Genomic DNA, 72,089 nt, shown 5'->3' on the forward strand with positions numbered 1-72,089 from the left:
GATTCTTTCTCTCACGCATTCCAGTCAATCCAGTGAAGGCTCAGGCATTTCTGAAATGTGTTTCAGACCTAGAGTTAGCTGGGGTAATTATACCAGTTCCAGTTCTGGAGCAGGGTCTTGGGTTTTATTCAAATCTATTCATCGTACCAAAGAAAGAGAATTCTTTCAGACCGGTTCTGGATCTAAAAATATTGAATCGTTCTGTAAGGATACCAACATTTAAAATGGTGACTATAAGAACTATTCTGCCTTTTGTTCAGCAAGGGCATTATATGTCTACAATAGATTTACAGGATGCATACCTGCATATTCCAATTCATCCAGATCACTATCAGTTTCTGAGATTCTCTTTTCTAGACAAGCATTACCAGTTTATTGCTCTTCCATTTGGTCTAACAACAGCGCCAAGGATCTTTTTGAAGGTTCTTGGTGCCCTTCTCTCTGTAATCAGAGAACAGGGTATTGCGGTATTTCCTTATTTTTACGATATCTTGGTACTTGCTCAGTCTTCACGTTCTGCAGAATCTCATACGAATCAACTTGTGTTGTTTCTTCAAAGATATGGTTGGAGGATCAATTTGCCAAAGAGTTCCTTGATTCCTCAGACAAGGGTAACCTTTTTAGGTTTCCAAATAGATTCAGTGTCCATGACTTTATCTCTGACAGAAAAGAGACGTCTGAAATTGGTTTCAGCCTGTCAAAACCTTCAGTCTCAATTGTTCCCTTCGGTAGCATTATGCATGGAGATTTTAGGTCTCATGACTGCTGCATCGGACGCGATCTCTTTTGCTCGTTTTCACACGAGACCACTCCAGCTTTGTATGCTGAACCAGTGGTGCAGGGATTATACAAGGATATCACAAATAATATCCTTAAATCACAATGTTCGATCATCTCTAACTTGGTGGATGGATCACCATCGTTTAATTCAAGGGGCCTCTTTCGTTCGTCCAACCTGGACTGTGATCTCAACAGATGTGTGTCTATCAGGTTGGGGAGCTGTTTGGGGATCTCTGACAGCACAAGGGGTTTGGAAATCTCAGGAGGCGAGATTACCAATCAACATTTTGGAACTCTGTACGATTTTCAGAGCTCTTCAGTTCTGGCCTCTTCTGAAGAGAGAATCGTTTATTTGTTTTCAGACAGACAATGTCACGACCGTGGCATATGTCAATCATCAAGGGGGGACTCACAGTCCTCAAGCTATGAAAGAAGTATCTCGGATACTTGTTTGGGCAGAATCCAGCTCCTGTCTAGTTTCTGCGGTTCACATCCCAGGTGTAGACAATTGGGAAGCGGATTATCTCAGTCGCCAGACGTTACATCCGGGCGAATGGTCTCTTCATCCAGAGGTTTTTCTTCAGATTGTTCAAATCTGGGGACTTCCAGAAATAGATCTGATGGCCTTTCATCTGAACAAGAAACTTCCCAGGTATCTGTCCAGATCCCGGGATCCTCAGGCGGAAGCAGTGGATGCGTTGTCAATTCCTTGGAATTATCATCCTGCCTATATCTTTCCGCCTCTAGTTCTTCTTCCGAAAGTAATTTCATAAATTCTAATGGAGCGCTCATTTGTACTGCTGGTAGCTCCAGCATGGCCACACAGGTTTTGGTTTGCGGATCTCGTTCGGATGGCCAGTTGTCAACCTTGGACACTTCCGTTAAAGCCAGACCTTCTATCTCAAGGCCCTTTTTTCCATCAGGATCTCAAATAATTAAATTTGAAGGTATGGAGATTGAACGCTTAATTCTTAGTCATAGAGGTTTCTCTGACTCAGTGATTAATACTATGTTACAGGCTCAAAAATCTGTCTCTAGAAAGATTTATTATCGAGTTTGGAAGACTTACATCTCTTGGTGTTCTTCTCATAAATTCTCCTGGCATTCTTTCAGAATTCCTAGAATTTTACAATTTCTTCAGGATGGCTTGGATAAAGGTTTGTCTGCAAGTACTTTGAAAGGACAAATTTCTGCTCTTTCTGTTCTTTTTCACAGAAAGATTGCTAATCTTCCTGATATTCATTGTTTTGTACAGGCTTTGGTCCATATCAAACCTGTTATTAAGCCAATCTCTCCTCCTTGGAGTCTTAATTTGGTTTTGACAGCTTTACAGGCTCCTCCATTTGAGCCTATGCATTCTCTAGATATTAAATTACTTTCTTGGAAAGTACAGTTCCTTTTGGCTATCTCTTCTGCTAGAAGAGTTTCTGAATTATCTGCTCTTTCTTGTGAATCTCCTTTTCTGATTTTTCATCAGGATAAGGCGGTGTTGCGGACTTATTTTCAATTTTTGCCTAAGGTTGTGAATTCTAACAACATTAATAGAGAAATTGTTGTCCCTTCATTATGTCCTAATCCTAAGAATTCTAAGGAAAGATCGTTACATTCTTTGGATGTAGTTAGAGCTTTGAAATATTATGTTGAAGCTACTAAAGATTTTAGAAAGACTTCTAGTCTATTTGTTGTTTTTTCTGGTCCCAGGAAAGGTCAGAAAGCTTCTGCCTTTTATTTGGCGTCTTGGTTAAAGTCTTTGATTCATCATGCTTACATGGAGTCGGGTAAGGCTCCGCCTCAAAGAATTACGGCTCATTCTACTAGGTCAGTTTCTACTTCCTGGGCTTTTTGGAATGAAGATTCTGTTGATCAGATTTGCAAAGCAGCAACTTGGTCTTCTTTGCATACTTTTACTAAATTCTACCATTTTGATGTGTTTTCTTCTTCTTAAGCAGTTTTTGGTAGAAAAGTACTTCAGGCAGCTGTTTCTGTTTGATTCGTCTGCTTATAATTTCAGTTTTTTTCATTATAAAGATTAAAACTTTTGATTTGGGTTATGGATTATTTTTTCAGCGGAATTGGCTGTCTTTATTTTATCCCTCCCTCTCTAGTGACTCTTGCGTGGAAGTTCCCCATCTTGGGTATCTGCTATCCCATATGTCACTAGCTCATGGACTCTTGCTAATTACATGAAAGAAAACATAATTTATGTGAGAAATTACCTGATAAATTAATTTCTTTCATATTAGCAAGAGTCCATGAGACCCACCCTTTTTTGTGGTGGTTATGATTTTTTGTATAAAGCACAATTATTCCAATTCCTTATTTTTTATGCTTTCGCTCCTTTCTTATCACCCCACTTCTTGGCTATTCATTAAACTGAATTGTGGGTGTGGTGAGGGGTGTATTTATAGGCATTTTAAGGTTTGGGAAACTTTGCCCCTCCTGGTAGGAATGTATATCCCATACGTCACTAGCTCATGGACTCTTGCTAATATGAAAGAAATGAATTTATCAGGTAAGTTCTTATATAAATTATGTTTTTTGAACATTTTTGTATACTGGCGGTGTTTAGTGACAGGATATAAATAAAGTTGGGAAAAAGCCGAATAGCAGTGAGATTGATGACTTCTAGTTAACAACAATCCGCTGCTCATCGCCCCGTACTTGGTGCACAGATTTTTGACAGCTTTTTTGATAAATAAGGAGAGCGTATTCAGGTCCACGGCCGCAATGTTAGGAGATGTTAGGCTAGCATATTGGTGCCGGCGAATGCAGCATAGTTGACGGCTTGATTAGTAGGCCTCCTAGTCTTGACCCTACTTAGCACCTTTGGGATGAATTGGAATTCTGCTTGCTGCTAGACCTTCTCGTCCAATATCAGTGCCTGACCTCACAAATTCTGTTTTGAATGAATGACACAAATTCCCACAGACACACTCCAAAATCTTGTGGAAAGTCTTCCCAGAAAAGTTGCAACTGTTATAGCCGCATAGGTGGAAGGCAACTCCATTTGAATTCCCATAGTTTTTAAATGGGATGTCCAAGAAGCTCATATAGGTGTGATTGTCAGGTATCCACATACTCTTGGCCATATACTCTATTTTGCATGCTTGTTAGGCTTTATAGATTTTTTAGAATTAGTGCAATAACCCATATTAAGTTTTCCCCTCTGCTTGCTACTGTATATGAAATAAACATTTTGAACAATGTATCTTAATTTCTACCAAATCAACAGTTTATATGCATTAATCACTCCATTTACCTGGAATCTTTATTTTTTAAACGGGCATGAAACCCATTTTTTTTTAGTTTGCGATTCAGACAGAGCATATAATTTTAAGCAACTTCCCAATTTACTTCTGTTTTTAAATTTGCTTCATTCTCTTGGCATCCACTGTTGAAGGAGCAGCAGTGCATTACTGGGAGCTATCTGAACATATCAGGTGAGCCACTGACAAGGCATATGCATATCCACCAATCACCAGCTAGCTCCCAGTAGTGCATTGCTGCTCCTGGTCCTACGTAAGTATGCTTTCAACAAAGGATACTAAGATAACAAAGCAACTTTGATGATAAGTTGCTAGTACTGTTAGAAGTGTCCTTAATTTGTTTTTATCTCAAGTATCCAATAAAATAGAGGTTTTATTCAAGGTAATTTCTCTCTCCTCGTTGAAGCCGTATATGCTATAATTTTAAAACATTTGTTACAGTATTTTTGGGGCAATCTGGAGAGCCCCAGCAGCATTGGCTGTAATACACTGATACCGTACTGAAACCGAGTTAGCAAGAGAAGGAGGCAGGACATTGCACACGAAGACCATAGTGAGACACTCTGTTTAGCTGTTATTTTGAGCTCTTTTCCTCATAGTTCATTTGGCTAAGGTACTGCACGCCAGCCTACTCTTCACTTAACAAACATCAATACACAAAATGTTTCCATTTAATGACTGTATTGTTCTATTATGGATAAATTGTTTGTTTGGTGATACTTGACACATTAAGTAACAGAGCACTAACTTTAATGATAAAAGTAATGTGTAAAGTAATTTAAAAATACCTACTCTTTCTGCATCATGAACGTTTTATTTGACTTTACTGCTTCTTTAAGCACATTTTTACATGAACTTTTTAAAAATCAGTAGAGTTGACATTAAAAACTTATACCTAGATTACGAGTTTTGTGTTAGAGGCTGTGCGTTGCTAACGAGCAGTTTATGCTCACCGCTCACCTACAGACAACGCTGATATTACAGGTTTTTACAAACCCGGCGTTAACCGCAAATAAGTGAGCGTAGAGCAAAATTTTGCTCCACATCTCACCTCAATACCAGCGCTGCTTACGTTATCGGTGAGCTGGTAAAACGGGCTTGTGCACGATTTCCCCATAGGAATCAATGGGGGAGAGCCGGCTGAAAAAAAACCTAACACCTGCAAAAAAGCAGCGTTCAGCTCCTAACACAGTCCCATTGATTCCTTTGGGGAAATAAAAGTTATGTCTACACCTAACATGAACCCCGAGTCTAAACACCCCTAATCTTACACTTATTAACCCCTAATCTGCTGCCCCCGACATCGCCAACACCTGCATTATATTATTAACCCCTAATCTGCCGCTCCGGACACCGCCACAACCTACATTATACTTATGAACTCCTAATCTGCCGCCCCCAACATCGCTGACACTTACATTATATTTATTAACCCCTACTCTGCCTCCCCCAATGTTGCCGCCACCTACCTACATTTATTAACCCCTAATCCGCTGGCCCCAACGTCGCTGCCACAATATTAAAGTTATTAACCCCTAAACCTAAGTCTAACCCTAACCCTAACACTCCCTAACTTAAAAATAATTACAATAAATCTAAATAAAATTACTACAATTAACTAAATGATTCCTATTCAAAACTAAATACTTACCTATAAAATAAACCCTAAGCTAGCTACAATATAACTAATAGTTACATTGTAGCTAGCTTAGGGTTTATTTTTATTTTACAGGCAAGTAAAAGATAAAGTCACTTAGCATTTTCTACAATAGGGGCTTTTGTATTTGGACAACAATTGTGTGTTTTCAATTGGTAGGCAATTAGGAGAGAACCCCACCCGTTTCTAGGATCTATTTAAAGGGTTCTCTATTAGCTCTGCTAATGTAGCTCTGTGGATCTCACTGAAATAAGGATCTCATTTATATAAGGATTGCATTAAGTGCAAGAGTTATTTCAGGAGTTATTCAGAGTTAGTCAGTGAGGAGGTTAAATATTGTAGTAATTTGATAGAGTATCTACATATTTATTTAAACATGCCTCAGATTCAGTGCAATGGATGCCTTGCCCTGTTTGATCGTGCAGTATTCTGGAGATTCAGAGGCTGCCCAGTGTGTAAGCAGTTTTCTCTCTTATGGAAAGAAATAGCTTATCTTAAAGATACAATAAATAACATGTCTGTTTGCTCAAAACAGCCTCCTAAAGAAGCTGCACCTCTACCCCAGAGACTAAGAAAAAAGAGATGGACAACTGTTGGCACAGGAAGGGTAAGAACAGTAGAACAAAGGAATACTCCTAATCCTCTGCCTTTGAAAAACTCTTATGCTGCTATTACTGCTGGCATCTGTGAAGAAGAGAGCCCAACTGCTAGTACTTCTGACAGTGTAACAGGGAGGTCTGAGTTTCTGGTGTCTGAATCTGCAAACAAGAAATCCAAGGTAAGATCTGCAAAGGTAAATTTCTGTAAGACCTTGTTAATAGGTGACTCCATTTTAAGAAATGTACAGATAGATGATGATAATGGTGATATGAGAGAGGTTAGATGTCTTCTAGGTTCTACCGCTCACAGAGATTTAGATCGTATTTCAAGAATTGTTAAAGCAGCTAGAAAAGACAGTGATTCAGATGTTATTGTTCACCTAGGTACAAATGATCTGGCTAGAAATGATGTTGTTGCTGTGCAAAATGAGTTTTTTAAACTAGGAAGTTGTTTAGATCATGTGGCTGCATCTGTGTCCTTTTCTGTTGTTTTACCTGTGTATGGTCAGGAAGAAGGAAGAATGCAGCGTATTTATAGAATTTAACTCTTGGTTAGAGAGGTGGTGTAGGGAGAGAAGATATGGTTTTGTTAGCCATCAAAGCCCTGTTTGGCTTGATAGCAGCTTGTATAAGAAGGATGGTTTGAATCTGGATATTAAAGGGGCAGGAGTATTGAGTAAAGAATTTAAAAACCTTATTAGTAGCAATTTAAACTAATGAAGGGGGACAGAGTTAATATACCCATCTGTCCCCCAAAACATGCCAAGACAGTCAACCAAATTTTAGATTCTTGTTTATTTAAGAAAAAAAAAATACTTTAAGGAATAAGGCTTTGAATAATGTAGCCAGGGTTTGTATTGACCATGCAAAAGGATTTGAGAATTCTAGAAATATTCTACGTGCAATGTGCACAAATGCTCACAGTTTAGTAAGTAAATTACCTGAACTTACTGCAATAATGATTCAAGATAAATTGGATTTAGTAGCTATAACAGAGACATGGTACAATGACTCTCACGACTGGGAAACAGTCATACCTGGTTACATCTTGTTTAAAAAAAATAGAGTAGGTAAAAAAGGGGGCGGAGTTGCTCTGTACGTGAAAGACAATATTAAAGTAACTGAAATTGTAGAAAAAAATGACAATGTAGAAAGTGTTAGGGTAACTATAGAAACTGAAGGGAAACAGGTGTTTAGAATAGGAGTAGTATATAGACCACCATTACAGGATGAAGCATCAGACAATTTATTAATTGATGAAATAGCCAAAATTACAATGAAGGGCAATGTTATTGTAGTGGGGGACTTTAATATGCCTGATTTAGACTGGGAAGTACCTGTTGCCAAATCAACTAGAAGTAAATATATCCTGGAATCTTTACAAGGGGAATCTCTTGAGCAACTAGTAAAAGAACCAACATGAAAAGGAACTATATTAGATTTAGTACTTACAAACAGTGATATAGTATCTGAGGTGTCTGTGGTGAGAACTTAGGCTCTAGTGATTATCAGTCTGTATGGTTTAATATTCAGGCAAAGGTACTAAGCAACCATAGTAAAACAAAAGTCTTGGACTTTAGATCAACTGATTTTTCTTACATGGGCAGATACCTAGATGAATCCCTAAAAGGGATGGCACAGATTACAGGAGTACAAGAACATTGGGAATATTTTAAACATGCTATTCTAGATGCAACTAAACACTGCATTAGACTTGTTTGTAAAAGTAAAAGAAAACCAATATGGTTTTCAAGAGAAGTAGCACATGTAGTTAAGACAAAAAAGACAGTCTATAAAAAATTCAAACTCACTGGCTCAGAAGAGGATAAAGAAAAATGGAGAACCCATCAAAAGATGACAAAGCAGTTAATCAGAAAGGCTAAAGCTGATGCAGAAGAGAAAATAACACAATCTGTAAAAAACAGTTACAAAACCTTCTTTAGATATATCAATGAAAAGAGAAAAACTAACAGAGGGATAGTTAGACTCAAGAATGAGGATAGAGTATTGGAAGAAGATAAACAAATAGCAAACTTTTTAAATGATTACTTTTATTCAGTATTTACAACAGATGGTAAAGATAGTGAGATTCTATTAAGGGATGTTTAAAATTTGGTACACAATGCCACAGTGCAGCTGGCAAGGCCAGTCAAATGCTTGGTTGCATTGGAAGAGGTTTTAGTAGCAGAAATAGCAAGGTTCTTATGCCATTTTACAGATCATTAGTGGAGTATATGCAATACTGTGTATAGTTCTGGAGACCATATCTTCAGAAACATATAAATAAACTAGAAGCTGTCCAAAAGAGGGATACTAAAATGGTACATGGTCTAAAATATAAAACGTACAAAGAAAGACTCTATGATCTAAATATGTATAGTTTAGAGGATAGAAGGGAAAGAGGTGACATGATAGAAACCTTCAAATATATGAAGGGACTTAATAACATAGAAGCTGAAAGCATTTTTCACAAAAAAATAAATGCCAAAACAAGGGGTCACAATCTAAAGTTAGAGGGTAGTAGATTCAGGAGAAATTTGAGGAAGCATTTTTTTACAGAAAGGGTGGTGGATTCATGGAATAAACTTTCATTTGAGGTGGTAAACACAAAGACTGTAAAGGAATTTAAAAATGCCTGGGACATGCATAAGGCTATCCTAAGGAAAAAGTAATGTAATATAGGTAGACTTGATGGGCCTTTTTGATTCTTATCTACTGCCAAATTCTATGTTTCTATGTTTCTATTTTAACTAGGTACAATAGTTATTAAATAGTTATTAACTATTTAATAACTACCTAGTTAAAATAAAGACAAATTTACCTGTAAAATAAAACCTAAGTTACAATTACACCTTGCACTACACTACAATTAAATTAATTACCTAAATTAAATACAATTATTTACAATTAAATAAAATTATCTAAAGTACGAAAAAAAATCAAACACTAAATTACAGAAAATAATAAAGAAATTACAATATTTTTAAACTAATTACACCTACTCTAATCCCCCTAAGAAAATAAAAAAGCCCCCCAAAATAAAAAAAGCTCTACCCTACACTAAATTACAAATAGCCCTTAAAAGGTCCTTTTGCGGGGCATTGTCCCAAAGTAATCAGCTCTTTTACCTGAAAAAAAAATTACAATTCCCCCCCAACATTAAAACCCACCACCCACACAACCAACCTTCTCTAAAATCCACCCAATCCCCCCTTAAAAAACCTAACACTAACCCCTTGAAGATCACCCTACCGGGAGACATCTTCACCAACCGGGCAGAAGTGGACCTCCAGATGGGCAGAAGTCTTCATCCAACCGGGCAGAAGTGGTCCTCCAGATGGGCAGAAGTCTTCATCCAGACGGCATCTTCTATCTTCATCCATCCGGCGTGGAGCGGGTCCATCTTCAAGACATCCAACGCGGAGCATCCTCTTCATCCGACGGCCGACGACTGAATGAAAGTTCCTTTAAATGACGTCATCCAAGATGGCGTCCCTTCAATTAAGGTAGAAAAAATCCTATTGGCTGATTGGATCTATTGGTTGATTGGAACAGCAAATAGAATGCCAGCTCAATCCTATTGGCTGATCCAATCAGCCAATAAGATTGAAGTTCAATCCTATTGGCTGATTGCATCAGCCAATAGGATTTTTTCTACTTTAATTCCGATTGGCTGATAGAATTCTATCAGCCAATCGGAATTGAAGGGACGCCATCTTGGATGATGTCATTTAAAGGAACCTTCATTCAGTCGTTGGCCGTCGGATGAAGAGGATGTCTTGAAGATGGACCTGCTCCGCGCCGGATGGATGAAGATAGAAGATGCCGTCTGGATGAAGACTTCTGCACGTCTGGAGGACCACTTCTGCCCAGTTGGATGAAGACTTCTGCCCGTCTGGAGGTCCACTTCTGCCTGGTTGGGTGAAGACGTCTTAGGTTTTTTTAAGGGGGGATTGGGTGGGTTTTAGAGTAGGGTTGGTTTTGTGGGTGGTGGGTTTTAATGTTGGGGGGGCATTGTAATTTTTTTTTACAGGTAAAAGAGCTGATTACTTTGGGGCAATGCCCCGCAAAAGGCCCTTTTAAAGGCTATTTGTAATTTAGTGTAGGGTAGGACTTTTTTATTTTGGGGGGGCTTTTTTATTTTGATAGGGGGATTAGAGTAGGTGTAATTAGTTTAAAAATCTTGTAATTTCTTTATTATTTTCTGTAATTTAGTGTTTGTTATTTTTGTACTTTAGATAATTTTATTTAATTGTAATTAATTGTATTTAATTTAGGTAATTAATTTAAAGGGACAGTCTACACCAGAATTTTTATTGTTTTAAAAGATAGATAATCCCTTTATTACCCATTTCCCAGTTTTGCATAACCAACACAGTTATAATAATATACTTTTAACCTCTGTGATTATCTTGTATCTAAGCCTCTGCAAACTGCCCCTTTTTTCAGTTCTTTTGACAGACTTGCAGTCTAGCCAATCAGTGCCAGCTCCCAGATTACTTCACGTGCACGAGCAGTGCTATCTATATGAAATATGTGAACTAACACCCTCTAGTGGTGAAAAACTGTTAAAATGCAATCTGAAAGAGGTGGGCTTCAAGGTCTAAGCAATTAGCATATGAACCTCCTAGGTTAAGCTTTCAACTAAGAATACCAAGAGAACAAAGCAAAATTGGTGATAAAAGTAAATTGGAAAATTGTTTAAAATTACATGCTCTATCTGAATCATGAAACTTTATTTTGGCCTAGACTGTCCCTTTAATTGTAGTGTAGTGTTAGGTGTAATTGTAACTTAGGCTAGATTTTATTTTACAGTTAAATTGGTCTTTATTTTAACTAGGTAGTTATGAAATAGTTAATAACTATTTAATAACTATTATACCTAGTTAAAATAAATACAAACTTACCTGTAAAATAAAAATAAACCCTAAGCTAGCTACAATGTAACTATTAGTTATATTGTAGCTAGCTTATGGTTAATTTTATAGGTAAGTATTTAGTTTTAAATAGGAATAATTTAATTAATTGTATTAATTTTATTTAGATTTATTGTAATTATATTTAAATTGGGGGTGTTAGGGTTAGACTTAGGTTTAAGGGTTAATACATTTAATATAGTGGCGGCGAAGTTGGAGATGGCAGATTAGGGGTTAATAAATGTAGGTAGGTGGCGGCGATGTTAGGGACAGCAGATTAGGGGTTAATAATATTTAACTAATGTTTGCGAGGTGGGAGTGCGGCGGTTTAGGGGTTAAAATGTTTATTATAGTGGCGGCGATGTCCGGTTCAGCAGATTAGGGTTTAAAATATTTATTTTAGTGTTTGCGATGTGGGGGGGGGGGGGGCTCAGTTTAGGGGTTAATAGGTAGTTTATGGGTGATAGTGTACTTTTTAGCACTTTAGTTAAGAGTTTTATGCTACGGCATTGTAGTGTAACACTGTTAACTACTGACTTTAAAATGAGGTACCAGGCTTGACAGGAGAGGGTGTACCACTCACTTTTGGTCAGACTCGTAATACAGGCGCTATGCAAGTCCCATTGAAAATATAGGATACGCAATTGACGTAAGTGGATTTGTGGTATTTCCAAGTCTGGCCAAAAAAGTGAGCGGTACACATGTAACTTCAAGACTCGTAATACCAGGGGGCGTTAAAAAGCAGCATTAGGACATCTTAACGCTGCTTTTTAACCCTAACGCACAACTCGTAATCTAGGCCTTATTTTGTCCTGTTTTTAATGACATATTTTTTTATACAGCGCTTTTTTGTAAATATGTGTGTACATTCTATTTTCACAAAATAAAAACCTCAATAATTTTTTATATAATAAAAAGTTAAAAATATAGCTCAAATCTAACATTTAACCTGTAAAAGAATAATCATTAGAATGTTTATTATTGTGTATAAGTTAAATGCTTATCTATACTATAATTGAGTTTGTAATGTCCGTCTCCGTCGGCAGTTGCGCACGCATCCTCCATGGAATGTTGGCAGCACAAGGACAAAAGAATTCACCTGGATGCAGTGAAGCTGCATCCAAGTGAATTTCGAAAATGGCAGGATGGTGAAAGAATCCATCGAAGGTTGATTCTTTCACCACCCTGCCATTTTCAGAATCCACCTGGATGCAGCATAAGCTGCATCCCTGTGGATGCAACAAAGGCAAACGGAGCATTACAAAAGCAATTACTAACCGCCTGCTTCAAGCATTAAAAAAAAGAAATAATTGCCTGCATCAAGTATTTAAAAATAAACCTAACCGCCCGCATCAAGTTTAAAAAAAAAAAAAAACACCGTCCGCACTAAGTATAACAAAAAAAAACGAACCTCCCACACAAAGTATTAACACCTACACCGCAAACCCACACATCGCAAAATAATAAAGTCATTAACCCTTTAATCCCTTAACCGTCAAAACCCCCACATCACAATAAACCTAATTACCCTATTAACCCCTAAACCGCAAAACCCCCACATAGCAATAAACATAATTAACCTATTAACCCCTAAACCGCAAAACCCCCACATCGCAATAAAACTATTTACCCTATTAATCCCTAAACCGCAAAACCCCCAAATCGCATAAACCTAATTAACCTATTAACCCCTTAAACCGCCAAAACCCACAACCAAATAACTATTTAAATAACTAAGCACCCTAACCTAACACCCCCTAACCTAACACTCCCTAACCTAACACATCCTTAAATTAACCCAAATTACGTAAACGAATAAATTCTAAAGTTACTAAAAATAAAAAAAGCTAAGTTTACAAAAAAATAAGGCCTAGATTTGGAGTTTGGCGGTAGCCGTGAAAACCAGCGTTAGAAGCTCCTAACGCTGGTTTTAGGCTACCGCCGGTATTTGGAGTCATTCAAAAAAGGGTCTAACGCTCACTTTTCAGCCGCGACTTTTCCATACCGCAGATCCCCTTACGTCAATTGCGTATCCTATCTTTTCAATGGGATCTTTCTAACTCCGGTATTTAGAGTCGTGGCTGAAGTGAGCGTTAGAATTCTAACGACAAAACTCCAGCAGCCACCTACGTTATACTTATGTAACCCTAATCTGCTGCCCCTAACACCGCCGACCCCATATTATATTTATTAACCCCTAACCTGCCCCCCACAACGTTGCCGCCAGCTACCTACAATAATTAACCCCTAATCTGCCGACCGCCACCTACGTTATACTTATGTACCCCTAATCTGCTGCCCCTAACACCGCCGACCCCTATATTATATTTATTAACCCCTAACCTGCCCCCCACAACGTCGCCGCCAGCTGCCTACAATAATTAACCCCTAATCTGCCGACCGCCACCTACGTTATACTTATGTACCCCTAATCTGCTGCCCCTAACACCGCCGACCCCTATATTATATTTATTAACCCCTAATCTGCCCCCCTCAACGTCGCCTCCACCTGCCTACACTTATTAACCCCTAATCTGCCGAGCGGACCGCACCGCTACTATAATAACGTTATTAACCCCTAATCCGCCTCACTCCCACCTCAATAACCCTATAATAATTAGTATTAAGCCCTAATCTGCCCTCCCTAACATCGCCGACACCTAACTTCAATTATTAACCCCTAATCTGCCGACTGGAGCTCACCGCTATTCTAATAAATGTATTAACCCCTAAAGCTAAGTCTAACTCTAACACTAACACCCCCCTAAGTTAAATATAATTTTAATCTAACAAAATTAATTAACTCTTCTTAAATAAATTATTCCTATTTAAAGCTAATTACTTACCTGTAAAATAAATCCTAATATAGCTACAATATAAATTATAATAATATTATAGCTATTTTAGGATTAATATTTATTTTACAGGTAACTTTGTATTTATTTTAACCAGGTACAATAGCTATTAAATAGTTAAGAACTATTTAATAGCTAAAATAGTTAAAATAATTACAAATTTACCTGTAAAATAAATCCTAACCTAAGTTACAATTAAACCTAACACTACACTATCAATAAATAAATTAAATTAAATACCTATAATTATCTACAATTAAACCTAACACTACACTATCAATAAATAAATTAAATACAATTCCTACAAATAAATACAATGAAATAAACTAACTAAAGTACAAAAAATAAAAAAATATTTACAAACATTAGAAAAATATTACAACAATTTTAAACTAATTACACCTACTCTAAGCCCCCTAATAAAATAACAAAGCCCCCCAAAATAAAAAAATGCCCTACCCTATTCTAAATTACTAAAGTTCAAAGCTCTTTTGCCTGTAAAAAAAAACATACAATACCCCCCAACATTACAACCCACCACCCACATACCCCTAATCTAACCCAAACCCCCCTTAAATAAACCTAACACTAAGCCCCTGAAGATCTTCCTACCTTATCTTCACCATACCAGGTTCACCGATCGATCCAGAAGAGCTCCTCCGATGTCCTGATCCAAGCCCAAGCGGGGGGCTGAAGAGGTCCATGATCCGGCTGAAGTCATCATCCAAGCGGGAGCTGAAGAGGTCCATGATCCGGCTGAAGTCTTCATCCGGATTGCCAATCGGATTGAACTTGATTCTGATTGGCTGATTCCATCAGCCAATCAGAATATTCCTACCTTAATTCCGATTGGCTGATAGAATCCTATCAGCCAATCAGAATTCGAGGGACACCATCTTGGATGACGTCATTTAAAGGAACCGTCATTCGGCGAGTAGGCGTCGGGAGAAGAGGATGTTCCGCGTCGGATGGATGATGATGGCTCCCGAAGAAAGAAGATTGAAGATGCTGTTGATAGAAGACTTCATCCGGATCATGGACCTCTTCAGCTCCCGCTTGGATGAAGACTTCAGCCGGATCATGGACCTCTTCAGCTCCCGCTTGGATGATGACTTCAGCCGGATCATGGACCTCTTCAGCCCCTCGCTTGGGCTTGGATCAGGACATCGGAGGAGCTCTTCTGGATCGATCGGTGAACCTGGTATGGTGAAAATAAGGTAGGAAGATCTTCAGGGGCTTAGTGTTAGGTTTATTTAAGGGGGGTTTGGGTTCGATTAGGGATATGTGGGTGGTGGGTTGTAATGTTGGGGGGGGATATTGTATGTTTTTTTTACAGGCAAAAGAGCTGAACTTCTTGGGGCATGCCTCGCAAAGGGCCCTGTTCAGGGCTGGTAAGGTAAAAGAGGGAACTTTAGTAATTTAGAATAGGGTAGGGCATTTTTTTATTTCGGGGGGCTTTGTTATTTCATTAGGGGGCTTAGAGTAGGTGTAATTAGTTTAAAATTGTTGTAATATTTTTCTAATGTTTGTAAATATTTTTTTATTTTTTGTAACTTAGTTCTTTTTTATTTTTTTTACTTTAGTTAGTTTATTTCATTGTATTTATTTGTAGGAATTGTATTTAATTTATTTATTGATAGTGTAGTGTTAGGTTTAATTGTAGATCATTATAGGTATTTTATTTAATTTATTTATTGATAGTGTAGTGTTAGGTTTAATTGTAACTTAGGTTAGGATTTATTTTACAGGTAAATTTGTAATTATTTTAACTATTTTAGCTATTAAATAGTTCTTAACTATTTAATAGCTATTGTACCTGGTTAAAATAAATACAAAGTTACCTGTAAAATAAATATTAATCCTAAAATAGCTATAATATAATTATAATTTATGTTGTAGCTATATTAGGGTTTATTTTACAGGTAAGTATTTAGCTTTAAATAGGAATAATTTATTTAAGAAGAGTTAATTAATTTTGTTAGATTAAAATTATATTTAATTTAGGGGGGGTGTTAGTGTTAGGGTTAGACTTAGCTTTAGGGGTTAATACATTTATTAGAATAGCGGTGAGCTCCAGTCGGCAGATTAGGGGTTAATAATTGAAGTTAGGTGTCGGCGATGTTAGGGAGGGCAGATTAGGGGTTAATACTATTTATTATAGGGTTAGTGAGGCGGATTAGGGGTTAATAACTTTATAATAATAGCGGTGCGGTTCGCTCGGCAGATTAGGGGTTAATAAGTGTAGGCAGGTGGAGGCGACGTTGTGGGGGCAGATTAGGGGTTAATAAATATAATATAGGGGTCGGCGGTGTTAGGGGCAGCAGATTAGGGGTACATAGGGATAATGTAAGTAGCAGCGGTTTACGGAGCGGCAGATTAGGGGTTAAAAATAATATACAGGGGTCAGCTATAGCGGGGGTGGCAGAATAGGGGTTAATAAGTGTAAGGTTAAGGGTATTTAGACTCGGGGTACATGTTAGAGTGTTAGGTGCAGACGTAGGAAGTGTTTCCCCATAGGAAACAATGGGGCTGCGTTAGGAGCTGAACGCAGCTTTTTTGCAGGTGTTAGGTTTTTTTCAGCTCAAACTGCCCCATTGTTTCCTATGGGGGAATCGTGCACAAGCACGTTTTTGAGGCTGACCGCGTCCGTAAGCAACTCTGGTATCAAGAGTTGAAATTGCGTTAAATATGCTCTACGCTCCTTTTTTGGAGCCTAACGCAGCCATTCTGTGGACTCTCAATACCAGAGTTATTTTAAAGGTGCGGCCAGAAAAAAGCCAGTGTTAGATACGCGGGTCGTTACCGACAAAACTCTAAATCTAGCCGTAAAAAAGGCTAACATTACAGAAAATAAAAAATCAGCCTAACGCAGCCATTCTGTGGACTCTCAATACCAGAGTTATTTTAAAGGTGCGGCCAGAAAAAAGCCAGCGTTAGATACGCGGGTCGTTACCGACAAAACTCTAAATCTAGCCGTAAAAAAAGGCTAACATTACAGAAAATAAAAAATCAACTTACCAAATTTTAAAAAATTAAACCTAATCCCTACAAACATAAGCTGTTTATCTTGGGGCAATGCCCTGCAAAAAGCCCTTTTAAGGGCTACTGGTAGTTTATTCTTAGAGTAGAGGGTGTTTTTATTTTGGGGGGACTTTTTTATTTTCATAGGGATTAGGTATAATTTTTAAAATTTTATAATTTAGTTTTTTTATTTTCTGTAATCAATTTTTTTATTTTCAGTAATTTTAGGGAGAGAGCAAAAGAGAATGGGGAGGGAGAGCAAAAGAGAAGGGGGAGGGAGAGCAAAAGAGAGGGGAAGAGAAAGAAAAAGAGAGAGTGAGAGAGAGCAAAAGAGATGGTGAGAGAGAGCAAAAGAGAGGGGAGAGAGGTCAAAAGAGAGGTGAGAGATAGCAAAAGAGAGGGGAGAGAGAGAGCAAAAGAGAGGGGAGAGAGAGAGCAAAAGAGAGGGGGGAGAAAGAGAGCAAAAGAGAGGGGCGAGAGACAGAGCAAAAGAGAGGGGGAGAGGGGAGAGAGCAAAAGAGAGGGGGAGGGAGAGAGCAAAAGAGAGGGATGAGTGAGAGAGCAAAAGAGAGGGGAGAGAGCAAAAGAGAGTGGAGAGGGAGAGAGCAAAAGAGAGAGGAGAGAGAGCAAAAGAGAGGAGGGGGAGAGAGAGAGAGCAAAAGAGAGGGGGAGAGAGAGCAAAAGAGAGGGGGGGAGAGAGAGCAAAAGGGGTGGTGAAAGAATCCACCTGGATGGATTCTTTCACCACCTTGCTTTTTTCAGAATCCACCTGGATACAACATAAGCAAAACCCCCATCCAGCTGGATTCTATCACCACCCTGTTATTTTCGGAATCCACCTGGATGCAGCGTAAGCTGCATCCAGGTGGTTTTTGAAAATGGCAGGGTGGTTCTATCACCACAATAGACTGCCCTTACGAAAATGGCAGGGTGGTTCGATGGTTCTGTCACTACAATAGACTGCCCTCTGGGCAGGCTTTCCCACTAGTTATAAATAATTCAATGAAATGTTGTTACTATACTCAAGTCAAAACTAGCAAATAAATAAATAAACAGAAAAAAAATCAAACATGAAATTTCTCTACAATTAAATCATCCTATATGTCTTCCATATTATGGTTTAGATTATGATTATATAAATACATAAAGTCCCAAAAATTATGACACATATACACACAATGCAGTTGAAGCACTCAGGTATAATAAAAGTGCACTTTGAACGTAATACTGTATGAAAAGCAGTGTGGTGATATTCCCACCTGCAATACTGGTTAATTATTTTATGCACAGTGAACTCTGTAATGTCCCAATGTCTTAAAGGTGTGATTGTGATGTTAAGAGGTATGTTCAGCAATATGACAGTATACAAAAGTAACACGGCTATGAATTAAGCCAAGTGATCTCGCCGCTCTGGGACTCCACCTCAAGATGTCCTGCTGTAGGGTTGGGAAACGCTCCTCAGATTCCCGGATATTGAATCAATAGAAATAAAGAAAGAATTTACCTGTAGCAAGACATAACAAGTCCATAGGGCATTGGTGCAGGTAAAAGATAGACTTTATTGTAAGTCATATGAGAAAAACAAGGTACAAACAAGCTCAGGAGTAAGCTGAAAACAATACTGATGTCCGACGCGTTTCCTGCCCGTAGGCACTTCGTCAGGGACTAAACTTGCTAATACAAACACAGCTTAAAAAAGACACACCTAGTTACGTCATGATAAAAACACCTGCTAATCAGTACAGAGAGAATAGCATACATACAATACATAGTAAAATGAGAACACTTCATATCACTAGAGACATACAGAGCTCTATAGTTTGCAACAAAAGTATCGTACAGTAACTATTGTATATATATCTTGTATCAAAAATAAAAAACAAACAAAAGATACATTTGAAATATCTAAATGAAACACTTAAGAGGTAAATATGTTCCGCGATGTTCTGTTATTACTATGGAATATGAACTGATAACAAAGCATAAAGTAAATCATGAACAAATGTGAATAAAAGCTAAAAGATTGTAGTTTGTTTGTTTACAACACCTCACAGAGGTTTTCTAATTCGGCAACATAATGTTAGAAGATGGATGCAATATAATTTGTTATAATACATAATGCCGAACGTGCTGAGCTCTTAAGGTGGTACACACAATGAAATAAAGTACATGAGAGAGTAAAAAAGCATAAAAAATATATAAATAATGTCAATATTTTCACATATTATGCCATTTCCTCATATATATGACTATAAGTGAAAAAGAAGTAATGCTGGACTATCGTTTGTCTACAATCAACCAATATCCAGTATAGTTTTATGTGATCTCCATAAACTTTTATATTTATAATTATAAACAGAGTGTACAATATGTAATGATAAAAAATATGAATGAATATAAAAGCTAAAAATTAAATGCAATGCAACTTATGCGCATTCAGTAGGGTGTAAAATTCAATATGTGACTTAGTGAGTACATGTAGAATATAGTGCACATAGAATTATTGAAAAAAATCTCAAAACATAAATAATAATGTTTTAAATATATTCATACCCAACGAAAAATGTGAAAAGAAATTGCTAAATAAGTGAAATGCCCTAATGTCTTCACATTCTGTGACCTAACTTAAGTGATGTATATATTACTAAAGAATTAATAATGTGTAATGAAATGAAAAAAAAATGTGTAAATTCTACACATAAGGAAAATGTATACAAATATGGTAAAAAAAATGTATTCTTTCAAAAGAAAGAAAGAGGGCAGAGAATTCAATCTACAAAATATCTTAAATCTGTAATCTTGTTCATTCCAAAAAGTACGCCTGTAGATAATGTAAAAATGCAGAAGGCCTCTTTCCTATTCAGGACAGCTAACCTATCTCCTCCTCTAATATTACCAGGGGCAAAATTTATACCCTGAAAACCAAACTTAGGCCTAGATTTGGAGTTCGGCGGTAAAAGGGCTGTTAACGCTCCGCTGGCTTTTTTCTGGCCGCACCATAAATTTAACTCTGGTATCGAGAGTTTAATCAAATGCTGCGTTAGGCTCCAAAAAAGGAGCGTAGAGCATTTTTACCGCAAATGCAACTCTCGATACCAGAGTTGCTTACGGACGCGGCCGGCCTCAAAAACGTGCTCGTGCACGATTCTCCCATAGGAAACAATGGGGCTGTTTGAGCTGAAAAAAAACCTAACACCTGCAAAAAAGCAGCGTTCAGCTCCTAACGCAGCCCCATTGTTTCCTATGGGGAAACACTTCCTACGTCTGCACCTAACACCCTAACATGTACCCCGAGTCTAAACACCCCTAACCTTACACTTATTAACCCCTAATCTGCCGCCCCCGCTATCGCTGACCCCTGCATATTTTTTTAACCCCTAATCTGCCGCTCCGTAAACCGCCGCAACCTACGTTATCCCTATGTACCCCTAATCTGCTGCCCTAACATCGCTGACCCCTATATTATATTTATTAACCCCTAATCTGCCCCCCTCAACGTCGCCGACACCTGCCTACACTTATTAACCCCTAATCTGCCGAGCGGACCTGAGCGCTACTATAATAAAGTTATTAACCCCTAATCCGCCTCACTAACCCTATCATAAATAGTATTAACCCCTAATCTGCCTTCCCTAACATCGCCGACACCTACTTTCAATTATTAACCCCTAATCTGCCGAGCGGACCTCACCGCTACTATAATAAATGTATTAACCCCTAAAGCTAAGTCTAACCCTAATACTAACACCCCCCTAATTTAAATATAATTTACATCTAACAAAATAAATTAACTCTTATTAAATAACTTATTCCTATTTAAAGCTAAATACTTACCTGTAAAATAAATCCTAATATAGCTACAATATAAATTATAATTATATTATAGCTATTTTAGGATTAATATTTATTTTACAGGCAACTTTGTAATTATTTTAACCAGGTACAATAGCTATTAAATAGTTAAGAACTATTTAATAGTTACCTAGTTAAAATAATAACAAATTTACCTGTAAAATAAATCCTAACCTAAGATATAATTAAACCTAACACTACCCTATCAATAAAATAATTAAATAAACTACCTACAATTACCTACAATTAACCTAACACTACACTATCAATAAATTAATTAAACACAATTGCTACAAATAAATACAATTAAATAAACTAGCTAAAGTACAAAAAATAAAAAAGAACTAAGTTACAAAAAATAATAAAATATTTACAAACATAAGAAAAATCTTACAACAATTTTAAACTAATTACACCTACTCTAAGCCCCCTAATAAAATAACAAAGCCCCCCAAAATAAAAAATGCCCTACAATATTCTAAATTAAAAAAGTTACAAGCTCTTTTACCTTACCAGCCCTGAACAGGGCCCTTTGCGGGGCATGCCCCAAGGATTTCAGCTCTTTTGCCTGTAAAAAAAAAACATACCATACCCCCCCCCAACATTACAACCCACCACCCACATACCCCTAATCTAACCCAAACCCCCCTTAAATAAACCTAACACTAAGCCCCTGAAGATCTTCCTACCTTGTCTTCACCATACCAGGTTCACCGATCCGTCCTGGCTCCAACATCTTCATCCAACCCAAGCGGGGGTTGGCGATCCATCATCCGGTGCTGAAGAGGTCCAGAAGAGGCTCCAAAGTCTTCCTCCTATCCGGCAAGAAGAGGACATCCGGACCGGCAAACATCTTCTCCAAGCGGCATCTTCAATCTTCTTCCATCCGGTGCGGAGCGGGTCCATCTTGAAGCAGGCGACGCGGATCCATCCTCTTCTTCCGTTGTCTCCCGACGAATGATGGTTCCTTTAAGGGACGTCATCCAAGATGGCGTCCCTCGAATTCCGATTGGCTGATAGGATTCTATCAGCCAATCGGAATTAAGGTAGGAATTTTCTGATTGGCTGATGGAATCAGCCAATCCGAATCAAGTTCAATCCGATTGGCTGATCCAATCAGCCAATCAGATTGAGCTCGCATTCTATTGGCTGATCGGAACAGCCAATAGAATGCGAGCTCAATCTGATTGGCTGATTGGATCAGCCAATCGGATTGAACTTGATTCTGATTGGCTGATTCCATCAGCCAATCAGAAAATTCCTACCTTAATTCCGATTGGCTGTTAGAATCCTATCAGCCAATCGGAATTCGAGGGACGCCATCTTGGATGACGTCCCTTAAAGGAACCGTCATTCGTCGGGAGACAACGGAAGAAGAGGATGGATCCGCGTCGCCTGCTTCAAGATGGACCCGCTCCGCACCGGATGGAAGAAGATTGAAGATGCCGCTTGGAGAAGATGTTTGCCGGTCCGGATGTCCTCTTCTTGCCGGATAGGAGGAAGACTTTGGAGCCTCTTCTGGACCTCTTCAGCACCGGATGATGGATCGCCAACCCCCGCTTGGGTTGGATGAAGATGTTGGAGCCAGGACGGATCGGTGAACCTGGTATGGTGAAGACAAGGTAGGAAGATCTTCAGGGGCTTAGTGTTAGGTTTATTTAAGGGGGGTTTGGGTTAGATTAGGGGTATGTGGGTGGTGGGTTGTAATGTTGGGGGGGGGTATGGTATGTTTTTTTTTACAGGCAAAAGAGCTGAAATCCTTGGGGCATGCCCCGCAAAGGGCACTGTTCAGGGCTGGTAAGGTAAAAGAGCTTGTAACTTTTTTAATTTAGAATAGGGTAGGGCATTTTTTATTTTGGGGGGCTTTGTTATTTTATTAGGGGGCTTAGAGTAGGTGTAATTAGTTTAAAATTGTTGTAAGATTTTTCTTATGTTTGTAAATATTTTTTTTTTTTTGTAACTTAGTTCTTTTTTATTTTTTGTACTTTAGCTAGTTTATTTAATTGTATTTATTTGTAGCAATTGTGTTTAATTAATTTATTGATAGTGTAGTGTTAGGTTAATTGTAGGTAATTGTAGGTATTTTATGTAATTAATGTATTGATTGGGTAGTGTTAGGTTTAATTATATCTTAGGTTAGGATTTATTTTACAGGTAAATTTGTTATTATTTTAACTAGGTAACTATTAAATAGTTCTTAACTATTTAATAGCTATTGTACCTGGTTAAAATAATTACAAAGTTGCCTGTAAAATAAATATTAATCCTAAAATAGCTATAATATAATTATAATTTATATTGTAGCTATATTAGGATTTATTTTACAGGTAAGTATTTAGCTTTAAATAGGAATCATTTATTTAATAAGAGTTAATTAATTTCGTTAGATTTAAATTATATTTAACTTAGGGGGGTGTTAGTGTTAGGGTTAGACTTAGCTTTAGGGGTTAATCAATTTATTAGAATAGCGGTGAGCTCCGGTCGTCAGATTAGGGGTTAATAATTGAAGTTAGGTGTTGGCGATGTTAGGGAGGGCAGATTAGGGGTTAATACTATTTATGATAGGGTTAGTGAGGCGGGTTAGGGGTTAATAACTTTATTATAGTAGCGCTCAGGTCCGCTCGGCAGATTAGGGGTTAATAAGTGTAGGCAGGTGTCGGCGATGTTGAGGGGGGCAGATTAGGGGTTAATAAATATAATATAGGGGTCGGCGGTGTTAGGGGTAGCAGATTAGGGGTACATAGGGATAACGTAGGTGGCGGCGCTTTGCGGTCGGAAGATTAGGGGTTAATTATTTTTAAGTAGCTGGCGGCGACGTTGTGGGGGGCAGGTTAGGGGTTAATAAATGTAATACAGGGGTCGGCGGGGTTAGGGGCAGCAGATTAGGGGTACATAAGTATAACGTAGGTGGCGGTCGGCAGATTAGGGGTTAAAAATTTTAATCGAGTGGCGGCGGTGTGGGGGGACCTCGGTTTAGGGGTACATAGGTAGTTTATGGGTGTTAGTGTACTTTAGGGTACAGTAGTTAAGAGCTTTATGAACCGGCGTTAGCCAGAAAGCTCTTAACTCCTGCTATTTTCAGGCGGCTGGAATCTTGTCGTTAGAGCTCTAACGCTCACTTCAGAAATGACTCTAAATACCAGCGTTAGAAAGATCCCATTGAAAATATAGGCTACGCAAATGGCGTAGGGGGATCTGCGGTATGGAAAAGTCGCGGCTGAAAAGTGAGCGTTAGACCCTTTAATCACTGACTCCAAATACCAGCGGGCGGCCAAAACCAGCGTTAGGAGCCTCTAACGCTGGTTTTGACGGATACCGCCGAACTCCAAATCTAGGCCATAGTGAACAAATGGTTATCATTAATAGAAACGTTCATTGAGATGAAATGTGCTGCAAAATGTTTGGCTACAGGCGTGACTGAGGGGTCATGTTTAATAGACAAGAAATGTTCTCAGACTCTATCTTTGAGGAGCCTGGTGGTCCTTCCCACATATTGTTTATTACAGACCTTACAAATAATTAAATATACCACAAATTTTGAATGGCATGATAGTCTATGTCTAATATCAAAAGTTTTGCCTGTAGTTGTAGATCTGAAATGAATACCTGTAGTGACATAGTCACAGCTTTTACAAGGGATTTTCCTACATCTGTAGAATCCCATTGTTGGTTGTAACCATGTGGTGATTCCCTTAGTGGAGAAATCTCTGCTGAGGTAGTTACCAATGGTCTGTGCCTTCTTACTGACACATCTAATCCCTTGGCTCTTTAAGGACTCATGTAAAATAGAGTCTTTTTCTAAGACTGGTACATATTTCTTTATAATCTTGCTAACCTGATTAAAATGCTTAGTGTAATTGGTTGAAAAAAGTTATAGGTGGTTCAGAACAAGATTTCTTTCTTGGTACATCCTTTAATAATTCCTCTCTATCCATAAGCTCAACTTCACTGCTCACTCTTTCAAGAGAGCTTTTATCATAACCTCTCACTATTAAACGCTGGGATAAAGACAGGGCTTGATCTTTATAAGAACTAAGATTACTACAGTTACGTCTAAGTCGCATGTATTGCCCTTTAGGAATGGCCTTCTTAAGGTGTACTGGGTAGTGTGAATCTGCTCGTAAAATCGTGTTTCCTGAGGTAGATTTTCTAAATGTAGAAGTTTTAATGGAATGTGAGACAACATCCAATGTTAACATAATATCCAAGAAAGAAATACTTTCCTTGGATGCCAAAAAAGTAAACCCCAAGTTAGAGTCATTACAATTGAGATATTTAACAAAATCACCTATTGTATTAAGGTCCCTTCTCCACACTATAACCAAATCGTCTATAAACCTCCTGTAAAATTTAATATTTGACTTGAAAGGATTATTATCATGAAAGATCTTTTGAAATTCAAAATTGGTGAGATAAAAATTTGCATATGATGGTGCAAACTTAGCACCCATTGCGGTGCCCTGGTTTTGTACAAAATGTGTACCATCAAAAGTAAAGTTGTTATGATTCAGTAAAAATTTGGCACCATCACATACAAATCCTATAAACCTATCATCAAATGCAGTGTATAGTCTGAGCATAGCCTGCAAGGCCTTAAGACCCAAATTATGGGGTATACAGGAGTATAACGATGTGACATCGATAGTAAGTAAAATGTCATCTTCTGAAACATGTAAAGAATTTATTAACCTTAACAGGTGTTTAGTGTCTCTGAGATATGCTGATGTAACTTGTACTATTGGCTGTAAAACTGTATCAATAAAAGACCCTAATTTCTCCCCAAGTGTTCCTACCCCAGAAATAATGGGGCGCCCTGGAGGGGATTCCCTAGATTTGTGTATCTTGGGCAGGTGTTTAAAAACAGGTATAGTAGGGAATTGTACTCTAAGCATGTCGGCCTTTTGTTTAGTAATAACTCCTTGCATGATATAAAAATCAAGAAAGCTGTTAAATTCAGAAATAAACTTCTTTATTGGGTTAAAAGTTAACTTTTTGTATGTAATACTGTTACTAAGCTGTCTATATGCCTCCTGGGTGTATTGTGCCCTATCCTGAACCACTATACATCCGCCCTTGTCAGAATTTCTCATATGACTTACAATAAAGTCTATCTTTTACCTGCACCAATGCCCTACGGATTTGTTATGTCCTGCTACAGGTAAATTCTTTCTTTATAAATATATAAATACTTATGTACACATATATATATATATACATATAAATATACATACATATACATCTTTAGACATGTATGTATCTCTAGGTTAAAGTCATTTGCCTGCCTTTTTTTTTTTTTTCAAACATTTGAGACCTAATATCTTTGAGCCCTTATAACTTTTTTATGTATTTTAAAAAAAATATATTTTTTATTAGTGTTATTATAACTGTTATTATTATTATTATTATTATTATTATTATTATTATTGTAGCTGTACTTTTAAATGCATTTTTATGTGTTTTGTGACACTTTTTATTCAAGCATAACAGTTAGTCAGAACCCTTCAGTTGTATTAATCATTCTAGCTTAAATCGCTATTGCGCTTATACATTTCTATTTACTTTCAACTTGTAATAAAAGTGGAATTTAACTTGCATGCAAACGGCCACAAAAATCCGATATCACTGGTGCGCAAATGATAGTGCTCCACTCATAATTTAGCCCAAAGTTGTTGAATAAAAAGTTTGTGATAAAGAGATACAGTCATTCTACAGCTGGGTTTTCATGCAGCATTTTGGGAGTGTGTAGCATAGCGTTTAATAGCATGTACTGTTTTTGTCTTTAAATTTTATTAATATATAAATATTTAATAACTAATAAGAGTAAAGATTTTTTCAAAGCTAATACAGTACATCATCACAAATTATTAACTAGCAAAATGGTCAATTACAATTAACCTAATTATGAAAAAAAATTGCAATATTATTAGCTGATATTTAATTAACCGTATTAAATTTAATTTTCTCAATAAAATTCAGTCTCAGTAATTGACCACAAAGGGCCACTGTAAGTAAATATTTTCTGTGCCTGTTACTAACTAACTACCCCAAATACGCTTTTTATCAATAGCATTTAATTAACATATCTCTACCGTATATCAGAAATCTTGTCTGCAAATTTAATTGTTTTCCAAACCCACTCCGTGGGTATCCTTTGCTCTGTACCAATCTGTTTACAATACCTAGGTGTCTTTAAACACAAAGTAATTGGTTTAAGTATTTTGAACATGCAGTGCTGAAAATAGTGGGCAGGATAACGTGACATCATCGGCGAATAAAATATATAACTTTTAGAACGTTATGAAATTTAATTTTGGAGAAAATATAGGTCAGTAGGTTTTAATTAATGTTTATTAACTTTAATATGTTAGTTGTTTAGCTTAAAAATTATAACAGAAAGTAATCCTTTAACTTTAAGTACACAATTGCACAGTCACAATAAATGTTTCTATATTCTCCTTAAAAGCATTTAATGGCTTAGTAAACTGCCTCAAAATCCAAGATGACACGTAAAATAAACCTATTTATATACCAGCACTATTTTTTGAAACTTACTGATACGCTTAATGAGACAGTTACATAATTCTGCAAACACCATTAGAGGCTCATCCATATGGGCAGCAAGCCGCTGCATGGGCTCTGCCCGACCATTTTAAATGCACCCCCAAAAATCATTTTTGACAATTATTTGTTAACATAACCTTTATGTTTTTCATCTCCATATAGATTGTAATATTTTTAGGCATTTTCAAACTTTTAAAAAATCCAAAAGATAACAGTGAAGTTTTGTTCATAAACATTTTTGAACAATTATGACTTTCTTTTCTCTCTCACTTTTTTCTCCTATAATTAGTAGTAATAGCATCTCTCTCTTCCTCTGCAGGGCTTAGGTCCTGTAGCAATTACTTGTGTTTGGCATATTCCCTCTGCTGGGCTTGGGTACTGGAGCAGGATACCGGTGCTTGGCAGATGCCCTCTGTAGGGCTAGGGTGCTGAAGCACCGGTATCCTGCTCCAGTACCCAAACCCTATAGAGGGCATCTGCCAAGCACCAGTATCCAGCTCCAGTACCCCAGACCTGCAGAGGGCATCTGCCAAGCCCTTGTATTCTGCTCCAGTACCTAAGCCCTGCACAGGGTGTCTGCTAAGAACCCATATCCTGCTCCAGTACCCTATCCCTGCAGAGGATGTCTGCCAAGAATCAGTATCCTTCTTCCCTCATTGGCCCTAGAGTGGGCACTCCAGTCCTTGGCCGTAGAGTTAGCATTCCAGTCCTTGACCCTCGAGTGGGAACTTCAGTCCTTGGCCTTCAAGTGGGCAATCCAGTTCCTGGCGCTAGAGTGGGCACAACTTCTGACCAGCTTTGGTGTGGGCATTACTGCTGTCTAATCCTGTTTCCAGAATCAGACTCTCAAGTTTCCTGCACAATGAACTTGCATTGTCTGTCTGTTTTCTCAATCATACCTAAAAGGAGTAGTTCCACAAAGAAGCTCATTCCACTGGCCCCTTTTAGTGCACAAGATGGCTCTAAATCTGACAGCTCTACATTCGAGCTCCAGACCACTGAACCCTCTCTGCAGAGCGTGACACATTGTCACCTCCAGTGATCATTTATAGAGATTCCTGCATGTAGAGTACATTGTCACCTTCAGTGAACAGTTACAGAGACTCCTTCCTGTAGTACACAGTGCAAGAATATGCATAGCTACAACACAACACTGATAAGTGCTGTCTGAAAGTGCAGGGTATGCTTTTACTAATATGATGTGATATAAGTTAGGGATGTTTGTAGCACACTTTAGAATAGAGGATAGGTTAACAAGAAAAAGTACTGAAGGTGGTAGAGATTCCAATATAAGAAGGGGAAAATTGGGAGACAAAGGGAGGGCTAGAGGAAAACATTGTGAAGTAGAAAGAAAGGAAAAGAGCAGCCCTGAAAATTTTGATTTGTAAAAATATTCACAGAAATTAAATGAATCTAATATTTGTTGGCTGTAATATAAAAATCAAACTAATACTGAATATTCAAAACTGTTAATGTTCCTAAGCTACAGGTGAAAGAGTTGACCTGTAGCTTTATACTTACATTTAGTGCACTGGAGAGCCACACTAACCCAGTCCTCTTCTTCACAGAGCACTGGCTGCACTAAAAGAACTTGGTAATTATTTAACCATTTAAAGGAAACAAAGAAATATTGACGGGGTGCATTAATTTGGATATTCGTTTTGTGACAAAACCAAATGCAGATGCCTAGAAAAGGGAATAGTGAAATGTAGATGGGCGAAAAAGACAGATTGTAGTCTTATCTTTTAAAAAATAATAAACATTCTTAATTTGGCATTTTTATGTTATAAATATGTAATAAATGAAGAGGGGTTAATAAGATTTTTATTTGAACTAGTAAGCCTCTAGCATAGTGACTCCACACCTGTGAGTTTGTGTGTTTAAGAACTTTGAGGAAAGGGAGAAATATAGAAATATTTTTTACAACTGAATGATAGAGTAGTGACCCCTAGTGGGAATTAAACATATTAAGGGCTGTAGCCTGGCAGGGATAGGAATCTGATGGAAAGATGGAGATGCAACAATGTTGCAGTTTAAGAGGAGTGACTCACCTTGATGTTCTAGAGAGTTCTGCCTCTTTCCTCCGGTTTTCTTCAAGAACTTGGATTTGTCTGAGATTGCTGTTCGTCATGGATTGTGCCAGGCGAGTGTCTGTTCCTCCTAAAAGGTTCAGGGATGGGTCCCCAGGTTGTAGCAGGGCTCCTGCAAAGGAGAAGAGAGTGGTTAGTGAGGAGAGGGCCCTTCCTACGCAGGAGGCCGTTATCCCATGTGGTCAGGGCTCTAGGGCCCCCTCTCCTTTTCCCCCTGGCTCCCCCTCCTTGTATGAGGTGGCAGAGTCGAGCCTGGGGGATACTGAGGCAGGCAAGGTAATGGAGGAGCAGGAGGAAGGAGAATTTGAGGAGGCCCAGGGTCTGAGGCCTATCCGGTAGTAGTAGATCCCATGCCGAGCAATGCTCCGGTACTGGGTGCGCAGGCCCTGCCTGCTGAGGGAGCTGCAGAAGTGATGTCCCTCCTGCAGGCCTTGGTGGCGGCAGTGATGCCAGAAGGTGGTTCGCAAGGCCTAGGGCCTGTTTCTGGGCCTAGCGTTGGGGCAGGCATGGGGCTTGGTTTCGGGCCTAATAAGCCTGGGATGGGGCCTTATGTTGGCTCGCAAGGCGTCCGGGAGAATGAAGGTCCTAGTTTGCAGCCTGGGTCTGGTTATGGGCCCATCTGGCCTAGTTCCAGGCTGGTAGCAGTTTCATGATGGCCGGTGGTGGCAGAGGCTGGTGGGGGAGCCGGTGCAGGGAAGGGTCGGCCTGGTCCCGTCGCAGGAGCATGGCTGCAATGCGGTTGCCCGGGTAGGCCTGTGGCCAGCAGCAGCCCTTTACGAGGTGGCTCCGGGTACAGGCCTCCCGATGATGTTACGCGCAAGTAGCATGCGTCGTGGCCCCGCCCCTTCCAGTGATGCACTTCCGGTGCGGCGTTGGGATCAGGAAACACCCCTGAGAGGCAGCGGTTGTGAGCGTGGTTGCAGGGGAGAGAGGCAAGCTCACAGCTCGCAGGAGTGAGTCCTCACACAGTGCCTGAGCAGGTGAGTCGGGAGTACCGGGGTCGGGGGCCTGCCCTGTAGGGGGTTCCGGTGGCAGCGTGACTGGTCTGGTGGTGGACTGTGGAGCTAGGCTGGTAGTGCAGCAACAGGTTCAGTTGGCGCAGGGTGACAATGTTGTTGGTGCAGCGTCTAGGGGTGGCATGCCTGAGGTGGCTTTACCGGGCAGGAGTGTGAATGGTGTACAAGGCCCTATGGTGGATCAGTATGTGGCAGCGGGATCCAGTGGGGACACAAATGTGGCAGCATGGGGGCACCCTGTACAGCTACGGGGGCAGCAAGGGCACTCCGCACAAGCAGGGGGGCAGCAAGTCATCCCACCCGCTTTGATGCAGCTACTGCAGCCTTTATTGAATGCTTGGGGCACATTTGGAGGGCAAATGGCAGACGGGGGTATGCATGTGGCTGGGGGTGTGAGTGCTGGTGGGGCAGCACTCAGAGGCCCTGGTGTTTCTGCTGTCTTACAGGCTCCAGTTGCAGCAGGTTGCCGGGTGGAGGATTCCAGGACAGCCAGGTCCCTTTCAGTGGCCCACGCACATAAGGAAGCAGCCGGGATGTCTGAGGTAGTACCCATTGGGCAGAGCAGCTGGGACTTCTGGAAGCGGTGAGCTAACCACACTTACACTGGGGGGAGGTGGTTCAGATTCATTGTCAGATTCAGGGTCAGATAGTGATCAGTCTTTGGAGCTTGAGGGCAAGGATAAGCGCAGGATGTTCAGGCTGTTAAACAAGTTAATGTCCAATCAGGGGGCTCAGGCGTTAGGGCAGAAAGGGGGGCTAGACAAGTGGTGCAGGTAGAACCCCTTAGTGCTCTAATGGAGCAGACAGGGCCCCCTCAAGGGAGTGTGGGGCGCAAGGCAGCGTTGCTTGGGGATACTTCCCCGTGCCAAGTGCACTGTCTATACGGGCACTTGAAAGTAGTGCAAAGAATACAGGCAGGCAAGTACATCAACATATTTGAACTGTCTATTGAGGCACAGATGAAGAAGGAGCGGAGTAAAGACGGCACAGGCCCAAAGAAGTTTAAGCACCCGGATACGTACTTGGAATTACATTGCTGTTTCAGGTTCCTGGGCGCTTGCCACTTGGAGAATCACCCTGATCAGATGCAGGCAGTCATCAAGTATATGGATACTATTGACTGGATCTGTCAGAGGTACAAAGAGGGGGTGTGGCGCGATTACGATGATGAGTATCGCAGGAAGATGGTAGGGAACCCCTCTTGAATATTGGTACGACCGATATGCACCTGTGGGCTACACTGGGGGCTGAGTGGTCTCTCCACCCCCGGGCTCACCTGCAAGTGCTCAGAGGTCCTTTGCCAGGGTGCGGCGGCGGTGTGATAGGGGCACAGCGTGCTCCTTTCATCACATCTGCAAGTTTTGCGGCGGGAGTCACCCGAGCTGCAAGTGCAAAAAGAAGGACCTTGGGACTGACAGAGGTCAGCCTAAGGGAGGAGCTTGGGCTAAGGGCGCCCACCCCGCTGAGGGTGGACGTTCTTGAGCTTTGGCTACATCTGTACCCAGACCGTCAGGCAGTGGGTGTGCTGCTGGCGGGGTTGCGGGAGGGTTTCCAGATCCCCACCACGGGTTATGCGAGGGGGTCAGCAACTCACCGCAATTTTAAGTTGGTCAAGGAGTACCCCGAAGTGGTGCGGGAGAAGCTTATGAAAGAGATGCGTCTAGGGAGAATGTTGGGCCCCTTTACAGAGTTACCAGTAGTAGATTTGGTTGTGTCCCCACTGGGAGTAGTACCCAAGAATAAGCCAGGCAAGTTTCAGCTGATTCAGCACCTGTCCTATCCAGCAGGCGCATCAGTCAACGACGAGTTGGCTTCTGAGTTGGCTTCTGTGCATTACCAGTCTTTTGACCAAGCACTGGAGGTGGTGCTGCGGGCTGGGAGGGGTGCTGAGTTGGCGAAAGTTGACATTGAGTTGGCATTTCGGTTGCTGCCATTGCAACCGGCTTCCTTTAGGTTAATGGGGTGCAAATTGCAGGGGGAGTATTATGTAGATAGGTGCTTGCCCATGGGGTGTTCCCTGTTGTGCGCATTATTTGAGATTTTCAGTTCATTTTTGCACTGGGCAGTGGTCGCGGCGTCAGGTGTACCTCAGCATAGAAATCGACACTGAGGCCGAGTTGTGCCGCCTGCCAAGCGATACGGTCCTTAAACTCCTGGAAGCGGTTAGGGTGGCTGCTGCAGAAGAATGGTTGCAGAAGAAAGAGCTGCAGTCATTGCTTGGAATGTTGAATTTTGCCTGCAGGTTTATACCTATGGGCAGGGTATTCAATAGAAGGATAGAGGGTTGTCTGGGACCGGCTAGGGCAGGTAGAGTATGGATTTCCAGGGATATCATTGAGGATCTGCAGGTATGGGATACATTTTTGATAGATTTCAATGGGGTCCGGCTGTGGCCTCGGCAGAGAGTGACCAGTCAGGAATTGCAGCTCTTTACTGATGCTGCAGGGGCATTTGGCTTTGGGGCCTTCTTTGACGGCGAGTGGTGCGCGGGGCCTTGGCCAGTGGAGTGGTGCAAGCAGGGGCTTATGAGAAATCTAACCCTGCTCGAGCTATTCCCTATTGTGATGGTGGTAGAGCTGTGGACTGACTGCTTTGAAGATAGGGTAGTCACGTTCTGGTCCGATAATCTGAGCGTGGTGCACGCTGTTAACAACCTGTCAGCTGCTTCTCCTGTGGTGGTGTGGTATCTGCGTTTCCTGGTGTTGCGTTGCCTTTGCGGCAATATTCACTTCTTGGCATGGCCAGGGGTGGATAATGTGGTGGCGGACGCCTTGTCGCGTTTCCAGTGGGAACAGTTTAGGAAGTTAGTGCCAGAGGCTGTGGAAGTGGGGTTGACTTGTCCTACTTTTCTCTGACAGCACTTACATATTTTTATAAGCTGGCAGCTGATCCTAACCCCGCAGGGTCGTTTCTAATGAAGCAGATAGCGCGGGGTTAGGGACGCACAGAAATCAAGGTGCCAGACTTTAGGGAACCTATAACTAGCGAAAGGCTGGAGCAACTTTTGCTTCGGCTGGAAGGGGTGTGTTCATCCCCATATGAGTGCTCGTTGTTTCGGGCTGCTTTTGTGCTGGTATTTGTGGGCGCGTTGCGTGTGAGTGAACTGGTAGCACCGGCGGCTAGGGTGACAGGGAAAGGTGTTCTGCTTCAGCACGTTAGAGTGTATGAGTCGGCAGTCCTACTTTTTGTTCCTCGGTCTAAAAAGGACCAGGAGGGTGAGGTTGCTTTGATGACTTTGGTTGGGAAAGTAGGCGGTTTAGCCTGCCCAGTCCGAGTGTTGTCCGAGTTTTTAGCAGTACGTCCCATAGGGGGGAGTGATTTTTTGGTGCATGCGGACGGTTCATCACGGTCAGTCTACCAGTTCTAGAAGGTACTGAAAGCAGTGGCAGACAAGGTTGGCATTAACCCAAGTAGCATAGGGACGCATTTCTTTAGGATTGGCGCAGCCACATCCACAGTGGCAGAGGGGCAGTCAGCAGCTGGCATTAGGCGGCTAGGCAGGTGGTGCTCAAATAGGTACAGGTTGTACGTTAGGTCATTTCCGCAATAGCTGTTAGCATTGGTTGCATTGATAGTTAGCAAGTTTACTGTTGTTGTTTCAGGTTCTGCTTTGGCTGTTCAGGTCTGGATCGTGGGGCATTTTTATGTCCACTGGGCGGCAATTCGGGCTGCTGCTTCAGCTGGGGGGCAGCAATTAGGTTTCCCTACTGCCAGGGCATCTGTTAGATGGTTGGGTCAGAGAGGGATGCGCTGGTGCAAGGTCCCAACGCTTCTGCAGGATGCGAATAGGCGCTGGGGTAGACCCCAGATAGTTGTGCTCCACCTTGGGGGGAATGATGTCGGTGAGACCCCCGTGTTGGATCTCATCAGGATGATTCAGGCAGACATAGTGTGGCTGCGTAACTGGTACCGGGGGTCCATGTGGGATGGTCCAATATGGTGGCCAGACTGCATTGGAGGCATTTAGGTTCGGCGGGCGCTTGCTACAGAATTAGGAAAAAAGTCAATAGAGAGGTGGGGAAGACTGTTTGTGGATCGCTGGGGCTTGTGGTTCGGTATCCTAATTGATCGGCCGACCAGAAGGCTTTGTAACGCCCCGATGGTGAGCATTTATCTGAGGTGGGTCTAGACCTATTCTTGGGTATTTTGAGAGAGGCGTTAGCCACCCAACTTTAAGTTGCGTGAGTGGTGGCGGCAAGAGTCTCTTGTGGATAGGTTGGCGAGAGGTAGTGGCCTAAATTTGAAGCCTTGGGGTGGAGTGATTGGTCAGGCTGGAGGAAAGGCAACGTCACTAGGTCCGAGCCTAGGGTGCCTTTTCCTTGCAGGTAGGCAGATCGGAAAAATCATCCTAACCCCCTTGACTAACATCTGATGGGGCAGAGTCATCCGGGGGACTTTGTCATATCCCGAATCGAAATTGGGCCTTTACCTCCCAAAGTAGGAGTTATGGATAGGGACTCATGCACGCTGGCATATTTGCATATGCTGTTGATTACTAAGTAACCTGCTAGTGTGATCATGCACACTAGCCCTTTAAATAAATGCGACCTGAGGGTCTTCCTCCCAGTTCTGTTGTTGTGTCTTTATTTCGGGAAATAAAGGGGGGGGGAGTAATAAAGTTTGGTTAAGAGTGTGTCATTTCACTGGTATCCAGGAGTAGGCTATTCAGTCCTTATGATAGTGTAGTGACCCCTAGTGGGAATGAAACATATTAAGGGCTGTAGCCTGGCAGGGATAGGAATGTGAAGGAAAGATGGAGATGCAACAATGTTGCAGTTTAAGGGGAGTGACTCACCTTGAGGTTTAAAAACGGATGTTCTAGAAAGTTCTGCCTCTTTCCTCCGGTTTTCTTCAAGAACTTGGAGTTGCCACCCTCCCTTCCCTAAAAAAGAGATATAGTGGGTGGCATAAGTAGCGGCTGTGTTTTTTCAGCTCTAGTTAACATGGTGGGGGTAGGTTTAGTCAAGCTAGCCTTGAGTAAGCCTGTGTTGGTAATGTTTGGGCCTCCACCAGTCTCTTATTCGGCTCTTTCAGCTGTCTAGGGCTGGGCCCCCTAAGGGCAGGAGTTATAGTTTGCTCTAGCTGCTAGAGGTAGTGGCCTAAATTTGAAGCCTTGGGTGGAGTGATTGGTCAGGCTGGAGGAAAGGCAACGTCACTAGGTCCGAGCCTAGGATGCCTTTTCCTCACAGGTAGGCAGACCGGAAAAATGATCCTAACCCCCTTGACTAACATCTGATGGGGCGGAGTCATCCGCGGGACTCCGTCATATCCCAAATCGAAATTGGGCCTCTACATCCCAAAGTAGGAGTTATGGATAGGGACTCATGCACGCCGGCATATTTGCATATGCTGTTGGTTACTAAGTAACCTGCTAGTGTGATCATGCACACTAGCTGTTTAAATAAATGTGACCTGAGGGTCTTCCTCCCAGCTCTGTTGTCGTGTCTTTATTTTGGGAAATAAAGGGGGGAGTAATAAAGTTTGGTTAAGAGTGTTTCATTTCACTGGTATCCCGGAGTAGGCTATTCAGTCCTTATGAGTGGCAATGACTGCAATTTCTTACTAACACTTATTATAGTGGAAATGTCCAGCTCTAATAACTATACATAGTTGCATTGCATGTGAGTGAAACACATACTAGCGCTGACAAAAAAAATTCAGCAAAAATGTAAAATTTGTATGCAGATTACACAGGAATGAATTGTATTAAATATGCACAGTGTAAATAGTATTTTAAGTACACTGAACTTGCAAAAAACACATAGAAATTTGGAATTATAAGTACAAAACACAAAGCATAATTGCTGTTTTATCGTAAAATGGGCTAAACAGGGGCGTTTCCTGGGCGTGTATGAAATCTCTCAAATCCAAGTGTAATAATCTAAACATTTCTGCCCTACTGATCTCTCTATTTTTTTCCCCACAAACTAAGAAGGTGGAGAGGTTGTGACAAAAGATGCAAAATAATTAATACCCTAATAAAAAAAATATGTGCATACGGAAATATTGTAATATATGTAATATTGCGATTGTAAGATGCTATGCACAGAAAGCATTGCAATGTGTATATTTTTTGATACATGATAGTGTGACCCCGTTCAAAGTTTTCTTTTCCTGAGAGCTCCATTACTTTCTTTAGGGGGCATCTCAACACTCATAGGGGCTGCCCCTTTTTTAAGATAATTCCATCAAGGTAGCCCCTGCAAGGGTCGACATGAAAAACCACTTCAGAACTGACAAAGTTTAGATAATCAGCCCTTAAAGGTACAATAAACAATTTTATTCTTTAATGATTCAGATAGAGCATGCAATTTTTTTTTTTTTTTTTTTTATATAATTTCTTTATTGGTGAAGCAAGAGATTATACAAATACAACTTAGGCCATAAAAGAAAAGAATAAACATGAAAGAAAGCAGTGTTAATATGAACAAAATATGAAAAAAAAATGAAACAATTATGACCATACATATGTATCTTCTATTACTGAACATAATAAACCATAAATTGAACAAACAAATATAATGCACCACTTAAATTTAATGAGGTAAATCTTTCCTCAGAACTAAATACATCTCTAGCTTCATTTTAACCATGAAAAAAAAAGAAAGAGAAAAAGGAGAAGAAAATGAAAAGAGAGAAAAAAAGGGACTTCTACTCATTCTCCCTCTCCTAGACTCCTCCCCAGTGCATTTGAAAAAAACAAATATCTCTTAGTGGATATCTCTATAGTTAGTTATCCAGGTGTGTGGAAATAGGTCTAACAAGACCAATTCCATAAAACTATTAGAAGACAAAAAGGGGGAAAATATACGCTTTTGAATGGGTAGTGAATAAGATTTAAAAATTGGTAGCCAACCCGTTAAGAATTTTTTTACTCTTTTTTTCTGAGGTTAATTGTAAGTGAAATGATTCATAAATAATTTGGAGTTGAATTTCTTTAAAGACCTGTGATAGACCCGGAATAGAGTTAGCTTTTCAGTTTTTAACTATTAGATGCCTAACAGACAGTATAATGGTGTTCAGAGTATTTGCCTGGAAGGATCTGATTCTGTAGATCTAACCAAAAAATTTCATCTAGCATCAAAGATATAGATACATTATAATATCTATTAAACCAATACTCAATTTTCCACCATAATTGATTAATTTTATGGCAATACCAGAACATGTGGAGTACGTCAGCTTTAGGATTGTTACAATGAGGGCATGCACCGACTTTTGCAGGATACATCTTTGACAATCTGAGAGCTGATAAATAATAATTATTGATGAGTTTTAAATGTGATTCTCTCCAGCTCATTGAGATCTCACATTTCCTCCATACGGTAAAACTTTGTTTAATTTTATCGGAATCTATTGATGAAAGAGCGGGTACCCAGATATAACACAATTTATCGAGATAAGTTAAGCTTTGTTTAGTTAGCATAATGTCATACATAAGGGAAATAGAGGTGTTACCAGCTATACATTTTTGGATACATACCGTGATATCAGACCATGGAACCAACAAAGCAAAATCCCAATTTTGGGAATTTATTTAATACCGTACTTGTAGATAGGCATAAAAATTGGTTCTAGGTTGGCCAAAATGTTGAAAGAGTAACTCAGAAGATAGAATCTGTCCATTTTCAGCCATAATTTGACGGATATATTTAAGTCCTCTTTCAGCCCACTCTTTAAAGACTAATTGATTATTACCTGGAGAAAACTGAGGGTTGCCTACTATAGGCAAGAAATCTGAGAAAGTATAATCCACCTCTAATATTGCACAGAATGTATGCCAAGCTAAAACAATATTTTTAATTGAGATAAGATAAGATAAGTAACATTGGAAGGTAATTTTTTATATGGACAATAAAGTAAGGCTTTCAGAGAGAATAGAGAGAAAATATAAGCCTCCATATCCATAGAATAGACTAACTCAGTTTCTGCGATCCAATCAGTGGTAATTTTAAGGATGGTGGCCTAGTTGTATAGCTTAAGATTTGGAAGGGCAAAACCAGCTGCTCCACGTTGTAGCATTAGTCTATTTAATGATATACAAGGTTTCTTATCTTTCCAATTACATTTTAAAAATATACAGGTAGGTTCTGAAGTGTATATAGTAGGCGTGGGGAAATAATTGTTTTAATGGGTGTTTCATGGGCGTGTATGAAATCTCTCAAATCCAAGTGTAATTATCTAAACATTTCTGCCCTACTGATCTCTCTATTTTTTGCCACAAACTAAGAAGGTGGAGAGGTTGTGACAAAAGATGCAAAATAATGAATACCCTAATAAAAAAAAATATGTGCATACAAAAATAAAGGGGATTGTAAGATGCTATGCACAGAAAGCATTGCAATGCGTTTATTTTTTGATGCAGGATTTACATTTTAGAGTGCACCCGAGCTCACTGCTAACTTGGCCCTACACAGTAAAGTTTTCCTTTCCAGGGAGCTCCATTACTTTCTATTGGGGGCATCTCAACACTCATAGGGACTGCCCCTTTTTTAAGATAATTCCATCAAGGTAGACCCTGCAAGGGTTGACATGAAAAACCACTTCAGAACTGACAAAGTTTAGATAATCAGCCCTTAATTGTACTCTATTGCTGATGTTAATGACGATATCAGGATTTCTTATCTCGGAGGTAGGGGTGGTCTTCTGTCCACAGTAGTTCTCCCTCCTCGGGTGCGGCCTCGGCCTCGTGTGTTTGTGGATCTGGTAGTGACCCCTAAAAAAGGTGACTTAGATGTTGTTGGTACTTGGTCCTGATGTCGTTGTTCATTATATCCCGCCTCTGTATCAGAGCCTGAACTGCTATCCACCGTGTTGAGAAATCTTGAACGATAGTTTTGCTGGCGTCTTGGTCTCTGTGATCCTCCCTGTTGGTTGCTACCATGGAGCCAGGAGTAGATTCTTCTATCCTTATAATCATTGTCAACTGTGATAATTTTGTATTGTTCCCATAGGAAAATTATATCATGATATGTATTCAATTTCCCTGTGGTGAAATATGAATATCTCTCCATTTTCAACGTATATTCTACTTGCTGTATCCAACTATCAAGAGAAGGTATTTTCATGACTTTCCATAGTTTAAGGATTCATTTTATAGCAGCGTTAATCATAATTTGGTTAATACTACGTCTGAGTTTACAGATAATGTCCAAAAGATCATTAAAGAGGAAAAACTCCAGGGGGGGGGGGGGTTAAAGGGGGAGAAAGCCCAATACCTCACCAATTGCTGGGTGGATATCTCTCCAAATGGAGTTAGATTGCCACATTCCCACCATATATGCAACATTGTGCCTTCCTGATTGCAACCTCTCCAACATTTGTTACTTGTGTTCCTAAACATGTTTTAATTTGTTGGGTGTCAAATACCATCTTGTGAAAATTTACATGTTCGTTTCAAGAAAAGAAGAGGAATGTGCTTAGTTTGCCATAGCATATGACCGTTTCCATTGTTTAGGTGTGATCTGCCTATTCATTTCTACTTCCCATTTATGAACATAGCTAGGCCTTGATGGGAGACATAACTCTGTGGGATGTTGGTACAGGAAGGACACTGTCCCTTTCTTGAAGTTTTGGTTAGTACATAATTATTCAAAAGCTGTTAGAGGTCTAAAAAGTCCCCAATATTTTTATGGGATAGTATATAGTGGCTCACCTGTTGGTACTTAAACCAAGATGTGAAGTGTGAGTAGCCTATTTCCTGTAACTCTTCCCTATTAAGAAGTTTACCCCCATCTATTAAATTATATTTAGTGATTAGGTCATGAAATTTACATAGAACATGAAACGCATGTGTGTTCCATGTCCTACCTATCTCAAACTCTCTATTCAGGAGCAGGGTCGTTAGTGGGGAGTGTGGGGATGAGATTTTTGGGAATTTGTTTCTAAGAGATACCCAGTCAGACCAGGTTTCACTAAAATAGGGTACGGTTTACCAATATTCAATGTGGAGTCCGAAGGGGCCCAGCACAATCCCCCCAGATGTAGAACATTTAGCAAGTGTGATTCCAACTGTACTACCTTCTTATATGATTGCTCACCCTGTCTGCACCAGTCTATCACTCTGCTCATTAAAATTGCCAGCTTGTACCAACTCAGATAAGGGACCCCCAAAGCTCCTTTTTCTCTAGGGGCATAGATTATATTTTTAGATACATTTTCTTTGCCAGATGTATGTGTTTATTACCGTTTGTAATTTTTGAATATCACTAGAGACTCTGGTTATAGGGAGTGCTTGCATAATATATAGTGCCTTAGGCAATAAGGTCATTTTTGCAGCTGCTATTCTTCCCAACCAGGAGATATTATTTTTGGGCAGCCATCTAGAGGTTAAAAGTTGAAACTCAGTCAAACGTTTTCCATAGTTTAGTCTATGAAGTTCATCTAGACTAGAGGACAAATGGATACAGAAATTGCCATTTTACTATAAAAGTAACTTCAATATCCTAAACATAAAAATCCATAGGTAAATGATTGCGGTTATACCAACTATCTGCTTAATATAGGTTACATAACATCATTTCTGAAATATTTGAAAGTTTACATTTTAATATCAAATAAGCAATTCTATAGATATTGCATAACAATACATACAATATAATTATATTTAACACCCACAGTATTTTTTTTGTTCAAATCAACAATGTATATTTCTTTTTTTTTTTTTTTTTTTTAATCAAAAATTTTTTATTGAGACAAATGTACAAGCAAAACAGTAGTGCTGTTACAGGATGGTAAATATAGGTCTGCAATAGTTTAGTTCAGTAAATAAATCAGTTAACAAATAGAAGGAACTATAAAAATAGCATATAAAAACAGGCACAATATATAAAACCAAGGGTCTCTTTTTTTTGTAGGAGGTTAGTATAGCGTATAGAGCAAGTAGCCTTTTTCAATAAGTGGTATGAGAGCAACATTAAGAGATATAATGTGAGGACTAATGAATGAATCGGATTTGAGGAAGGAGTAGAAGGGAGGAGAGGATAGGGAGTAGGGAGGAGAAAGAGAAAAAAAAAAAAAGGGAGGGGGAGCGGGGAATCTTAAGAGGTATTCTGGGGTCTGGTATCCCACTGTGGGAATTTAGCGATCCAAGGGGACCAGATCCCGTTGAAGGAGTCAACTTGATCTAAAACTTTGTAAGAGTACTGTTCCATTTGACCCACAAAGTGCACAATGGAGATCACCTGGGAGAGAGAGGGAGGTCCGTCCTGTTTCCAGGCTCTGGCAAGCGCCAGTTTCGCAGCTACGAGAACATAGGTTGTAAGCGCCTCCTCTGAGGGAGAAAGTCTTGACATGGGCATATGGAGGAGGGCTACTTCGGGGGTATACGGGGGAGTAAGGTTTAGTGAAAGAAGGAGTGCATAGACTTTCCTCCATAGGGGTTGGATTACAGGACATGTCCACCAGGTATGGAGTGCTGTGACGATGTCTCCACAGTTTCTCCAGCAGAGAGGGGAGTGGGAACAATATATCCTGTGTAGAGTGACTGGGACCAGATGCCAGCGGACTAGGACTTTATAGTAAAGTTCCCATAAGGTGGCGCAATGTAGGAGTTTTTTGGTTGTCATAATTCTAAGGTGCCAGATATCTATTGTTACTGTGAACCCAATCTCTCTCTCCCAGGCACGGTGTTGTGGAATTTTGTGTAAGATGTGAGTATTAGTAAGGAGGTTATAATGGAAGGATAGTAAGTGCTTTAGTTCATGTATTCCCTGCCAAGCCTTCTCCCACGTTGTCAGGGGTCATAAAGAAGATTTTGGGTATCCCCAAGTTCGGAGGCGCGTGCTCAGGCGGAACGCCTCAAAGGTAAGCCTGGGGGGGAGTTGGAGTTTGGTGCAAAGTGCGGGGTGAGATAGCCAGATATCATTCTCATAGAAGTCTAAGACTAAAAGAGTATGTGGGTTAGGCCATAATTCAAAGTGAGAGTCCGGGAGACAGAAAAGGGCGGCGGAAACTGTGAGCAAAGGGGAAGGGAAAGGGGAGATAGCAGGGTTGTGTCTGATCTGGTCCCAGAATCGTAATGCATGCTTAAAAATAGGATGCAGGGAGTCAATGTCATGTCTGTGGTGGAGAGGGATCCAAAGTAGGTCGGATAGGCATAGACCAGGGGGCAGTAATGAGGATTCAAGGGCAAACCAACTAAGTTGTCTTTCTGGGTTATTCCAGAGGAGGATTTGTGATAATCTGGCTGCGTTGTAGTAGGAGATTATGTTTGGTAAGGCTAGGCCTCCCTGTGAGATTGGTTTTTCCAAAGTGCGCCCGGATGTTCTGGGTCTTCGATCTTTCCATACATATGCAGTTATTAGGCTTTGAAGTCTATTAAGGAGCGCTCTAGGGATATTATATGGAATGGATCGGAATAAATATGTAATCTTCGGGAGGAAGGACATTTTGATGGCCGCAATGTGACCTGTCCATGATATCTCCCTGAACTCCCAAGTCTCGAGGAGCTTTCTGTATTCTACAAGCTTGTCTGAGTAATTTTGTGCTATGACCACCCCAGGGTCTGGGCTCAAGTGAACCCCTAAAATCTTAAGAGAAGAAGTTTTCCATTGGAGGCAGAATGAGGTTTGCAAGAAAGTAAGGGTATCGGGGGGGACATTTATGGGTAGGACCTCTGTTTTGGAGACATTAAGTTTATAGAAGCTCAGGTCTCCAAACTGTCGTAGAGTGGTGAATACTGCAGGAAGAGATTCTTCGGGGGATGTCAGGAACAGGGTAATGTCGTCTGCATATAGGGAGATTTTGTGTATAGAGGTGCCGACAGAGAGGCCTCTAATTTTGGGGTCTAGCCGGATAGATTGGGCTAAGGGCTCTATTGATAAAGCAAACAGGAGAGGGGACAAGGGGCACCCCTGCCTAGTGCCGTTTGAAATCGTGAATTTGGAAGATTGGAACCCAACCCCCCGTATACTGGCCGAGGGGTTGTTGTACAGGGCTTGAACCGCCACAATGAAAGCAGTGGGAAAGCGGAAAATTCTCAAGGTCTCCCATAGGTAATCCAACCTGACCCTGTCAAACGCCTTTTCGGCATCTAGCGACAGGGCCAGGAGGGGAGAGGAGCCCTGTGATGCGGCATGTAAGACATCAAGGATTCTTCTTGTGGCATCTGAACCCTCCCTATTTGGGATGAATCCTACTTGGTCATTGGATATATGGGGAGTAATAATTTTAGCAGCTCTACTGGCTAAGAGTTTGGCGTAGATCTTGGTGTCTATGTTAATCAAAGAGATGGGGCGGTAGCTACTACAGAGGTCGGGCGGCTTACCGGGTTTCAATATCGTAATGATGACTGCCTCTAGGAATTCTGGTTTAAACGAAGCTCCAGAAAATATCTCTTGGAAGAATCTATGTAGTATGGGAGTTAGAAGGGGGAGAAAGGTTTTATAGAATCTGGCTGTAAAGCCATCTGGGCCAGGGGCCTTACCAAGTTTTAGATTTTGGATAGTACTCTTGACTTCCTCGATTGTTAGTGGGGAGGAAAGAGAGGAGATAGCCTCTTCTGATAGAGAAGGGAGTGAGAGAGAGTCAAGAAAGGTAGGAATTTGTCCTAGATCAGCAGCTGGGACATTTAAATTGGCCTCAATATTGTAGAGTGAGCAGTAGTACTGCTTAAAAGAATTTCCAATGTCTATCGGGGCTGATACATTCATTCCAGATGGAGTTTGAATGGACCGTATTCTGGCTTGAGCTGTACGGTGTCTAAGCTTAGTGGCTAGGAGAGAAGAGGCTTTGTTTCCCTGGTGGTAATAGATTTTTTTGAATTTTTCCATCAGATTGTGAACCCTGTTAAGTTCCAGAGTTTGGATTTGTTTCAGGACTTTGGAGATTTCATCATTTAAGACCTGAGAGTAGGAGTGGGAGAGTTCTATCTTTAACTTTCGGAGTTGGATGGTCAGGGCGGGTAAAGTGGATCTATACTTTAAACGAGCTTCAGATTCGTATCTCATGAGATGTCCTCTTATCACTGCCTTTAGGGTGGCCCACAAGTTCTGTGAGGTCTGATTATCGTCATTAAGGTCGAGGAAGTCAGTTATATGTGCCTGTAAAGCCGCCTTGATGGTTGGGTCTGTAATGGTCCAGTCCTGCATGCGCCAAATTTTGGGGGAGGGACTAGATAATGGGCCTAATTGGAGATGTATGGAGTCATGGTCAGACCAAGAGACTGGTGTGATGAGAATGGAGTGAATGTTTTCTAAGAAGGTAGCTTCAGTAAAAAAATAGTCTATGCGAGTGTGTGACTTGTGTGGGGCTGAGTAGAATGTAAATTCCCTATCTTGTGGGTGTAAGGCCCGCCAAACATCGTACAGATTATATTGTATCATTAGGAGTTGAAAGGCGGAAGAGAGAGAGTGAGTAGCTCTATCGCCACTGGAGAGTGGAGGTCCTATTCTGTCTGCCGTAACATCACAAATCAGATTGAAGTCCCCTCCTAATATGAAAGCACCTTGCTTTATTGCTGTTACTGCTTTAAGGAGTGATCTAAGAAATTTTTATTGTTTGATATTTGGGGCATAAACATTGAGCATGGTGACTAATTGGGAGTTCAGTTAACCAATAGCAATGATAAATCTGGCCTGAGGGTCAGGTTCTATGTATATTGGGTCAAAAGTAACATTTTTACCTATATATATGGCTACACCTCTGGACTTTGAGGAGAACGTGGCTTCTAATATCGTAGGGAAATGTTTGGATGTACGTGCAATTTCCGGTGTATGAGTCCAATGTGTCTCTTGAATGAAAGCTATGTCTATGTAATTTTTATGTAGAAAGGAAAACAGAAGGCTACGCTTTGTTGGAGAATTCAGTCCCTGAGCGTTAAGGGTGAGGAAATGGAGCCCTTCCATAGGGGGAGAGAGAAAAAAAAAAGGGGGGGGAAGGAGGAGGAAGGATGGGGAGGGTTCAAGAGTAGGGGAAGAGGAATAGAATGAGCACTTGGTCAGAATCCGTTATCTGTAATATTAAAAGGCAGTGAGTAAAAAGGGAAGGGATCGAAATGTCAGCTACTTGCAAGGGATTGAATGTTGTTAGGTTATGGGGGAGGGGGGAAGCAGCGGACCAGAGCCGCTTTAGTTAGTTAGGTGGGAATCCAAGATGGCCGCCGTTCGCGGGCTTTTCTCCCAGGAGCGCCGTATGTCTCCAAGAGTCCCGGGTGCCGTGCTGTGGTCACTGAATCCCCCGGTCAGCGACCGGAGGCGCCAAAGAAGTCGGGGCGACAAAGTGAATTAGGTGAGAAGCTGGGTTAGGGCTCAGTGGTACTGTGTTGCAGTCTCTCGCGGGCTGTACTTGGGATATATGAGAACAGCGAGCAGGGCAGTAAAAGTGAAGGGGAAGAGATGTCCAAAAAAGACTAATAAAAAAGTAAAAAAAAGGAAATGTCGATGGGGCTAAATGACTGTGGGTATAGATGAGATAAATTTGGGGGGGGTTTGTCGAATAAGAAAAGGGATTTTAGGGGAAAAAAGACTAGTTGATAGCGGGAGCTCCGGGTCAGTGCATCTAGTTAGCTCAGTAGTTGACTCCGCCCCCCCTAACAATGTATATTTCTTATTTGAGCTTTGATTTTCATATATTCATATTATTCAGTAATTTCTAGATATTAGCATTATGCCTTTTCCAGGAAACTCATTTTTTGTATTTTTTTTGTTCTACTTTTTTTATAACAATATGTCCCTGCTATAAAAAATCTTGTATCTGCACTGTAATTCGTTATTTTTTTATGATATAGTGAAACATTCTTGAGTCACAAAACTATTGAAATTTGACCCTCCATGTCTGCCCGAGGCATTACCAAGTATGTTCCCCTTCATTCTAACATTGAATGTGAAAATGCCTGTCAAAATATCTGACTTTTGAAATCATCAATAAACAAACATAATGCTACAGACTTTTATAAACTCTAAATAATAGAATTTTGACTCTAGGGCATTAAACATACTTTAAATACATAAACTGACATCTACTAATAAAGCCTTTTAGCCTGCTTGATTGGGTCATACATAACAAAGGTTATATTCAGTTCCAGCAGCCATATCTTGTTTCCTGTAACAATGAAGATAGCAAAAGTACCAATATTTTACAGGTGAATTTTCCTAATAACAAGTATCTGACACCACACTGGTTTTATTTTCATGTGAGTGAGATATTTATAAAATCTTCAAAAGAGCTTTAATCAGGTTTATTCCACATATTTTACTTGAGCAGGTGTCTATATCTGCAAGTTAAAATGACAAAGAACAAGCAATTGGCTCCTGATAGCAAGGGGGCACCACCACCTGAGCCTACTGGGTGTTATTGGGGTGATTGGACTTCCTCTGAAACCTCTGAAATTGTAACATGAACTAACTGGTTGCCATGCATTCATTCTCCTTTCTTTCTTTCTTTCTTTCTTTCTTTCTTTCTTTCTTTCTTTCTGCTTTTGGTCGATGACCTTCATTTTTTTTTTTTTTCAACATGGAGGTTCCCTGCTAGACATATGCAGCAGATCCTTCTGTTAGTGCTGGACAAGTGACCTTTTCTTCACCCTTCAATAAAGCTCCAGACAGGGATCCACAGGTCAAACCCTGCCTTCCCCATCTTCTCCTTCTTCTTGCATTTAATCATTTGCAGACAGAGAAAGACCAAAGAGCTAAAGTAATGAAAAAATACTAATGTTACAAAAATGCAAAGGCTGCCCACAATACGCTAAACCACTTTACAGCATGTCTGTTAACAGCGTACAGATATTCTGCATTATCATGTATCAGTGTGTTCATTGTCAGTGTATAGATGCCAATAATAAGAATATGGTGTAGTATGTCCTTTTTCAGTTTATAGATTAAAGGCATAAATATACTGTGCACAGTTTTTATTAGTGGAAATATATACTTTGCATTGTTAAAGAGTAAAGTAAGATTAATTTAGTCTCAGTGTAAAATAACTTAGCATTAATATATGGGGAAGCACTTCTTTTAACAGTAAAGAGGTACTCAGTATGAGAGCACCCAAAATTGTTTCTCACACTGGTACCGTCTAATCATTAGTCTGCTAATGTGTAGTAATATAGTTTAGTGTATGTTTTATTTTAAATACTGAAAATAAACATTAATATATATTTATTTTACTTAATGGCTGTGTGTTTCCAAGATCTCTTTCTTGCTATCCAAGCACTCTTTCTTCAAGAGCATATACTTGCTGCTTCAACAAATATAGAATGATTAATGATTGCCGTGACAGGTCTAAAGTAGCTGTAGTAATGATCAGTTGTATTGTTAACATGACTCTACAGCTTAAAAAGAGAAGTGGATATCACAAATTAATTTAAATTCCAAAGCAGTTATTAGACTTTTTGTTTTCTATACTGAATAGTGAGTAGTATTGAGATATCAATTCAGACAATAACAATTAGCACATAGACACACACATAGTTATACGCATACACACACATACACACAAACAGACACACACATAATTATATGCATACACACATACAGACACACACATACACATAGTTATACGCATACACACACATACACACCTATAGTTATACGCATACACACACATACACACATACAGACATAGTTATACACATACACACACATACACACATATAGTTATACGCATACACACACATACACACATACAGACACACACATAATTATATGCATACACACATACACACATACAGACACACACATACACATAGTTATACGCATACACACACATACACACATATAGTTATACGCATACACACACATACACACATACATACATAGTAATACGCATACACACACATATGTAGACATAAGCACTCACACACACACAGCAAGATGCATATACTATTTATTCATCCACAATAAAGCTTCTTCAATTATACACAATATCAAAGGAACTACATTCACGCTTCCTACTATTATTTATTTTGCTGGAAGTGGTGTGATGTATTACATAACTATTTACAACATTGGGGGGAAAAAGAATACACCATTATAACTTAATGCCCATAGACTCTCACTAGGGCGGAAATAAATGATAAAAACAAAACCTTTATTAATAAATGTTAAAAATTGTGCTTTTGCTGTTACAAAAATCTCTCATTAAAAAAAAAAAATATTTAATGAGGAAAAAATCAATGTGTATATAGGAATTACACTATTGCTGGTACAAAATTACACCTAGATTATGAGTTATGCGCGCTATAGGGAAATTAACGAACGCAACAAAAGTTGCGTTATTTAACCCTCTATAGCGCAGCCATTACAAGTTTTGAAACAGCTGGCTTGTGCGTGCGATATGGTGGTTTTAAGCTCCATACCACACACAATTCAAGTACTGTTTTGACATGCTCGTGCACGCTTTCTCCATAGACATCAATGGGGAGAGTGGGTCAGAAAAAAGTCTAACACCTGCGATGGCGGAAAGAAAAGCTCTGTAACGCAGCCCCATTGATGTCTATGGGGGAAAAAACTAATGTTTAAACCTAACACCCTAACCTAAGCCCCACGTCTAAACACCCCTAACCTGCCCCCCACCGACATTGCCGGCATCTAATTAAAACTATTAACCTCTAATCTGCCGCTCCCTATATTGCTGCCACTATATTAAAGTTATTAACCCTATACCCCTGCACCCCAACATCGCCCACACTATAATAAATCTACTAACCGCTATTCCGCCACTCCCCGACATAGCTGCAACTAAATAAAGCTATTAATCTCTAAACCTCTGGCCTCCCACATCACTACCACTAAATAAACCTATTAACCCTAACGTAACCCTAAGCCTAACCCTAACTGTAACCCTAACCCTAACGTAAACTTAACACCCCCTAACTTTAACATAATTAGAAAAAATTCTAAATTAAACTTACAATTATTAACTAAATAATTCCCATATAAAACATACTTACCTGTGAAATAAAACATAAGCTAGCTACAATATAACTAATAAAGGTAGTTATATTGTAGCTAGCTAAGGTTTTATTTTTATTTCACAGGTAAGTTTGTATTTATTTTAACTAGGTAGACTAACTACCTAGATAAAATAAATACAAACTTACCTGTCAAATAAAACCTAAGCTGCCTTACCCTAAAACCTAACATTATAAAAAACACTAAAATTACAAAAAATAAAAAAACCTACCATTACAAAAAATAACAAACGAAATTATTCAAAATAATAAACATTATTCCTGTTCTAATACCCTTTAAAAAAAAAAAAAAAAACACCCCAAAATAAAAACCCTAATCTATAATAAACTACTAAGTGCATTTTGGGGGCCCTTTAAAGGGCCTTTTGTAGGGCATTGCCCTAAAGTTAACAGCTATTTTGCTGCAAAACAAAACAAACACCCCCTAACAGTATACAAACCCCCACCCCCAAAACCCACAAAATAAAAATAAAGTAAAACCTAATCGACCCATTGCCCTGAAAATGGCATTTGTATGGGCATTGCCCTTAAAAGGGCATTTAGCTCTTTTGCTGCACAAGCCATAAACTAAAAATAAAAACCCACCCCAAAATGAAAAAAAAATACATTACACAAAATAACAAACAAATTATCAAAAATAGTAAAAATGATTCCTATTCTAATACCAATTTAATAAAAAAAAAAACACTCCAAAAAAAAAAAAAAAACCTTTTGTAGGTCATTGCCCTAAGTAAAACAGCTCTTTTACCTAAAAGAAAATGTACAAAGAGCCACTAACATTACAAACCCCCACCCCCCCAACACACAAGATAAAAAAAAAACTAATAATAGGGAAATTGATAGCTAGGCTAGTGTATTCAGTGTCCACTACAGTCCTGAAGGACTCATCTGATCTCTGCTGTAAGGACAGCACCCCAAAAAGACCTTTTTAGGGCTAGAACATCAGTCTGTTTTTTTTCCTGTGTAATCTAATTGCAGTTGCCTGCCTGCCAAGCCACTTGCCCAGTGCCACCACTCATATCTGGTGTAACAGTAGTGTACATTTAAAAAAAAAAACTTTTTTGACTGTGAAAAATCAGTCTGCTTGTGTAATCTAATTGCAGTTGCCTGCCTGCCAGTGTGTGTGCCAGGCCCACTTGCCCAGTGCCACCACTCATATCTGGTGTAAAAGTAGTGTAAATTTAAAAAAAACAACTTTTTTGACTGTGAAACATCAGTCTGCTAGTGTAATCTAATTGCCGTTGCCTGCCTGCCAGCATGTGTGCTAGGCCCACTTGCCCAGTGCCACCACTCATATCTGGTGTAACAGTAGTGTAAATTTAAAAAAAAAAATTTGACTGTGAAACATCAGTCTGCTTGTGTAATCTAATTGCAGTTGCCTGCCTGCCAGTGTGTGTGCCAGGCCCACCTGCCCAGTGCCACCACTCATATCTGTTGTAACAGTAGTGTAAATTTAAAAAAAAACTTTTTTGACTGTGAAACATCAGTCTGCTAGTGTAATCTAATTGCAGTTGCCTGCCTGCCAGCATGTGTGCCAGGCTCACAGCGTATACTGTGCCCACTTGCCTAGTGCCACCACTCATATCTGGTGTAACAGTAGTGTAAATTTAAAAAAAACTTTTTTGACTGTGAAACATCAGTCTGCTTGTGTAATATTATTGCAGTTGCCTGCCTGCCAGAGTGTGTGCCAGCCCCACTTGCCCAGTGCCACCACTCATATCTGTTGTAACAGTAGTGTAAATTTAAAAAAAACTAACTTTTTTGACTGTGAAACATCAGTCTGCTAGTGTAATCTAAATGCAGTTGCCTGCCTGCCAGCGTGTGTGCCAATCTCACATCATATACTGTGCCCACTTGCCCACTGCCACCACTCATATCTGGTGTAACAGTAGTGTAAATTTAAAAAAAAAACTTTTTTGACTGTGAAAAATCAGTCTGCTTGTGTAATCTAATTGTAGTTGCCTACCTGCCAGCATGTGTGCCAGGCCCACCTGCCCAGTGCCACCACTCATATCTGTTGTAACAGTAGTGTAAAATTTAAAAAAACAAATTTTTTGACTGTGAAACATCAGTCTGCTAGTGTAATCTAATTGCAGTTGCCTGCCTGCCAGCGTGTGTGCCAGTCTCACATCGTATACTGTGCCCACTTGCCCACTGCCACCACTCATATCTGGTGTAACAGTAGTGTAAATTTAAAAAAAAAACTTTTTTGACTGTGAAAAATCAGTCTGCTTGTGTAATCTAATTGTAGTTGCCTACCTGCCAGCATGTGTGCCAGGCCCACCTGCCCAGTGCCACCACTCATATCTGTTGTAACAGTAGTGTAAATTTAAAAAAAACAAATTTTTTGACTGTGAAACATCAGTCTGCTAGTGTAATCTAATTGCAGTTGCCTGCCTGCCAGCGTGTGTGACAGGCTCACAGCATATACTGTGCCCACTTGCCCAGTGCCACCACTCATATCTGGTGTAACAGTAGTGTAAATTTAAAAAGAAAACACTTTTTTGACTGTGAAACATCAGTCTGCTTGTGTAATCTAATTGCAGTTGCCTGCCTGCCAGCGTGTGTGCCAGGCCCACTTGCCTAGTGCCACCACTCATATCTGGTGTAACAGTAGTGTAAATTTAAAAAAAAAAAACTTTTTTGACTGTGAAACATCAGTCTGCATGTGTAATCTAATTGCAGTTGCCTGCCTGCCAGCGTGTGTGCCAGGCCCACTTGCCCAGTGCCACCACTCATATCTGGTGTAACAGTGGTGTAAATAAAAAAAAAACTTTTTTTGAGTGTGAAACATCAGTCTGCTAGTGTAATCTAATTGCAGTTGCCTGCCTACCAACGTGTGTGCCAGGCCCACTTGCCCAGTGCCACCACTCATATCTGGTGTAACAGTAGTGTAAATTTAAAAAAAAAAACTTTTTTGACTGTGAAACATCAGTCTGCTTGTGTAATCTAATTGCAGTTGCCTGCCTGCCAGCGTGTGTGCCAGGCCCACTTGCCCAGTGCCACCACTCAAATCTGGTGTAACAGTAGTGTAAATTTAAAAAAAAAAAAATTTTTTGACTGTGAAACATCAGTCTGCTAGTGTAATCTAATTGCAGTTGCCTGTCTGCCAGCATGTGTGTCAGGCTCACAGTGTATACTGTGCCCACTTGCCCAGTGCCACCACTCATATCTGGTGTAAAAGTAGTGTAAATTTAAAAAATAAAAAATTTTGACTGTGAAACATCAGTCTGCTTGTGTAATCTAATTGCAGTTGCCTGCCTGCCAGCGTGTGTGCCAGGCTCACAGCGTTTACTGTGCCCACTTGCCCAGTGCCACCACTCATATCTTGTTTAATAGTAGTGTAAGTGTACATTTAAAAAAAAAACCTTTTTTTAATGTGAAAGATCAGTCTGCTTTTTTGTGTCAGGCTCACAGCGTATACTGTGCCCACTTGCCCAGTGCCACCACTCATATCTTGTTTAATAGTAGTGTAGTAGTTTTTTTCCTGTGTAATCTAATTGAAGTTGCCTGCCTGCCAAGCCACTTGCCCAGTGCCCCCACTCATATCTGGTGTAACAGTAGTGTAAATTTAAAAAAAAAAAAATTTTTGACTGTGAAACATCAGTCTGCTAGTGTAATCTAATTGCAATTGCCTGCCTGCCAGTGTGTGTGCCAGGCCCACTTGCCCAGTGCCACCACTCATATCTGGTGTAACAGTAGTGTAAATTTAAAAAAACTACTTTTTTGACTGTGAAACATCAGTCTGCTAGTGTAATCTAATTGCAGTTGCCTGCCTGCCTGCCAGCGTGTGTGCTAGGCCCACTTGCCCAGTGCCACCACTCATATCTGGTGTAACAGTAGTGTAAATTTAAAAAAAAAAACTTTTTTGACTGTGAAACATGTCTGCTTGTGTAATCTAATTGCAGTTGCCTGCCTGCCAGTGTGTGTGCCAGGCCCACCTGCCCAGTGCCACCACTCATATCTGTTGTAACAGTAGTGTAAATTTTAAAAAAAACTTTTTTGACTGTGAAACATCAGTCTGCTAGTGTAATCTAATTGCAGTTGCCTGCCTGCCAGCATGTGTGCCTGGCTCACATCGTATACTGTGCCCATTTGCCTAGTGCCACCACTCATATCTGGTGTAACAGTAGTGTAAATTTAAAAAAAAACTTTTTTGACTGTGAAACATCAGTCTGCTTGTGTAATATAATTGCAGTTGCCTGCCTGCCAGAGTGTGTGCCAGCCCCACTTGCCCAGTGCCACCACTCATATCTGTTGTAACAGTAGTGTAAATTTAAAAAAAACTAACTTTTTGACTGTGAAACATCAGTCTGCTAGTGTAATCTAAATGCAGTTGCCTGCCTGCCAGCGTGTGTGCCAGTCTCACATCGTATACTGTGCCCACTTGCCCACTGCCACCACTCATATCTGGTGTAACAGTAGTATAAATTTAAAAAAAAACTTTTTTGACTGTGAAAAATCAGTCTGCTTGTGTAATCTAATTGCAGTTGCCTGCCTGCCAGCATGTGTGCCAGGCCCACCTGCCCAGTGCCACCACTCATATCTGTTGTAACAGTAGTGTAAATTTAAAAAAAAAAACTTTTTTAACTGTGAAACATCAGTCTGCTAGTGTAATCTAATTGCAGTTGCCTGCCTGCCAGCATGTGTGCCAGGCTCACAGCGTATACTGTGCCCACTTGCCCAGTGCCACCACTCATATCTGGTGTAACAGTAGTGTAAATTTAAAAAGAAAAAACTTTTTTGACTGTGAAACATCAGTCTGCTTGTGTAATCTAATTGCAGTTGCCTGCCTGCCAGCGTGTGTGCCAGGCCCACTTGCCTAGTGCCACCACTCATATCTGGTGTAACAGTAGTGTAAATTTAAAAAAAAAAACTTTTTTGACTGTGAAACATCAGTCTGCATGTGTAATCTAATTGCAGTTGCCTGCCTGCCAGCGTGTGTGCCAGGCCCACTTGCCCAGTGCCACCACTCATATCTGGTGTAACAGTGGTGTAAATAAAAAAAACACTTTTTTGAGTGTGAAACATCAGTCTGCTAGTGTAATCTAATTGCAGTTGCCTGCCTACCAACGTGTGTGCCAGGCCCACTTGCCCAGTGCCACCACTCATATCTGGTGTAACAGTAGTGTAAATTTAAAAAAAAAAAACTTTTTTGACTGTGAAACATCAGTCTGCTTGTGTAATCTAATTGCAGTTGCCTGCCTGCCTGCCAGCGTGTGTGCCAGGCCCACTTGCCCAGTGCCACCACTCAAATCTGGTGTAACAGTAGTGTAAATTTAAAAAAAACAAAAACTTTTTTGACTGTGAAACATCAGTCTGCTAGTGTAATCTAATTGCAGTTGCCTGTCTGCCAGCATGTGTGTCAGGCTCACAGTGTATACTGTGCCCACTTGCCCAGTGCCACCACTCATATCTGGTGTAACAGTAGTGTAAATTAAAAAAAAAATTTTTTGACTGTGAAACATCAGTCTGCTTGTGTAATCTAATTGCAGTTGCCTGCCTGCCAGCGTGTGTGCCAGGCTCACAGCGTATACTGTGCCCACTTGCCCAGTGCCACCACTCATATCTTGTTTAATAGTAGTGTAAGTGTACATTTAAAAAAAAAAACTTTTTTGACTGTGAAAGATCAGTCTGCTTTTTTGTGTCAGGCTCACAGCGTATACTGTGCCCACTTGCCCAGTGCCACCACTCATATCTTGTTTAATAGTAGTGTAGTAGTTTTTTTCCTGTGTAATCTAATTGAAGTTGCCTGCCTGCCAAGCCACTTGCCCAGTGCCACCACTCATATCTGGTGAAACAGTAGTGTAAATTTAAAAAAAAAAAATTTTTGACTGTGAAACATCAGTCTGCTAGTGTAATCTAATTGCAGTTGCCTGCCTGCCAGTGTGTGTGCCAGGCCCACTTGCCCAGTGCCACCACTCATATCTGGTGTAACAGTAGTGTAAATTTAAAAAAAAAACTTTTTGACTGTGAAACATCAGTCTGCTAGTGTAATCTAATTGCAGTTGCCTGCCAGCGTGTGTGCTAGGCCCACTTGCCCAGTGCCACCACTCATATCTGGTGTAACAGTAGTGTAAATTTAAAAAAAAAAACTTTTTTGACTGTGAAAAATCAGTCTGCTTGTATAATCTAATTGCAGTTGCCTGCCTGCCAGTGTGTGTGCCAGGCCCACTTGCCCAGTGCCACCACTCATATCTGGTGTAAAAGTAGTGTAAATTTAAAAAAAACAACTTTTTTGACTGTGAAACATCAGTCTGCTTGTGTAATCTAATTGCAGTTGCCTGCCTGCCAGTGTGTGTGCCAGGCCCATCTGCCCAGTGCCACCACTCATATCTGCTGTAACAGTAGTGTAAATTTTAAAAAAAACTTTTTTGACTGTGAAACATCAGTCTGCTAGTGTAATCTAATTGCAGTTGCCTGCCTGCCAGCGTGTGTGCCAGGCTCACAGCGTATACTGTGCCCACTTGCCTAGTGCCACCACTCATATCTGGTGTAACAGTAGTGTAAATTTAAAAAAAAACTTTTTTGACTGTGAAACATCAGTCTGCTTGTGTAATCTAATTGCAGTTGCCTGCCTGCCAGCATGTGTGCCAGTCTCACAGCATATACTGTGCCCACTTGCCCAGTGCCACCACTCATATCTGGTGTAACAGTAGTGTAAATTTAAAAAAAAAACTTTTTTGACTGTGAAACATCAGTCTGCTTGTGTAATCTAATTGCAGTTGCCTGCCTGCCAGCATGTGTGCCAGGCCCACCTGCCCAGTGCCACCACTCATATCTGTTGTAACAGTAGTGTAAATTTAAAAAAAAAAAAACTTTTTTGACTGTGAAACATCAGTCTGCTAGTGTAATCTAATTGCAGTTGCCTGCCTGCCAGCATGTGTGCCAGGCTCACAGCGTATACTGTGCCCACTTGCCCAGTGCCACCACTCATATCTGGTGTAACAGAAGTGTAAATTTAAAAAAAAAAACTTTTTTGACTGTGAAACATCAGTCTGCTTGTGTAATCTAATTCCAGTTGCCTGCCTGCCAGCGTGTGTGCCAGGCCCACTTGCATTGTGCCACCACTCATATCTGGTGTAACAGTAGTGTAAATTTAAAAAAAAAAACTTTTTTGACTGTGAAACATCAGTCTGCTTGTGTAATCTAATTGCAGTTGCCTGCCTGCCAGCGTGTGTGCCAGGCCCACTTGCCCAGTGCCACCACTCATATCTGGTGTAACAGTGGTGTAAATAAAAAAAAAACACTTTTTTGAGTGTGAAACATCAGTCTGCTAGTGTAATCTAATTGCAGTTGCCTGCCTACCAACGTGTGTGCCAGGCCCAATTGCCCAGTGCCACCACTCATATCTGGTGTAACAGTAGTGTAAATTTAAAAAAAAAAAACTTTTTTGACTGTGAAACATCAGTCTGTTTGTGTAATCTAATTGCAGTTGCCTGCCTGCCAGTGTGTGTGCCAGGCCCACTTGCCCAGTGCCACCACTCATATCTGGTGTAACAGTGGTGTAAATAAAAAAAAAACTTTTTTGAGTGTGAAACATCAGTCTCCTAGTGTATTCTAATTGCAGTTGCCTGCCTACCAACGTGTGTGCCAGGCCCACTTGCCCAGTGCCACCACTCATATCTGGTGTAACAGTAGTGTAAATTTAAAAAAAAAAACTTTTTTGACTGTGAAACATCAGTCTGCTTGTGTAATCTAATTGCAGTTGCCTGCCTGCCAGCGTGTGTGCCAGGCCCACTTGCCCAGTGCCACCACTCAAATCTGGTGTAACAGTAGTGTAAATTTAAAAAAAAAAAACTTTTTTGACTGTGAAACATCAGTCTGCTAGTGTAATCTAATTGCAGTTGCCTGTCTGCCAGCATGTGTGTCAGGCTCACAGTGTATACTGTGCCCACTTGCCCAGTGCCACCACTCATATCTGGTGTAACAGTAGTGTAAATTTAAAAAATAAAAATTTTTGACTGTGAAACATCAGTCTGCTTGTGTAATCTAATTGCAGTTGCCTGCCTGCCAGCGTGTGTGCCAGGCTCACAGCGTATACTGTGCCCACTTGCCCAGTGCCACCACTCATATCTTGTTTAATAGTAGTGTAAGTGTACATTTAAAAAAAAAAACTTTTTTGACTGTGAAAGATCAGTCTGCTTTTTTGTGTCAGGCTCACAGCGTATACTGTGCCCACTTGCCCAGTGCCACCACTCATATCTTGTTTAATAGTAGTGTAGTAGTTTTTTTCCTGTGTAATCTAATTGAAGTTGCCTGCCTGCCAAGCCACTTGCCCAGTGCCCCCACTCATATCTGGTGTAACAGTAGTGTAAATTTAAAAAAAAAAAACTTTTTTGACTGTGAAACATCAGTCTGCTAGTGTAATCTAATTGCAATTGCCTGCCTGCCAGTGTGTGTGCCAGGCCCACTTGCCCAGTGCCACCACTCATATCTGGTGTAACAGTAGTGTAAATTTAAAAAAACAACTTTTTTGACTGTGAAACATCAGTCTGCTAGTGTAATCTAATTGCAGTTGCCTGCCTGCCTGCCAGCGTGTGTGCTAGGCCCACTTGCCCAGTGCCACCACTCATATCTGGTGTAACAGTAGTGTAAATTTAAAAAAAAAAACTTTTTTGACTGTGAAACATCAGTCTGCTTGTGTAATCTAATTGCAGTTGCCTGCCTGCCAGTGTGTGTGCCAGGCCCACCTGCCCAGTGCCACCACTCATATCTGTTGTAACAGTAGTGTAAATTTAAAAAAAAACTTTTTTGACTGTGAAACATCAGTCTGCTTGTGTAATCTAATTGCAGTTGCCTGCCTGCCAGCATGTGTGCCTGGCTCACAGCGTATACTGTGCCCATTTGCCTAGTGCCACCACTCATATCTGGTGTAACAGTAGTGTAAATTTAAAAAAAACTTTTATGACTGTGAAACATCAGTCTGCTTGTGTAATATAATTGCAGTTGCCTGCCTGCCAGAGTGTGTGCCAGCCCCACTTGCCCAGTGCCACCACTCATATCTGTTGTAACAGTAGTGTAAATTTAAAAAAAACTAACTTTTTTGACTGTGAAACATCAGTCTGCTAGTGTAATCTAAATGCAGTTGCCTGCCTGCCAGCGTGTGTGCCAGTCTCACATCGTATACTGTGCCCACTTGCCCACTGCCACCACTCATATCTGGTGTAACAGTAGTATAAATTTAAAAAAAAACTTTTTTGACTGTGAAAAATCAGTCTGCTTGTGTAATCTAATTGCAGTTGCCTGCCTGCCAGCATGTGTGCCAGGCCCACCTGCCCAGTGCCACCACTCATATCTGTTGTAACAGTAGTGAAAATTTAAAAAAAAAAACTTTTTTAACTGTGAAACATCAGTCTGCTAGTGTAATCTAATTGCAGTTGCCTGCCTGCCAGCATGTGTGCCAGGCTCACAGCGTATACTGTGCCCACTTGCCCAGTGCCACCACTCATATCTGGTGCAACAGTAGTGTAAATTTAAAAAGAAAAAACTTTTTTGACTGTGAAACATCAGTCTGCTTGTGTAATCTAATTGCAGTTGCCTGCCTGCCAGCGTGTGTGCCAGGCCCACTTGCCTAGTGCCACCACTCATATCTGGTGTAACAGTAGTGTAAATTTTAAAAAAAAAACTTTTTTGACTGTGAAACATCAGTCTGCATGTGTAATCTAATTGCAGTTGCCTGCCTGCCAGCGTGTGTGCCAGGCCCACTTGCCCAGTGCCACCACTCATATCTGGTGTAACAGTGGTGTAAATAAAAAAAACACTTTTTTGAGTGTGAAACATCAGTCTGCTAGTGTAATCTAATTGCAGTTGCCTGCCTACCAACGTGTGTGCCAGGCCCACTTGCCCAGTGCCACCACTCATATCTGGTGTAACAGTAGTGTAAATTTAAAAAAAAAAACTTTTTTGACTGTGAAACATCAGTCTGCTTGTGTAATCTAATTGCAGTTGCCTGCCTGCCTGCCAGCGTGTGTGCCAGGCCCACTTGCTCAGTGCCACCACTCAAATCTGGTGTAACAGTAGTGTAAATTTAAAAAAAACAAAAACTTTTTTGACTGTGAAACATCAGTCTGCTAGTGTAATCTAATTGCAGTTGCCTGTCTGCCAGCATGTGTGTCAGGCTCACATTGTATACTGTGCCCACTTGCCCAGTGCCACCACTCATATCTGGTGTAACAGTAGTGTAAATTAAAAAAAAAAATTTTTGACTGTGAAACATCAGTCTGCTTGTGTAATCTAATTGCAGTTGCCTGCCTGCCAGCGTGTGTGCCAGGCTCACAGCGTATACTGTGCCCACTTGCCCAGTGCCACCACTCATATCTTGTTTAATAGTAGTGTAAGTGTACATTTAAAAAAAAAAACTTTTTTGACTGTGAAAGATCAGTCTGCTTTTTTGTGTCAGGCTCACAGCGTATACTGTGCCCACTTGCCCAGTGCCACCACTCATATCTTGTTTAATAGTAGTGTAGTAGTTTTTTTCCTGTGTAATCTAATTGAAGTTGCCTGCCTGCCAAGCCACTTGCCCAGTGCCACCACTCATATCTGGTGAAACAGTAGTGTAAATTTAAAAAAAAAAATTTTTTGACTGTGAAACATCAGTCTGCTAGTGTAATCTAATTGCAGTTGCCTGCCTGCCAGTGTGTGTGCCAGGCCCACTTGCCCAGTGCCACCACTCATATCTGGTGTAACAGTAGTGTAAATTTAAAAAAAAAAACTTTTTGACTGTGAAACATCAGTCTGCTAGTGTAATCTAATTGCAGTTGCCTGCCAGCGTGTGTGCTAGGCCCACTTGCCCAGTGCCACCACTCATATCTGGTGTAACAGTAGTGTAAATTTAAAAAAAACAAACTTTTTTGACTGTGAAACATCAGTCTGCTTGTGTAATCTAATTGCAGTTGCCTGCCTGCCAGTGTGTGTGCCAGGCCCATCTGCCCAGTGCCACCACTCATATCTGTTGTAACAGTAGTGTAAATTTAAAAAAAAACTTTTTTGACTGTGAAACATCAGTCTGCTAGTGTAATCTAATTGCAGTTGCCTGCCTGCCAGCGTGTGTGCCAGGCTCACAGCGTATACTGTGCCCACTTGCCTAGTGCCACCACTCATATCTGGTGTAACAGTAGTGTAAATTTAAAAAAAAACTTTTTTGACTGTGAAACATCAGTCTGCTTGTGTAATATAATTGCAGTTGCCTGCCTGCCAGCATGTGTGCCAGTCTCACAGCATATACTGTGCCCACTTGCCCAGTGCCACCACTCATATCTGGTGTAACAGTAGTGTAAATTTAAAAAAAAAACTTTTTTGACTGTGAAACATCAGTCTGCTTGTGTAATCTAATTGCAGTTGCCTGCCTGCCAGCATGTGTGCCAGGCCCACCTGCCCAGTGCCACCACTCATATCTGTTGTAACAGTAGTGTAAATTTAAAAAAAAAAAACTTTTTTGACTGTGAAACATCAGTCTGCTAGTGTAATCTAATTGCAGTTGCCTGCCTGCCAGCATGTGTGCCAGGCTCACAGCGTATACTGTGCCCACTTGCCCAGTGCCACCACTCATATCTGGTGTAACAGAAGTGTAAATTTAAAAAAAAAAACTTTTTTGACTGTGAAACATCAGTCTGCTTGTGTAATCTAATTCCAGTTGCCTGCCTGCCAGCGTGTGTGCCAGGCCCACTTGCATAGTGCCACCACTCATATCTGGTGTAACAGTAGTGTAAATTTAAAAAAAAAAACTTTTTTGACTGTGAAACATCAGTCTGCTTGTGTAATCTAATTGCAGTTGCCTGCCTGCCAGCGTGTGTGCCAGGCCCACTTGCCCAGTGCCACCACTCATATCTGGTGTAACAGTGGTGTAAATAAAAAAAAAACACTTTTTTGAGTGTGAAACATCAGTCTGCTAGTGTAATCTAATTGCAGTTGCCTGTCTACCAACGTGTGTGCCAGGCCCAATTGCCCAGTGCCACCACTCATATCTGGTGTAACAGTAGTGTAAATTTAAAAAAAAAAAACTTTTTTGACTGTGAAACATCAGTCTGTTTGTGTAATCTAATTGCAGTTGCCTGCCTGCCTGCCAGTGTGTGTGCCAGGCCCACTTGCCCAGTGCCACCACTCAAATCTGGTGTAACAGTAGTGTAAATTTAAAAAAACAACAACTTTTTTGACTGTGAAACATCAGTCTGCTAGTGTAATCTAATTGCAGTTGCCTGTCTGCCAGCATGTGTATCAGGCTCACAGCGTATACTGTGCCCACTTGCCCAGTGCCACCACTCAAATCTTGTTTAATAGTAGTGTAAGTGTACATTTAAAAAAAAAAAAAACTTTTTTGACTGTGAAACATCAGTCTGCTTTTTTGTGTCAGGCTCACAGCGTATACTGTGCCCACTTGCCCAGTGCCACCACTCATATCTAGTTTAATAGTAGTGTAAGTGTACATTTAAAACAAAAAAAAACTTTTTGGACTGTGAAACATCAGTCTGCTTTTTTGTGTCAGGCTCACAGCGTATACTGTGCTCCTTTGCCCAGTGCCATCACTCATATCTTGTTTAATAGTAGTGTAAGTGTACATTTTAAAAAAAATGACAGGCAGAGGCAGGCCACCCCGCAGGTGCCGTCGTGGTCATGGTGCTGTGATTCCCTTTGGCCCTAGAATAATGCCCAGTGTTCAGAGGCCACGTACCATGAACTCGAAAAGTTCTGAGGACATAGTTGACTTTTTAAAACAGGACACACAATCTTCTATAGCTTTCGCTCCGAACCTTGATGCACCATCCTCATCCAGCTTATCTTCAGGCACCTCTCAAGTTACCACTCGCCCGCCTGCTGCCACCACCAACACTAGCACCACAGCCGCTTCACTTGATCTGTCAGAGGAGTTATTTACACATCAGTTGGAAGAAATGAGTGATGCGCAACCATCATTGACAGAGGATGTAGATAACAGTGATATGTCTCAGTCAGGCAGCATTACAAACATGGACGTACAGTGTGACGATGATGATGTTGTACCCGTTGCTGCTTCCTTTGTTGATTTGCCAGATACAAGTGAAGTGGTTGATGATGATGATGCATCCGTGGATGTCACGTGGGTGCCCGCTTGAAGAGAAGAAGAACAGGGGGAAAGATCAGATGGGGAGACAGAGAGGAGGAGGAGGAGACGAGTTGGAAGCAGGGGGAGGTGGTCGCAAGGAGCTAGTGGCACAGTCAGACAGCATGCATCGGCACCCGGGGTCAGCCAGACAGCACACCAATCAACAAATGCTGTTGCCACCACCAGAATGCCGTCATCGCAGAGCTCAGCAGTGTGGCATTTTTTTTGTGTGTCTGCCTCTGACAACAGCGATGCCATTTGCAACCTGTGCCAAAAGAAACTGAGTCATGGGAAGTCCAACACCCACCTAGGTACAACTGCTTTGCGAAGGCACATGATCGCACATCACAAACGCCTATGGGATCAACACATGAGTACAAGCAGCACACAAACTCAAAGCCCCCATCCTCCTCCTGGTCCAGCATCTTCAGCCATGTCAACCACTGCTGTCCTCCTTGCCCCCTCTCAACCATCCGCCACTCCGTCTCTCTTCCGGAGCATTTCCTGCTCATCTGCCCACAGTCAGGTGTCTGTCAAGGACATGTTTGAGCTAATGTCACAAAGTCACCCCCTTGCCCAGCGTCTGACAGCTGGCTTGTCTGAACTCTTAGCCCGCCAGCTTTTACCATACAAGCTGGTGGAGTCTGAGGTGTTCAAAAAATTTGTAGCTATTTGGGACACCGCAGTGGAAGGTACCCGGCCGAAATTTCTTTGCACAAAAGGCAATACGCAACCTGTACTCAATTGTGCCAAAGGAAGTAATGGCAAGTATGGCACACAGTGATGGGGCAAGGGTCCATCTGACCACTGATAGCTGGTCTGCAAAGCATGGTCAGGGCAGGTATATCACCTACACTGCGCATTGGGTAAACCTGCTGACGGCTGACAAGCATGGAATGCGTGGCTCTGCAGAGGAGTTGGTGACACCGCCACGAATTGCAGGCAGGCCTGCTGCCACCTCCTCTACTCCTCCTACTCCATCCTCTTCCATAACCTCCTGGGCTGAGTCCTCTTCTTCTGCTGCGTCTTGCTCCACATCAACGGCACCCCCCCAAGCTCCCCAGGTACTATTCCACATCCCGGATACGGCAGTGTCACGCCGTTTTGGGGTTGACTTGCCTGAAAGCAGAGAGTCACACCGGACCAGCACTCCTGTCCGCCCTGAACACACAGGTGGATCAGTGGCTGACTCCGCACCAACTGGAGATCGGCAAAGTGGTTTCTGACAACGGAAGTAATTTGGTGGTGGCATTGAAATTGGGCAAGTTGACACCGGTGCCGTGCATGGCACATGTGTGTAATCTGATCGTACAGCGCTTTGTGCATAAGTACCCAGGCTTAAAGGATGTCCTGAAGCAGGCCAGGAAGGTGTGTGGCCATTTCAGGGGTTCCTACACGGCCATGGCGCACTTTTCAGATATCCAGAGGCGAAACATTATGCCAGTGAGACGCTTGATTTGCGACAGCCCAACACGTTGGAATTCAACACTCCTAATGTTCGACCACCTGCTCCAACAAGAAAAAGCCGTTAACTAGTATTTGTATGACCGGGGTGCTAGGACAGCCTCTGCGGAGCTGGGATTTTTTTTGCCACGTTACTGGACGCTCATGCGCAATGCCTGTAGGCTCATGCGTCCTTTTGAGGAGGTGACAAACCTAGTCAGTCGCACCGAAGGCACCATCAGTGACATCATACCATTTGTTTTCTTCCTGGAGCGTGCCATGCGAAGAGTGCTGGATCAGGCCGTAGATGAGCGTGAAGAGGAAGAGTTGTGGTCACCATCACCACCAGAAACAGCCTTATCAGCATCGCTTGCTGGACCAGCAGCAAGGCAGGAAGAGGATTGTGAGGAAGAGGAGTCAAAGGAGGAATGTGGCTTTGAGGAGGAGGAGGAAGACCAACCACAACAGGCATCCCAGGGTGCTCGTTGTCACCTATCTGGTACCCGTGGTGTTGTACGTGGCTGGGGGGAAGAAGATACCTTCAGTGAGATCACTGAGGATGATTAACGGGACATGAGTAGCTCGGTATCCAACCTTGTGCAAATGGGGTCTTTCATGCTGTCGTGCCTGTTAGGGACCCTCGTATAAATACCGAATTACCGCAAGTCGGAAAGGATGCAGCAGTTCCAAAATAAATTAAAAAGTATGCTTTACACAGCGTATAAGTCACTGCACAACGGGAATCTAACAGGGGAAGAGGTGAAAGTAATCCTCCGACTCCCACGACCACGCCAGCAAGGACAGGATGCTTTACAGACATGGTGTTGATGGAGAACATGCAGAGCTTTTTAAGTCCTATGCATCGCCACAGCCCTTCGGGGTCCACCCTCAGAGAATGACTCGACCAACAGGTAGCAGACTACCTCGCCTTAACTGCAGATCTCGACACTCTGAGGAGCGATGAACCCCTTGACTACTGGGTGTGCAGGCTTGACCTGTGGCCTGAGCTATCCCAATTTGCGATAGAACTTCTGGCCTGCCCCGCTTCAAGTGTCCTGTCAGAAAGGACCTTCAGTGCAGCAGAAGGTATTGTCACTGAGAAGAGAAGTCGCCTAGGTCAAAAAAGTCTAGATTACCTCACCTTTATTAAGATGAATGAGGGATGGATCCCAAAGGGACTGACATTGGGCGATACATTCGAGTAAGAAAGGCCTGATGAGATGAGCTGCCTTGGGCTACAAATGGTCCACACGCTGCTGTATTTTATCTTCGAATGCCAGATGACTTGCGTGACTTATCAGCCACCAACTAGGGTTCAAGCCACAATGTTTTAGAGCACTTTCTGCCTGGGAAACAAACATCAATTTTTCGCTGCTACAGCAGCGGCTGCAACAATACCTAATTTTTCAGGCATGTGTACTGAAACTACTTAACACACCACTCCTATCTGGTGGCACATTAGATTGCACGCGCAGTGCCCCAAATTTGAATTAGGAGGACCGACCAAGCATCTTTTTGCATCTCCCGGTTCCTAAAATCCATGCCATATACACTTCCCCTGATAGGGGACATAACAGGGATTAAACTGATCAGAATAGTACTACTTAACACACCACTCATATCTGGTGGCACAGTAGATTGCACGCGCATGCGCAGATTGCACGCGCAGATACGTTCCAGATACGTTCCAGAGTGCTCTGTTCTAATCAGAGCCTCGGGCGCCACAACTGCCTCTGGGAACCTTACCCAGACCGCACGTCTTGTAATTCTCTGTCTTGGAAATTATCTATCTATCAAATCTATCTATTTATCTATCAAATCTATCTATCTATATATCGTATCTATCAAATGTATCTATTGCATCTATTGATCTATCTATCTAATCTATGTATCTATCTATCAAATCTATCTATCTCGTGGCCGGACTGTTATCTGACAGTCACTTGTGTTTCGGCCATGCCATATACATATCCATGCCATATACACGTCCCCTGATAGGGGACGTAACAGGGATTAAACTGATCAGAATAGTACTACTTTACACACCACTCATATCTGGTGGCACAGTAGATTGCATGCGCAGTGCTCCAAATTTGAAGTAGGAGGACCAACCAAGCATCTTTTTCCATCTCCCGGTTCCTGAAATCCATGCCATATACACGTCCCCTGATAGGAATTACACTGATAGGAATAGTACTACTTAACACACCTTATAATAACGCAGAGAGAGGCAACGCAGAGAGAGGAGTCTGAAGAAGAGGAGTCAGAGGAGGAAGGTGGCTTTGAGGAGATGGAAGACCAAACACAGCAGGCGTCCCAGGGGGCTTGTTGTCACCTTTCGGGGACCCTTGGTGTTGTATGTGGCTGGGTGGAGGAAGAGACCTTCAATGACATCAGTGAGGACAAGGAACGGGACATGGCTAGCTTGGTATCCAACCTTGTGCAAATGGGGAGTTTGCGGTTGTGCAAATGGACTGTTTGCGGTTGTTTGCGGTGTGTTAAAGGGACAAAATAAACTTTCATGATTCAGATAGAGCATGTAATTTTAAACAATTTTGCAATTTACTTTTATCACCAATTTTTCTTTGTTCTCTTGATATTCTTAGTTGAAAGCTTAACCTAGGAGGTTCATATGCTAATTTCTTAGACCTTGACGCCCACCTCTTTCAGATTGCATTTTAACAGTTTTTCACCACTAGAGGGTGCTAGTTCACGTATTTCATATAGATAACACTGTGCTCATGCACAAGAAGTTATCTGGGAGCAGGCACTGATTGGCTAGACTGCAAGTTTGTCAAAAGAACTGAAAAAAGGGGCAATTTGCAGAGGCTTAGATACAAGATAATCACATAGGTTAAAAGTATATTATTATAAATGTGTTAGTTATGCAAAACTGGGAAATGGGTAATAAAGGGATTATCTATCTTTTAAAACAATAAAAATTCTGGTGTAGACTGTCCCTTTAAACGGGGAGTTTGGTCTATCACTGTGAAGCGGGCGTAACCCTTACACTACCTGATCGATACAACATCATACCTGATGTTTTAAAGCACGTTATTCCAAACAATTTAGGAATGTTAGGTGATTTATGCCCTTTATGGCTTAAAACCAGACTCTGCATCAACTATGTAATTTTCCATGGGAGTTTTGCCATGGATCCCCCTCCGGCATGCCACAGTCCAGGTGTTAGTCCCCTTGAAACAACTTTTCCATCACTATTGTGGCCAGAAAGAGTCCCTTTGGGCAGGCCCGGACTGGCCGCCGATCATCTTAGCCCCGCCCACATACCGAGTGCCCACAATTTTTTATTATAATATTTTCTGTTCTTGTTGTACTGTAAAATATAGCCGGTAAGCCAGAGCATGTCCATGAGTGAGCAGCCAGGCAGGGACCATTACAGACTTGCATATACAGCGGTGGTGAGACTAAGCATACTTACTTACTTGCAAGCAAGTTTGTCACAGTCTCACAGTCGCTCGCTGTATGCACTTGCAAGTGAATGCTGCAGTGCTGGCTGCTACTGTCTGATGTGGCCATGGCCGAGGGTGGGAGGAGCAGCTGGGGGCCTGGGCCTCCGAGGTCTGTGCTTGGTGGGCTGGCCTGGCTGGGAGGAACCTTAAAAGGGAGAACATGTGACTTCCCGGCTCCCGCTCCCCATCACTTCCTTCCAGTGTAGCAGTGCGCAGGAGGTAAGAGAGAGGGCGAGGGAGGTAGCCTGCAGCCAGTGACTAGCAGTAGAAGGGGCGTAACTACCGGCTGCTGAAGGAGCAACAAATTTCTGACAGGCTGTGTACAGTTTTGATTTTATTTTATTCTGGGGGGGGCACCCACGAGGGGGGGGCAGCTGTGGCAGCGGCTCTGGAGTGGAGAGTCTGAGATGCTCAATGCACATGCTGTGAGTGTGATCCCTAGCTCTAGCTGGAATCCATTAGTATATATCCTAAAAATGAGGGTCTAGTGGGGGCATCATTAATTGCAGGGAGACTGGGGTGTTATTTTATTGCAGAGGGGGCTTCATATTTTTGTTGAGGGGCATCATATATTGCATGAAGGCTGGAGGCATAATTTTATTGTTGCAGGCATCATTTTATAATTTTATTGCAGGGGGGCTCGGCGCTGGGGGCATCATTTTATTGCAGGGGGCTGGGGGCATCATTTTATTGCAGTGGGGCTGGGGGCTTTATTTTATTTCTGGGGGCATCATTTATTGCAGTGGGGCTGGGAACATTTATTGCAGAGGGGCTCAGGACACCATTTTTATTGCAGGGGGGCTCAGGGCTTCATTTTATTCCTGGGAGCATCATTTTATTGCAGGGGTGCTGGGGGCATCATTTTATTGCAGGGGGGCTGGGGCATCATTTATGGCTGGGGGCATCATTTATTGCACGGGGCCATCATTTATGGCTGGGTGCAAGATGCATCATTTATGGCTAGGGGCATCATTTTATTGCAGGGGGCTGGGGCCTGGGGGAATCATTTATTGCAGGGGGGCTGAGGTCATCGTTTATGGCTGGGGCATCATTTTATTTCAGGGGGTATGGGGGAATAATTTATTGCTGTGGGCATCATTTTATTGCAGGGGAGGCTGAGGGAATCATTTATGGCTGGGGGCATCATTTTATTGCAGGGGGATGGGGGTATCATTTTATTGCTGGGGGCATAATTTATTGCAGGGGGCTCAAGGCATTATTTTATTGCAGGGGGTTGGGGGCATCATTTTATTACAGGGGAGCTGGAGCATAATTTTATTGCAGGGGGCATCATTTTATTGTAGGGGGCTGGAGGAATCATTTATTGCTGGGGGGGCTGGGGCATGATTTATTACAGGGAGGCTGGGGACATCATTTATTTCAAGGGGGCTGGCAACATATACTTTTCATATGTAAACATGTATTGTGTGTGCAGACCTTATGTAATGAGGTGCTTAAGTGGCGTGCTGATATATACTGAGCATATATAAACATGTATTGCTTTTTCCCTTCTTGAATTCTCTCACCCGGGCCCTGTGGTTTCTAGTTACGCCTCTGGTTACTAGTCTTTCATATAGCGGCAGGTGAGCCTGCTGAAGTGAAGGGCTTTTCTGGTAGCACTGCAGGCCGGACCAATGTTACTCCTCTCTATGGGGATAACACATTGCACAATCTCTTGGTGGGGTGGGGAGTGGCGGGAAAAATAAGTTGGGTCAGGTAGGCCGGTCGGTAAAACTCACTGGATCATGAGGCTGCAGCATCAGCAGAGAAAGGGAGTCAGATGTCAGGGAGATGATGGGACACTGAAATTGGTGACGCAGTGATCGTGAAGTGAAGCAAGTCTACACTACAGAACAGCAGCCAGCAGGTAAGGTTGTGCACTTTTACTGTTTGTGGTTACAAAATTATTGCAATGCAGGCTCAGTAATCCATAATCAGATTATCAGAAATGTATAATTTGAGTAAATCGGACTCACATATTCTGATATATTCTGAATCATTCATGTGAGTGACTCGTCATGCATTTCTGATACTCTGATTAGGGATTACTGAGCGAGCATTGCAATATATTTTAACCCAACAGTAACAGTGCACAATATAACTATAAGTCACTCACATGATTCAGAATATATCACATATCAGTGTATGTGAGTGACTTATAGTGAGGTTGTGCACTGTTACTGTTTGGTTAAAATATTATTGCAAAGTTGCTGGGTCAGTAATACCTAATCAAATTATCAGAAATGTTTGACTTGAGTCACTCACATGATTCAGAATATATCAGTGTATGCGAGTGATTTATAGTGAGGTTGAGCACTGTTACTGTTTTGTTAAAGTGAATGTCAATTTTGATGCTAAAGCCTCTTCCTGGGTCTAAAATGAGGAATCCAGCTTCCTCCAATCACGGCATTAAATCAGACACTGATTCCCCCGGGGGGGGGGAAGCCATGATTGGAGGATGACCTATCCATCATTTCTGGAGCTGCTGTGAAGATTAAAAGGTAAGTTTTTTTTCTCAACAGGAGTGAAATGTAAAGTTTGATGAATTAAAGTGCCCCTGTTTTTAATCAAATTTTTAAAAAACGGGCACTTTAGTATCAAAATTGACATTCACTTTAAAAAATATTTCAATGCAGGCTCAGTAATCCCTAATCAGAGTATCAATGTATGACTTGAGCCACTCACATGATTCAGAATATATCAGTTTATGTGAGTGACTTATAGTGAGGGTAGGGGGGGTGGGGTTGGGCCTCTTTGCCCTAAAATGCCCAGGCCTCTTTTTGGTCCCAGTCCGGCCCTGCCTGTGGGTTTTAAAATTCGACTGCCTATTGAAGTCTATGGCAGTTCGCCTGGTTCGCCCGTATGCGAACAGTTGTGGAAGTTCAAGTCCGCCGTTCGCGAACGCAAAATTTTAGGTTCGCGACATCACTAAATAAAAGTAAATTGGAAACTTTTTTACAATGGTATGCTCTGTCTATATCACAAAAGACATTTTTTTGCGATTTAAGTTGAAAGTAAACGTAAATTAAATTTGCACTAGTCTGGTTAGCATGACTGAAGATCTTGCATAAGGGGATAGGGCTAAAATTAAACTTGCATTAAACACAAAATAAATACATGAAAATTAACTGTTACACTCATATATACACTATCTAATAAAAAAATAATCACAAAAATATTTTTAAAAAGTTGTAAAGGTTAAAAAGTATAAGGTATATGACAAAGTATTTGAATGGAAAGGGCTATAATGTATATATACACACAAATACTGTGTGTATATATGCGTATACATGTGCATTTATGTTTAAATGTGAACAATACATATGTATACATACACATATAAACACACATATACAACATTTTGTATCCAAATATATATATATATATATATATATATATATATATATATATATATATATATATATTTGGAGCCCTTTCCATTCAAATATCTGAAAATAAGAATTAACATTTTTAATATTTTATTATTTAATATATTTTACATTCCAATGTTCTTCACATAGGGGAAAATGTTCTGTCTATTTTTAAATATATACATATATATGTACAGCCAAATTAAACTTTGTCAAAATAAATATGGAAAACATGTTCACACATTTCTTGATTGTGGACAGGAATCGGTTAGGTTACCTTGCAGGAAAGATAAGTGCTTAGAGAAATTTGCAGTGAAGTTGCAGGAAGGAGGATGTCTGTATTGAATTATTAGGTCTGTCTGAGTTTGCTTGCAGGAAAGATAGGTGTTTGCAGAGATTTGCAGTGAAGATGCAGGAAGGAGGGTGTCTTTAGTAAAGTATTAGGTCTGTCTGAGTTTGCGTGCAAGAATGATGGGTGCTTGCAGAGATTTGCAGTGAAGTTGCAGGAAGGAAAGTGTCTGTAGTGAGTTATTAGCCTATTAGCCATATATGAATATTTGGCAACATTTAAAATTACACCTTAATGTTTACCTGGTGGTGCTCTATTTTTCCTAAAGGGATCTTACATTTGTATATGTACCCGACCACTGAAGAATATAAAACATTGGATGCCAGTAATAATGACATTAAGCATGTTTGCCATAATATGCTGTAAAGGCACACGTAGTTCAACATTTAGGATTATTTTGAATGCATGAATGTGCAAAATGAATCCTGCTTCATTAAGCGTAGATGATTATTCTATATAATCTAAAAAAATGGCTGAAGCAACACATAAGAAAGGCTTTAAGGTATTAATATAGATATATATTTAAAACATTTTTTTTTACCACTTTCATCCAATGTTGTAGATGTATTGATGCTAAAAATCTACACAAAATGCATTCACATGTTACATATTGTAAGATAAATGTACAAATTATTTTAAAAACATGTTTTCTAAAAGATTACAAAGGTCATGAAAAGGTAAATCTAATTTTTTGTTATTGTTATGCTGTCAAATTTATTTCCAGGGTCACTGTAATGATGCATATCATTTCTTATTTCATAGAATCATGTAACCTATAACCTTCTATAAAATGTTCCTGAAATATGGAAGATGCTAGTAAGATGCAGGCAAACAGTTGCAAGAAATATGTACACA

Source organism: Bombina bombina, chromosome 2 (assembly GCF_027579735.1).
Source record: "Bombina bombina isolate aBomBom1 chromosome 2, aBomBom1.pri, whole genome shotgun sequence".
NCBI classification, from domain to species: Eukaryota; Metazoa; Chordata; class Amphibia; order Anura; family Bombinatoridae; genus Bombina; species Bombina bombina.